Raw genomic sequence first — 71080 nt, forward strand, 5'->3', positions numbered from 1 at the left:
TCACGTTACTAAGGGTGTGTTTGTTATGATGGAAACACTATGGAAATGAAAGGAAAGAAAAGGAAAATAAGAGTGGTCCACATTTTCCATAGTTTTTAAGGCGTTTGTTGTTTGTGGAAAGGAAATGGGAACTTTTCCATATTAAAATAAATGGAAAAGGTTTTGTGTCATTAAAATTAGCTCGCGAAAATTTTGTGGAAAAGAAAGGAAAGGAAATAGATAGATAGGGACTTAGTGACTTACTACTAATACACCCATGACCCAACAATACAATTATTCATTTCCATAACTTTTGCAAACAAACATGATTATTCCTTTCCTCGTTTTTTCTTTCCTTTTCCAGCTTTTTTTTTTTTCAGCTTTTCACAGGTTCTCAAACTTCATACCATTTAAAATTATTTTCATTTCAATTCCATTCCAAAAGTGGGCATTTTATTTATTTTTCCTTTCCGTGAGGTTAAAATTTAACAAACACAAAATGAAAAGGAAAGGAAATAAAATGGGTCCAATATGAATATGGAATGGAATGAAAAATAATTTTAAATAGATATTTGTGAACCTATAAAAAAAAGTAAACCTGGAGAAAAAATAAAATGTTTGTTTTGCAAAAGTATGGAAAGGAAATAATTGTATTGTTAGGTCATAGGTGTATTATTAGTAGTAAAGTTCACATCTATCTATTTTCTTTCCTTTTCTTTCCACAAAATTTTTAGGGGTTAAAATTTGGGGACACAAAACCTTTTCGATTTCTATGATTTTGTTTCCATATGGAAAAGCCCATTTTCCTTTCTACAGAAAACAAAATGGAAAATGTGGACCACTCTTATTTTCATTTCCTTTCCATAATGTTTCTATCATAACAAACACACCCTAATGTGGAAAGAATTTTGAAAGTCAAACCGAAAAGTGCAACAACAGATCCAACTCATCCAAGTCGTTCTTAGTCAATAAAATTCTTTAATGTGGTTTACGGGAATTTGGTTGGACAACAAAACGCAATAATAGACATCGACATTTTTTGGTTTATTGATGGTGATACGTAATACGTGGACATATATGTGAAATATCACCATCTGTCGTCGCTATGTCAGTCCGCCACCTGAATTTCTGAGGTACCAGCTATAAAGTTTTTAAATATAACTAGCTTTCTGGCCCGCTCGATGAGCGTGAAATCTATTCGGGCATGCACGATACAACTGTTATTTTTCACACTTATTATATGCTATCTATCCGAAACCAAAAAATCGAGTTAATAAAAAACTCCGATTCCAAAATTTAAATTTAAACCTTAAATTTCCAATCCGATTTGTTGCTCTAGATGTAAGGAGGTCCCACTAATTATAGTTAGCAATTCAGCGAATTATTCGTTTAATTCGGAAAACGTTTAAAAAAGTTGTATTTATTTTCAATGATACAGAATAATTCATTAATTTGGCAAAAAATCATTAATTTGCGAATTATTCGCGAATTATTCGTATTGTCACTATAAGTTTGCTGAGTATGTTGTCAAATTTTATTGTAATTTTTTTATTTTTAGCTTCGTATTATACTCGAATTATTTACGAATCTGAACTTTTGCCAATTTCGTTGTTTTTATTCCGAATTGAAAAAAAATGAATTATTATCGAAGCTCGAATTTTATTCAAATATTTTCCGTATCGAATTTTTGCCGTATTATAAATTGCTAACTATGTCACTAACCCACTAATATAGACTAAATATGTTAAATTTGTCAGAATAAAAAAAAAATAATAATAATAATAATAATAATTTTTGAAAATTTATTTGAAATTTCTGATGAAATTATCAAAATTTCAGAAGGAATTGTCGAAAGATCGAATGGCATAGATTGTGGCATGAGTTGTAATAATAGTGTGAAAAATTGTCCAGAATTTCTGATATCGAAATTTCGGATGACATGAGCTGTGGCATAAGTTGTAATAATAGTGTTTGGCGAGGGCAAAATTGGAAAAAAAAAAAAAAACAACGCATGAATTCTACTGTAACTGGGGGCGCGTTTTTTAAAAGAGAGATCAATACCAAAATGAGAAAAGTTATTGAGAAGAGCAATAAATATATGCAGAGAGAATAGTAAGAAGAATTATACACCTGATATTGATGGAGTAATATTAGGAGGGGGTGATATTGAGTGAGGAAAAGTCGGTGATTGTTTTTCCAAATATCTCCTGCGTGAGCAAATCTGTTGGAAAAAGAAAAATAGGCGAGGCAAAAACCGAAACAATGAGAAATGAGAGCAAAATCAGAAAAAAAAAAAAAAAAAAAACGTATGAAAATAGTATAACTGGGGACGCATTTTTTAAAGGAGAGAGATAATTTAAGTCATTCTAATTGACCGTTAGTCCAAATTTTCTATTTTCTTCCACTAAAAAAATAATAATAATCTAAAACTCCTATAATAAACTAAAATACAAAATATACTCTCAATAATTTCTATTTCGCACGTAATTTACTATTTAAAATTAAGTCTTTCTATTTTACACTCAAACATGAACACACTCAACAGGTGTTTAAAATTTTAATGTACTTGATAGCTGTTGAGGGCATATTCTGCCTTCATTATGAGTTTTAGATTTTTTTTTTTTTTTTTTTTAGATTAAAAGAAAATAGAAAACTAGACTAACTATCAATGAGAGTCAAACCTAGTTGACCGGCATTAAGCGTTACAGTAGGGGGAATGTCTAAAGAAAATTAGAGTGGGGTATGTCTAAAAAACCCTAAAATATGCAGCTGGCACCCTAAAATCGATGATAATAAAGCTCCACACAGAATAGACATTGCTCAAGTCCCTGCTCCTATCTAAAATGACAAAAATTCAATTGAAAATATTTATTGTAAATTAGGATTCAATAAGCCAGACCAAATTTGCAATCAACAATTCTAGAGATGAAACCATCACGTCCAGCCAATCATCATATCTCATCCTCAATTCATAATAGCACATAAAGAGGTCCCCCATACAGAAACATATTATGCAGTAAAGACTTCAACTAGTCTTGAAGAAAAGATATTGGTAAGTATCTCATCAAAATAATTGGCTCAGAGGGGAGAGTACAAAAACCAGCTGAAGGTACCAGAGGTTCAGTTGCAGGGCCTGCACTATCATCCACAGAAACCAACCAAATATTCCTTTCTACCATCACCTCAGGACATGGTTGAATGTTGACAGTGTATGTAACAAAAAAGAAAAAAAGTTCTACATATAGCTTGGAAATCTCCTCAAAATTTGCTCGAACAAAACCCCAACCATGGCATCAGAAATACCATATTTCTAGAAAAAAAGCAAACTATACATCCCAGTAACTCCACAACAGGTCAATAAAATAACCATTGTTTTCTCTTCTTTCCCTCTTTCTTTCTTTCCAGTTTTTTTGGCTACGTTTCTCAAATTTTGACCTGAGTAGCCACTCTGCAATATTAAATGAGAGGCCCTAATCTAAGTGAAGACCCATGAAAGGCCTAATTCACCTGTTCATTAGCATCCCCTCCCCCTCATTTTGAATCAGGAAAAATGTGCATTAGTGCAAACGCATTTGCATAAGCTTCTTTTTAACAATGAAAGACAGGTAACAACTACTGCAGTTTCTCCTGACCTTCCCCATTGAACGCCTTTGACTGATCGTATAAATCCTCAGCAGAAGAGGCCTGTTGATGAGCATCTGCAGGATCCTTACCATTACCACTGGCAGTATTCCCCTCCTCTAGTCCAATACTCTGGAGACGGTTGGTCAGCACATCATGATTAGTACTCGAGGATGGTGTATCTGGAGCAGACGCAGGCTGACTAGGCAACAGAATCCAATTCATCCAATCATTTCGCTTCCTAACTTGGTCACCCTGCAATCAAGAATATATTTAATCTAAGACTAGAGAAATATGATGAGGGAAACAAGATTTATTTAACAGCTCATGTTTCCAAGCTTGAATCTATGATACTACACCAAAGACAGGTTATGTTACGACACCAAAGACAGGTTATACAACGTTTTGTTGTCTGCATCACATAAATTTCCTGTTAATAAGATTTCACTAAATTTTCGTACCTGTACTTCCACTACGGTTGATGTACGCACAGATTCCAATATAAACTGGATATTGGTCGCCAACTGTTTAACCTGCAAAGAAAAATTCAGAATCTCCGTACAAATATGAACCTTTGACAAAAATACTGTTTGACAACAACAGGGCACTAATTCATGTGTCATGTCCAGTTCAAGTCTAAAAAATAATCCATCTTAAAAAAGTGCATTGCGAAAATAACCAATCATCAAAAAGAGACGAACTGGTAATACTTGTGAAGAGAAAATATATATAACTGATGCTGATTATGTATGTGTATAAAATAGGAAAGAAATGACTAATTTACTAGAGGCCTTCACAAGTCCGACCACATATAGTGAAGTTATTTCATTTCTTTAATCGAAACATGTAAAGTTATGTATACACAACTAGAAAACATTCTTCCATTCATCTCACACTATCCACTAAGCGCAAACTCCAGTTCTGAAAACCTTCTTAATGGACTGGATAGCACAATCTTAAAGCGTATGAGTCAATCAAGACATTAACTTTGTGCATAAATCAATAATCAGAACGAAAGAAAGAAAAAGATAATTAAATGAGGGTTTAGGCCACGTGTTATCTGAAGATGGCAGTCTAAACAAATAAAACTAGGGAGCAAAATAAATGCAAAACTGAAAATTACAGAGACAGATGTATAGTTATAGAAGGGGAGCAGAAATATTGACTACAATGATAATATGAAAAACATCAAAAAGACAAAAACCAAAAAAGGAAAGGGCAATCATGCATAAATTTCTTGTTAGTGTCTGGCTAGCGCGCCGAACCAAGGCCCACACACCCCATGGATCTAACTTCATCCCCGTCTTAACCACCACTGAACCTGGTTCGGTGGGCCTCCATTGGGCGGGGTTCCATTTTCAGAAGGTCTCAATACTGATAGGGGTTGATGTCCAACTCAAATAGTTGGCTTTTGACTCTTCTAATGTGATGTGGGACTATTTCACGTCAGTCCAACACCAACAAATCCAATGAGCCCATAAAAAAGAGACGCAAACCCTCGTACAGGTCAAACTACATTCATAATTCCAAAAGTTTGAGTTATGCCAACTAGCGGAGGTAAAAATACGACCACTTAGTACGTTTTAAGAAGCCTATTTGAGCCTACACGGAAATGTATTTGGGGCTGATAATTTGTGAAGATAATCCGACATCATAGGGATCATCTCACAAAATCAAGACTGTCTATCTGTAATCTTGGAACGAAATAATATCTATCTGTAATCTTCAATTGGTGATAACTAAAGGAAGGAACTCTTTGTAAAAATTGAAGTTAAATTATACAACCACTACAAACCACATAGCAAATCCCACCACTCTCTTACTTAGTCCACTAATTCTGGCTTAGAGACATATGAGTCCTTAATATAATAATTTGTAAACAACATTCTCTTTGTGGAATTAATGATCAGCTAAAAGGTAAATATAGAAATATAATCACCTATGGTTCTGATAAGGGAAATGTACTTTCAAACTCAGTATCTCCAAATCTATGGCCATATATCAACAAAAAACAGCAATAACCTCATAGTAAATTTCATATGGAATCATTGCCCACTAGTATAGCATATCATGTTCTGATATTAGCATGCAGTGATAAGGATTACCCCACAAATATAAGGAAAATCAGTCTATCGTATCAACTATTAATATAAGTTAACAAGCAATATTGTACCATAATCAAAATAATAAAAACCCCTATCAAACAATTATAGTTAAATACTACGAATACCAATATAATTTTAAGTTGTTAAGGATCGAGCTAACTAGAGAAGAAAACAAGGAAGATAAGCAGGATAACTCCACCAAACAACAAAAAGGGAAACCAGAGGAGCACACTATTGGGATGGGAAAGAACTATTGAGATGGGAAAGAAAACCAATATAATCGCAAGACATTTAAACGTGCCATATCAAGCCACACATTTTCCTTGTGGGGCATTATTTTAATGCAGTATCTCATTTTGGTTATAATTTAACTGAACAGAAAATGTGGGGATCTGAAACTCAAACATAAGTTCTCACACTTATTCAAACACAAAACTACTAATGAGTCTTTGAAACATAACAACAGGCAACAGCCCAAAACTTAGTTTAAGATTTTTAAACTTTCTATTAATGTTATTATACTAAAAATTTATGCTTTCTAATGTACTTGGGAGCCAAAAATTTATTGTGAACTTCCAACCAATATTGCCATAGTGATTGAAATACTGAGGAACATTTTAGATGCGGAAACTTTAACAAGCACCATCCTAAAGTTTATTGTGAACTTCCAACCAATATTGCCACACTGATTGGAGTACTAAGGAACATTTTAGACACAGAGGCTTTAACAAGCGCCATTCTGTATTCTCTTCATCAAAAAAATGTGTAAGGCGACAGAGATAGGGGTGACAGGTGACTTCGTCAATAATTTTCCGTAACAATATATCCAAGAAAGTTGGTATGTAACTTTAACCGGATTGTGATTACAAGTAATTGAAGTTTTTTTAAGTTCCCTCTTTTCAGTAAGAGTTGAAGACTGGTCACCTTCCTCTTTTTAAGTCCCCACTTCTCAGCCCAGTAATAACCCAAAAAAAAAAAAAAAAAAAACATTGTGTTTTGTCAACCATGACCCAGATAATAACAACTTATAAATTATACTGGCAGATTAAAAATTCAAACAACAGAATTTGACTAACATCTCTGGATACCAGGATGCTTAAAAAAGTTAAAAAGAAACAGTGGAATAACTGGAAGGATTTCTGCAGGATATGATATAAGATGCCTCCAGTCAATGAACGTACTGCTGTTAAGATCTTATTATTTACATTATACCATATAGAGTAGCCCAAAACGTCCCTAATCATACTAGTTCTAAGTACCAAAAACAAACTAGTCTGTGAAGCGTGAAAAAAAAACTCGACACCTATAGGATACTAATAATAGGATTTAAAATTATGAAACGAAAATGTGTTCAAGATCCTTTGTTCAATGTCACAAATTTCTGTAACAATTCAATCGACAAATGATTAATGGAATTCCCCAAACTGGCTCAAGCCCCCATAATCAAGGACTGAGCTGGCAAGGGAAAAACTTAGTTGAAATGCAGAAGTATAATTATGATACTACCTACCCGACAGAGATATGGAAAAGGAACTGATTATCCTGGAATAGCTATCAAATGAAGAAACGATATCATGTTGACATACCTAATCATCAACAAAAATAGAGAAACATTTTTTTTTCTTTTTTATCTGAAAAGAAAAATGTCAACTCACTCGATTGAAATTTGCAATTATAGAAATGGATACCCATCCTTGTCCATCCATGTACGTCCGCAAGAAAATGTCCTTGCAAAGATTCTCAGGACTGAAACAACCGATCAAGTGGGTCACAATACAGTAAGTTAGACAAGTGATAATTAAAACAAAACTAAATTGAGTAACACATTCAAGACAATACAACATATTGATTACCTGAAGTAATACTCTATTTGTTTTGCTAACCTAGCAGGTAAAGTAGGGTCTGGAGGTGGTAGAATCATAAAGGGTGCTGCTGGATGAAAAAAGGGAACACCCCTGAGGGGATCAGTTTGGGGAACATAATATACTGGGGGAGGCATATCTGCAAGTGAAAGAAAAAAAAACATCAAGAACAGAGACAAATTAGATTACAAAAAAATCATATATTGAAAACATTACCTGCAGGGAAGCTCAAGGGATTGCCAAAAGGCCGAATGGGCTGAGGGCTAACAAATGAGGCAGTACTAGGCGGCATAGGTCTTACAAAATTTCTCTGAGGAACCCTCTGCTGCATGTGTCCATCTCTACTACCATTATAACCCCGGTGAGTAGTGTTAGAATCATGATTAGCAGCACGATCATGCTCACGCCTATTATTTCCATGCCCATAATGGTTGTTCCCATCACCACGATGATGCCCACCACCACTTCTTCTGAACGAATTCCTTGGCTGTGAATGCTCATTCCCTCCATGAGATTGCGACCCCCCTCCTGTCCTTGATCCACCTTCCCAGTTATGGGTCTTACTAGAATTGTCTCTAGGAGAAGTACCAGGAACCAAAGGCGCGGTTTTGGTGGAATTATTATGAGACATTTCCACCATAGGTGGTGGTGGTGGTGGATGTGGCTGGTGCCCACCATTAGCAGATCCACTCCCACCACCACCACGCTTCATAGATTTCTGTCTAGCAGGTAATGTGTGATTCGAAACCAAATTAACCAAATTAGGGTTTGCATTACCACCAAGTTTCTTCGGCGAAGAAGCAACAACCACATTGCCCTATAAACCATCAAACAACAAAACGCAAACCCAAACATACATATACATAAACATACAACACATAATTAAAAAAATATCAAATAAATTAAATTAAAATCTCCAATAATCGAACCTGAGTAGCAGCAGATCCATCAGGAAGAGTTTTGATAGAATCTTTAGGAGATGCTTTAGCAGCATCAGAAAGAGCAGGCCAGGAAACAGCACCCATAACAGGACCCACTTCAACAACAGCACCATTACTTGCCGATGGTTTATTCCAAGCCGGTTTCTTGGAAGAACTATTAGTCCCCCGAGCAGCTACATTATTATTACTATTACTACTATCAGATGTTGTTGTTATTATTATATCTGGTGGGGCCGCCTCCGCCGCAGAAATATCAGGCGAAGACGAAACTATCACCTTCCCAGAATCAGTATCATCATCAATGGAGACTGGTGAATCAGATTCGCCGCGAACGATATTGGCCCAAGGTGCTGGTAAATTTCTGGAATTTCGACGAAATTCATTAGTTGTGGAGATGGATGATGATCGAGGGGAATCGGAAACGGTGGTGGCCATAAAATTAGGGTTTTTTTTTTTGTTTGTGTTTTCCAATTAAATTAAAATAAATTTTGGGAGGACAAAATTGGGGTGGAATGAATAATAAAAAAAGGATTTTTTTTTTGGGGGTGTTAGTAATGCGGGTTTGGTGATTGAAGGGAGTAAGAAGGATCTAAAAAGGATTTGATCTAAAAAAGATTTTGGGCCGTAAGTTAAGAGAGAGATGGAGGATGAGGAGGAGGGGAGCGAATCTGCGTCTCTCTCTTCTGAGTTCTATCTCTCTCTCTATATTTTTTTTTTTTCTTTCGCCTCTTTGGCTTTACGCCTTAACTTCTGACCACTTGAGATTCCAGGTTTTTGTTATGGGAGTTACCTGTTTTGGACCAAAATAGCCTTTTTCCTATTCCGATTTTTATTTCTAAAACAAATACAAATAGGAATAAATATGAAAAAAGATAATTGAAAAAAATAAATAAGTGAAGGTGCAGAGTAGCAGGTCTATCTGTTTCTGTATAGAATTTAACTATATATATATATACAAGTATAAAATATAAATATTTATACCAAAACAAATTGTCTTTGTGAATTTAAACTAATTTGAGCTCATTTTCTTTTTAAAAAGGGAAATAAAATGTTCAACATTTATTTTCATCACATAAATAGAAAACACATTTAATTTTTATTTTCTTTTGGGCATTGACAATTGATGGAGATAACAAACTGACCACCAAGATCTCGACATCTCATTCTCGTCGAAATTATTCACCTTTCCACGTTCGTCAAGATTAACAACCTCTACCGTTTTGGATCATCATATAAGCATGAAAATTAATACTTAGTGTTCATCAAACATTACTTCCATAGTTCAATGTAGATTTCAACATGTAGTTAATAAAGTGGGTTGACATTGTGAGACTTTCGTTGGCATTTGCAAATCTAGAATGAATAGTCGCCCAAAAAACAAGTGAAATATATATACAAAAACGATTAAATATAATAAAGACTTTTAAAATTGGAATCATTTTCATATTATATACTATAAACCTCAGACACTGAGTTTGCATTTGTTCCACAATCGCACTTCTACGTTTCATTCATCTTCATTACTCTAAATTTCATTATTAAGAAGTGAATGGCATCTACCTTTCAATCTATTACTAGATGTTATTACCAAAAAAAATATATTACATGTTCTCAAAAAATAAAAATCCAAGTCATATTTGTCTCATAGTAGTATAGTACTAGAGGCAAGTTCGTGGTTGAGAGTTGTTTAGGATCGGAAAATTTATTTCCCCTCTACTCTCTCCTTAGTTAGCCATTTGATCATCCAATATCGCATACTTGAACTTTGTTCGTTTTTCGATGCAAACATACTTGAACTTTGTTAGTAGGGTGATGATGTGGATTATACAATTCGGACTTTGCATACTCCAAGGTTGCCAGAAGGAATGAGGTTATTTTCAAGGGTTTTAATACTTTTGAAGTTTCGATGCCCTTAGGAGAATGGAGAACCAAAAATCTTACAAGCTGCATTTGGTTGGTTATCTAATTTTTTTTATATGGTAACTTCACTGCTTGGATAATATATAAATAACGCAACTATATCTTAAAATGTGATGTCCATTTCATATATTAATATACATAAAATATTAGAAATAAATAAATATGATAGAATAAACATAAATAAATATAAATAAATGAATTATGTATTGTACGTAACCCTCTCTTCCGCTACTGGTGAATTGGTGCACATAAAGGCTGACAGAAGCGGAGTGAGATCACCATGAAAAGGTAATTGCGAGTAATATATACCAACCATTATGTTTTAAGTCTGTGGCGTTTGAGCATCATGGACCTGCGTCTTTGTCAATAAATTACAAAAAGATGAGAGGAAAGGACTTAATTATAAATGGCATAACAAACATTGTTATTTGTGATTCCTTTCACAAATAATTTCTTAAATAGTTGGAAATTTGGCTTTCTATATATCTTTAATTGTACATGTGCTTAACTAACTTTAATTTTGAAATGTTGTTGGGGCGGAGAGATTGAAATTATTTATCTTTAGTAGTTGAATAATTAATCATGTTGTAGTTGGGTTCTTAATTTCTTATTGACAAATGCAATGAGATGGTCTGGCTTACAAAATGTTGTGGCAAGTTTTACCTTAGAAATCATGGGTTAAGAATCTGGGTTCTTTGTCCATAGTTCGAATGTATATCAATCTTTTAGTCTGGAGTAAAATATGTCAACCTTAATATATGTTTATCCAGAAATTAAAAGATGCTAGTTTTTATTTGTAAATTACATACAATAAGAACAACAACAAAGCCAATAATGAAAACGTACCATTTTGGCAAATGAGACTATTTGTTAATTTTCAGTATGATAAAAATAACAAATTGTCATGTGAAGGCAATAAAAAGTTTTACATGCTGGCTGGAAGAAGTTTAGACCAAATATCCGCGAAACTCCATTACATGGTTTCTTTTTAGTAGTTTGTTTCTCTTAAAAACAAAGATATAAGGATTTAGTCATATATATTTTTTCGATAGGTACATCAAGACTATAGCATATATATATATATATATTTTTTGTTTGATAAACAAGATCAAATATAGCAACATTGTGTCTTCAGGAGCATCTCCAATGGGGTGTGTAAATTGTAGACCGTATAAAATTGTAAAAATTACACTCCTGACCTCACAAAATACCCTCCCAATAGGAATGCAAATCCTAGATGGTATCTAATAATTAACTAATAGATCGAGTGGAGAATTCTCTACCCATATACAAATTAAATGACTCGGGCATCATTTGGAGTGAGCACCAGCTTAAAATAAGTTAAGGCATGAGTAACACCATTGTTTTAAAGTTCTAAATTCTTATCAGTTTCCAATCGGAAGCTATATATAGTGTTCATACATATCTTTATACTATATATACATTGGAGTGTCGGAGATGGTAAATCCTAGTGGCACCTATGTGGAGGTGTAATTATACACCTTCCTTTCGAGGTGCCCTCATAGGACCAGTATGTATCTTTGATAGCGAGCTTTTGTTACATGTTACTTTAATTTGGTCATGCAGTACTGAGCCAAGTATTTTCAATGTGAACCCGGCTATTTTCAACACTTTGTTCTTATGCGGAAATGTGTCACTGACCTTAAAAAGTATTTGTTCTCGGCATTTAAACAAGACAAATTGTTACTTTCTAGCATAGCTAGTAATTCACCAAATTATAAGGTTTAGCGAATAAAACGAATAAGTCGGCGAATTTTTGAATAATACGGTTTAATTCGCGAATTGGTTGGGCTGGGCTTATAATTGTCGAATTACAATGTCCGGATATTTGAAATTAAAAAAAAACAGGCTGGGCCTTAGTTGGAACCAAAAATAAATGTGTTAGTAATAGTAAGTAGAACAAAAAATTTGACATTTTTATTATTTTTTTCATAAATAAAATTGTAAAAATAAAAATAAAAACGTTATATACTTATATATCAAAGTTTTAAATGTAAAATATATAGCCGATTTTTAAAGAAATACATTCGTATTATACCCATTTAAAATATGTATATCGTATTTTTACTGTTAGCGTTTTATTGGACCGAATATTTAAAAGTATTATTGTTGAAAATTTCGAATCTTAGGCGAATAATTGCCATATCGAACTTTTGCCGTCCACGAATTTACTAGTTATGCTTGCTAGTATTTTTGGTTGGCTGCACCAAGGCCAACACTGAGATTGTCGGGCCCGAGGTAACGTCTTAAAATGGGCCCAAAAAATCCCATATACAAAAGCCCAACCCAAAATAATTTGTCAACTTAGGAAATTATTAATTTCTAATACCGATTGTGATGGAAGAAATTAGGTAGAATGTTGGCGAAGTTTCTTCTACGCGTGGAAGGATTATGAAGGATTATGTTTTTTTTAGCGAAAAAATAAGAGACTTGTGCCTGAGCAATTGCCAAAGGGCCATGCCTTAAACCACAAAACAATAGTACAAAATCTGGATGGGACCCTTTAATTGAGGTAAAACTTGGGCCTGAGCAATTGCCTAGGCCGTTGCCTTGATGGCCTTACCCCAGGCCACGACTTCAACTCTTAAGTATCCAAAGTCTAAACTCAATATATAAGTACCCATCACTCTAACAAAGTCCAATGAGGACTAGGGAAAGAGAACAAATTACCTGCGACACTATTCAAAAAAAAATAATGAAAAATAAAAATAATAAAGAAAAAAAGAAAAACAACAACAACCCAAAATACATTAATAGTTTTTTTTTTTTGCGTAACTAAAGCACATTGTTAAGCAACTGCCTATAAACCTTGAAAACTAAATTGTAGGGAATAGCGGTTGGAATGCCAATTAATCAGAATCTAGGGCTGGCTCACCCCTATAGAAGAATAAGCAACTGTTTAGGCCCCAACAGTCCAAATGGCCACCAACTCAGCACATACTAGTTTGGATTTCATTTTTCAATTTTATTATTTTTAGAATAGTTACAAATTTATATAATAACATTTGAAAAAATATTAAGGTTCTGTTTTGCAGTAACAATTAGTGTTGTATAACGTGGTACTTGATCATATTTGGAGTATCCAATTCTTGTAGTTAATGTCCCATAGATGATAAATGTAGAAAGTGTTTGGTTCCATCTCTCTTCTCCCACCAAAATTGTCCCACCCTTCAAAACCAAAACCAAAATCCCAACATTCAATTAAACCAAAATCTTCAATTAAACCAAAATCAAAATCCCAACCTTCAATTAAACCAAAATCAGATTATTGCAAGCTTCACAACTAATTGCAAAAACAACTCCAAACATACTTCTATATTCTTCAAAAAAAAAATCAAAAAGATAAATCACATCAACTTCTTTTAGAGCAACAATAACCAAATAAAATTGGGTTTAATGTATGTGAGAATATGGATGAATTCCAACTTTAAATCTTTTGAGAAATTAAGAAATGTTGTGTAGAGAGAGACGAAGGAGGTGAAAATGGAGGTTTTTTTTTATTATTTTTTTTATTTTGTATGATGAAAAATGGAGGAGGTGAAGACTAGATGCTTAATGCTTTAAGTGCTTGCATGGTGGAGGAGATAGGAATGGAGGGAGATGAGCGCGCGCGTGAAGAAAAAAAGCTTTTTGTTGCAACTCTTGATCTAATTTACACAATGAATATTGTTATTGCACCTAAATTAAGAGATAACGTTATACTGATTATTGGATTTTTTTTGTATTCGTTATTCATAAGTTGTGGCCTCGTATTTAGTAAATAGACTGGACCAAACAACTAAAGAACTTATCAAGGGCCTTATTTATTATATAAGCTATCCAATCCATGCCACCAAACATGCCCTAAATGCAATTATATTCTCAAACAAATATTTCGTTTTTCTCTAATAAATAACTTTTAATTTATCATGCAAAAAGTGAGTGTAATCAATGGTAGTTAAAAAACTTTTGGAACGTCGCCTAGGGCCACAAATGGCTTGAGCCGCTCCTCCCATAATCCTAACAGACTTTCAAGTATCAGGTCCAGTAAATTGTGAAAAATAACTTCCAAAATTATCAGTATTGAGAATATCTCAAGAATTAGGTGTTGTGCAAATTGACTTGATTCGTCTTTGCCATGGCTGTTTCGGTAAGCCCGACGACAGACAATTTGGTATAGAACAAGATGGGAAATATCAGTATATCACGCTTTCACGCATCACTCATGCACTGCTCAAATAATACTTTTTGTATTTTACGCTGTATTGGGCAAACAGCAGCATATTTGGGCCTTGTTAAGGAGCTTTGGTCAGGCCCAATTAATATTCTGTGTGTTGTGACTCTGTGTAGCCCATCACTTCCAGGTTTTATGCTATTTGAGTATTTGGCCCAGTTTTAGTAGGTAAGCGATATTTCTTCAGTTGGGCCTGCCGAAAGCACAGCTGCTATGCTTCGGCAACACAAACCGATCAAGTTGCAGTTGTTTGTGATACCATGTAAGAGCATCAGAATTCCTGTACATACATACAAAGAAAATACTATCTCTAGTCCTTCTCCTAATTTTGAATTTTCACCAAAATTTTCGTCTCACTCATAATTTAATTGTAGACTGACCCGGATCTGGGTGTTTCCACTGAAGCCAGAGCCCAATAACGAAGTTAAAATGACTCGGATTTGGGCTAATCAGCTAGGCTCCATTTCGGTGCTGAAGGAATGTTTATTACTGTAACTGTACCTTCGGGACCTCAATTACGATGTATGATGTATCCTCTTAAAATGTAATACTCTGGAATGGCAAGGCTGTGCTTGTTTAGTGGCAAATGGGGGTGACAAATTTTATTTTCCCACTAGATGCACAATTAGCCAGTGTTTAGCTGCATTTAAGGATAGTGGCAAACACTATTTACATTTTACCGGCAAATGAAATTTTCCCACTAGAAGTGGAAAAATAGAATCCACTGCCCCCCCTCTAAACTCTTTTGCCAATGGAAAAATCACCCAAAATTTTCCACTAGGGCAAAAATATTTGCCACTATCTATCGCACTCATCTCTCTCTCTCTCTCTCTCGCATCTCTCACTTCGCTTGATTTCTCACTCAAATAACTCAAACAGTCAAGTGAGATTTCCATAACAATCTCTTTAATCAATTCAATATGTTTCGAATCAACCAGTAGTTTCAAGAAATTTGACACGTTTGGTTGTAAATTTAACAATCTCACATCTCTCTCTCTCTCTCTCATTTTCTCACTGTTTTTTTCCCTCTTTCTCAGATTTGGATTCGGGGTTCTCACTGTAATCTCTCTCTAGCTTGCCGCCATCAGGTATGATTTTTTTGGTTTTGATTTCTTTTTTTAGGGGGCGGGGGTTAAGTTTGATTTCATTTTTTTTGTTTTGATTTGTTCCCACTGTAATTAGTACTATTTGATTTTGTTTTGGTTTTGATTTTATTGAAAATAATGTTTGTTAAATAAGGCTCATGGATTTTGTTGAACTACTTCGTTGATGGATATGGGCTTGACTGTTGTTTGACTGGACATGGTTTGATATGATATGAACTATTTCGTTGATGGACAAATGGATATGAGACTATTTTGTTGACATTGATATTGAAGAGTATTGATACTGTTGTTTGAAGACTATTGAATATGAGACTATTTAGCATTTCGGTCTTAAAAGTATTGATATTGTTGTTTGAAGTAACAAACAATTTAATAGTGTTTAATTCTTAGAAGTAATGATTATTAGGTGTGTGTCTATGTAGTGGTAGGTGGTATTGTGTGTGTGGTGGAGGTAGTAGTGTGTATGTATGGTATGGTGTGGTGGAGGTGGTAGTATGAGTGTGTGGTGTGGTGTGGTGGAGGTGGTACACTACACCATAACAGGATATTTGTAATACGCATTTTTTTTGTTTTATAATGGTTTTTAGTCGTTGGTAATTTGCCAACGCTTTCTAAACGTTGGTAATGCTGTAAAGTGTTACTTAAATTTTAAGAATTAATTTCTAGCACTTGAAAACCGTGTGACAAGTGTTAGAAATCCAAAAAACCAAAACAACTTCGAAATTTTGAAAATAGGGAAACAAAAAAGAAATCACGAAATAGAAAACCTCTCTTTCTCTCTCACAACTGCTACTACTATCTTCCCCCATTAGGGTTTTCTGATCTTTTCTCTTACTGCTTTCGAGAGGTGATCTGAAATTAATTAATTAATAATAATAATAGAAGATCTAGTTTTAGACCCAAACAATTAGAGATTGGGTATTAATCCCACTCTCACTAGTCATGGTACTAATCGGAATCCTCCGTTACTTTGTCTTAAAACTCATGCGTTCTTCTCAATTACCAACTGATCCCAAAATCGTCAAAGAAGGGTATTTTTTATAATTATTTAATTCTTTCAATTTTGTTGTTGTTAGTCTAAAGTTTTGATTTTTATTGTTGTTTAATAGACAGATTGTTGTTAGGGCGAGGAATTTAAGAGCTTAAGGTTTTATTAATTTGAATGATTTGAGTTGTTGGGCTTTTGAGTAATGATGTTATTTGATGTTGGGTTGTTAGGCATTTGCTTATAGTTCGAAAAATAAAGCAAAGAGGTTGAAGTCTAGAGCGACAGAGAAAGAGCAAAAGAGATTACATGTTCCTACTATTGATAGGAATTTGGGAGAACCTGCTCCTTATGTTGTTGTTGTTCAAGGACCACCTAAGGTAATTTTTAACTTGTTTTTTTTTTAGCTTGGAATTTTGAAATTTTAGTGTAGGCCATTCATTGTTTGGATGATAGGTTTTGAGTTTGGGGTCTTTGAATGTAGCTCTTGTTGAGTTACATATTTGACTATCATTTGAAATTTTGTGGAAGTTGAGAAATGGGTTTAGTTATTGTGATTTTGATGATTGGTTGCAGGTTGGGAAATCACTTTTGATAAAGTCTCTTGTAAAGCATTACACGAAACAAAACCTTCATGAAGTTTGAGGTCTAATTACAATCATGTCAGGTTCGATACTTAACCATACTCTAAATACCGTAATTGAGTGTCGTTTAGTTGTATTATTTAGAATCCAGTATTTTCTTTTTAGGTCTTTGTTTGGTTGTACTTTGCTTACACATACTCTAAATAACTTGACCAACTACTGGAATTACTATTTCAGGGAAGCAGAGGCAGTTGTAGTTTGTGGAGTGTCCAAATGATATTAGTGGCATGATTGATGCAGCGAAGTTTGCTGATATCGCATTGCTACTTATCGATGGAAGTTACAGATTCGAAATGGTTAGTCACAGTTTGTGTATCATTTTGTGCCTTCAGATGTCATCATCTATCTAGGCAATATGCATCAATCCAATATTAAATCGTGCCTTACCCATCAATCCAATATGCATTATCATTAGTCTACAATGTCAAACAAATAAAACAAGAAAAGATTGAACTTCAGACATAATCATGATCAAACTAGGCAAGCGGTACATAAGGCTTATGATAAAACAAAGGACAACATGGATTATTCAGTGCAAGTTATCAGCTGTCATAACAAGTCCTTTATTTAGTAGAGAACACATACTTGTAACTATAACATAATATATGTATATATTTTTTCATTAACTTTTATCTTCAAATGATTAAGCTATTATTGAACACCATAACTATTTTCATGTTTCCATCATTCAAAAAAATTATGAATATGGATGTATCTTTGAAGAGGAGAGACTATACAAAACAAACCTGAATTGTGGTCACATTTCCTTGCTGCGTGAATTGTGATTTGAGGACCTGAAGCATGCTTTAGAACAAATTTTGTGAATAAGAAAAAGTCCAAATCAATGGAATAAAACTTAGAAAAATACCCAAAACCAAAACTAATTGGCTATCAAACTAATTATCCCAAAATCCAATAGTTAAAGACCTAAAATCACATATCGAACCAAAACCTATTAATACCCAAAACCAAAATCGAAGGTTTACCAGTGATGGAGGACTGATCCAAAACAAAAACCGAAATTAAAGCTTTAAACTTTAATAAAGAGAGAGGCGGGGAGTGATAGAGAGCTTATCATAGCTTTGTGGTGGTGGTGGGTGAGGGCTGCGAAACTTTAAGTGAAGAAGAAAAGAAAAGAAAATGGGGTGGCTGGAGAGAGACAAAAGTGTTTTTAGGTGTTTTCTTATTTTACCATTTTTTCGTGGAGAGAGAGAGTGAATTGTTTTTGGGTTTTCTAATTTTTTTCGGTTCGAGCTAAGAATGAAAAAAGCCCCGCCACAATGTTGAGTTTCTAATTAGAGTGGCATTCATTGAGGTAAACCATTTGCACTTTCTCTTTATAGCGAGCTGGTTTGACATTTGAAATACAACTTTTGAAGCTAGAACAATCCTCGTTTCTTGGTCATGGGTACCGTTTGAATTAACGTTGTGAAATCTCGTTTCTTGGTCATGAGTTCGCTTTTTGTTGGGAACGAACTAAGATTGGTATTTTGTTGCTAGATGCGTTGAAAGTTTTAGTATATTGCAAGTATGAGCTTCAAGTACTGGAAAGATTGGCTTGGAGAAAAGGACATGGAAGCAATGTTGATAATGTTAATATTGTCGATGATAATGATTATTCTTTTTGTAATAACTTTAGCTTTGACTTTATAAACTCTGATTTTGAAGAGCAGCAACCACTTCAGGCATGCGGCGGGAATGGATTCTTCGATTACTATTCTTCTGCTCAAGATGGATTGAGTTATTGAAGATGAGGGATTGATTTGTTTTGTGTAAGTATTTTGTTTGCAATGTCAAAGAATATTCTGATTTTTTACTTCTGTATCTATGATGTAGTTTAATTAATTCTATGGAAAAAAGGTTTCCACCTTCAATTTATCTTTTTTCGTATCTTGTTCCTTTAAATTCTAAGTATATAGCCCTAGCCACCATACTATCTTCTAACACCTCAAGCTGCTTTCTAACACTAGTCGTGATGTTATACGTTTTCGTGATGATGCCCTTTCTTTTTGCTCTTCTATTTCCAGCATTCTCCTCAAACTTCGTAAGGTATAATAAAAAACCATTCTTTACTTGTATATCTCAATGAATATAAGCTTGTGCCTAGCATACATAGATTTAACACTACCCAAGTGTAGGCGGAGGGCACGTCAGGTGAATCTATTGATGCCCTTGCAAAAGTCGACATAGTCAAACAAAGAATGGAAGCAACTTATGAAACACTTCAGGTAATTTATAATGTTGGTTCCTGAGTTCTCTCCGATTTGTGGATTTTGTCTTATTGTGGAATTATAAACAGGATGCTGCAGGGTTGACTCAATTAAGTGCTAGTGTGGAGGATGTGTTTGCCAGTGGAGATCTTCCACAAGTTGCAGAAACTTTGGCCAACATGAGACATTGCTTGTCTGCTATAGGTGAGGTAATTTTTTTGGATTTATTATGTTTTGTGTAGAAAGGTATTAGGCTTCCTAAGGTCTGCTGATATGGTTCTTGAGTTTCTATGTGTATTAGGTTGCAGAGTTTGCGAATGTTAGAAAGCAACTTGAGGTGTTAGAAGATAGACTAGAAGAAATGGTTCAACCTCGTCTATCCGAAGCTTTATCTCTCTCTGCCCACACACACTCTGACTGGGAGAAACCACGACGGAATTGTAGCACCTTCCACCATAATATACTGGAGGGACTTCGCTTCCAATTTGGATCTTGGCTTCCAAACGCATCCAAGCGATTGGTACGTACTGGTAGAAAGGTATGGATACTTTTTTTTTTAAAAGTAATTATTTCAAGAAATTTTGTGGTAAAGTTGCAACCTTTTGGTTCCGAACTGAAGTTTAAACTTTCAATTCCATTTTTGTCTTCATGGTTTTGAATGTGGAGGAGAATGGAAGCGATTGGATGGAATTCCATCGTCTGTGGAAGAAATGAGTTTTTTTATTGGGTGTTTGGGTGGTTATAGATTGTATGTGAAAGTGTGTTCAGTGGATTTTGTTGCAAATTATTTGTTGTAATTAGTATTCTAAGAGTCACATGCATTTTGTGCTTAATTTTTTTGTGCGTGTTATGTTGGGTGAGTGTTTTCTTGCTATTTGTTTTTTCTAGATTTCCTTGCTTAGAATTCATGAAATTTAATAAATGCAAGTAGATATCTTAAACTGGATGGAACGTTTGCAGAAATGGTACTGGATAACATATTATTGGCTATGTTCACAACCTGAATATCTGTCAAATTAGTGAGTATCTCTTGTGGGAAGTACCGAGAGAATGAGTTATATTATAAAAAGATTACGCGAAGACGACGACATTTTGACAAGGAGTATGGGATAGTACCGTTGAGTGACTTTGAACGGAGAGAATGTTTACGTAAGTTTGTGAGTTTGGAGAGGTGAGGAGTGAGGGGGCCTGAAAGTTGAAGATGAGGTAAACGGAGTTCATGGACTTAAGTATTGTAACGTACATGAAATGCCACGCCAGTCACATGGTGCAAAAGGTGTGGTTGAGTCCCAACCATCTAGTGAACCAATGGGTCGTGGAGGTTTTGTTCAGCTAATAATATAGGAGATTCTAAAAGGCCTCATCAACTTGATCCTTGGTCCATCATCTTTTCAGTTAGTCTGGTATATCATGCATGTGTACCCCATTTACAATATAATGAAGGAAAACATAAACTTCTCCAATTTAGATTTTCCCTTCAATTGTGAGTGAAATGAGGTTCTATAGTTAGTACTGTACTTCTTATAGCAAGTAGTATTAATAAATCTCAACTTTTGATTTCATATGCGTTGATATCTATGCTCCTTGGTGTGGTCACTGTCAAAAACTCTCTCCTGACACTACTACAGAATGACACTTATACCACTGTTTTTAAGTGTAGTATAAATATATTTATCACTGTTATACAACCGTGACAATAGGTGGTGTGGTATATAATAATAGCAAAACTGTGGTATATATGTTTAACGGATACCACGGTTTTTCAAAGAACCGTGGTTTGTAATGCCCATTATATACCATGGTTGTCAACATAACCGTGGCATATAAGCTATTGAAACCGTGGTTTATGTTAGTGTACATGTTATAATACCGTAGTATATAGTTATAATAAACACTACGGTTTATGCCAAACCGTGGTATATATATTAATAATAGTGCTAGTAATAGTCTTCCACTTAAAAACCGAACCTGCATAACAAAATTTACACAGCCTGCATACATACAACATTTCCATCTTCCCAACAAATTCCAAAATGTACAATAAACTATCAAACATTGCAAAAAAAGATAATAATAATAATATAAAAAAAACTTCCATTAATTTTTTGAGTGCACTAAGAAAACAAACTTCAAATTCCTTTTCATAAATTAAAAAGGTAAGATTCATAAATTAAATTGGAGGGTCGAACATAGCTAAAACTCATCCTCATTCGGCCCGATTTGAAACACCCCATTTTCCTGGATGAACTGAATAATATCGAGTCGAACACCGTCAAGTTCATCTTGTGTGTATGTCTCCTTCAGTTCTAAATTTGTTATCTGGATGAGTCAAAGCACAACATGTGGAGTTACTATATAAGAATAAGGCGAAGTCGTTGAGCCAAATAAAGTGTTTGTCAAAACTTTCGAATACCTTATTTTCAAATGATCCAGTTGAACAAGCTTCTACTATTTCCCTCATAAACTTCATTGTATAATACCCACACTGTGCCACTGGTTGATATGGGCCCTAACATATAGACTCACAACATATGTAAACATATACTTTTCAAAGAAAAAGACAATAATGTGTTGGATTTGTTTACCTTGATCTTGTCCCACTTCAGCGGAACTCGTTTCCCATCAACCCTTTGCAATATGAGGACCGCACTTTACAATAAGATAAATGCAAAACATTTAATTCACAAGGTTTAGAGACAACCAATAGAAACTAAGCTATGTTCTATTAAGCGAAACATGATTCACTCCCACATAGTTTATACTATCTTTCTCCTCAACAAAAGCTACAAAAACGATTATCAAGTAAGTAGACCTTATTGGTGGATGTTCTGTTATAATTTGAGCATCAGGGACCTGAGATGTTGCCCTAAGAAAGTGAGCCAAAGGCTGACCATATGTGTGTGGAAACGCCCGGCTGATGCTGTGCGCACCAGATGGGTCAGCAGCAGTAGTGGTTGCATCACCCAATTCAACCCTGATTGTAGTTCCCTGCATTAATGGAAAAAGTAAAATATTAGCAGACATCACTTGATTTACAATGGAAACAAGTAACAATTTAATAATCTAATCAAACGAATACAGATGATCTACCAGCCAATGCTCCACTAGTTTATGAACCCAAATTCAATTCCACTAGTCCCGTGTTCACCTCACCCCATGATTTTGAGTTGATATGCTAATATTAAAACATGATTTTGAGTTGAAAAAGCATTAGTTTACAAAATGCTTACAAATCTTGCAGACCTAAAATTGGCTTAAGACTGGACAGTTAAATTCTTCTTGGACGTTCGCAATTCTTGTAAGGACCAATAACTTAACCATAACAGCAAGCAATTAGACCATTCTGAAATCAAGAAGAGCTGACAAGAAGATCTAAACCACTTGATAAGGGCAAAAAATATCGATAAGAGAAAAGTCAGAGAGCTACGATGTCAATGGTTAGAGAACTGATAAAAGTAAACAAATATAAAAAAAATCAAGTAACCCCCACTCCCCCTTAAAACAGTCGTTGGATCCCAGAAAATAGTTTTATGGACAATGGGCCATGGTGTTTGAACGATGACAATCTCATTATTTTATTCAAGATTATTAGTGATCTAACTTCACAGGTCGTACGCACCCTTTCAACCCTCAAGGTATTTCAGTGAGTAAGGAGCAAGAGAGAGAGAGCTAACCTTATACTTTGGTAGTTGGCGACTTGGTGGTGAGCTGGTGAAGGAGCTCTTCTCGGGGTTTATTTTTTGGGTAAAGTTCTCGACTTCTCGCCTTCTTGGGGGTTTTTTTTTTTATTTTTTTCCGAACAAAAGTGACAAAACCAAAGAGAAGAAAGTTTAAAACGCGATTTTTTCAAAATATCGCGATATATACAGTTTTTACGTTTAAATCGCGTTTCAAACGTTTTAAACGCGATATTTTGAAAAACACGGGTTCAAAATGCATACAAGACGCCTTGGCAATTTAACGGGTTTTAAACGCGTTTTATTCAAAAAAACGCCGTACTTGGTGACAATTGACTGCAGTCATACCGCCTTGTAGAAACCTTCCGTCCATCAATCACATTTTTGCCGAAGATTGATGGGTGCCCATCCTTACGGAAGTTTGTTAATCTTGTCACATTCAACAGTATCACTGGTACCTTCATTTTATGAATAACAACCTCGTCATCCCTACTCAAGCTCCTCTTCCTCTGATATGCAGGGCTTCGGCTCCTAAAAGGACTGCCACTCTTGAACATGGAGAACTTTCGAAAAAGGTTTTGGGTTTTTGAGTGCTAGGAATTTTTTTTAGGGTCGGCGGAAGAGAAAAGAAGAAAGGTTTTGGTTTTTTAAATCGCGGGGCTGTTTTTCGATTTAGGGCCAGTTTTTTTCTCCCCCTTTTTGTAATCCCGGGGTATAATGAGGTAAAATATTAATAAATTTCGATTCTTTATTGATTTTCTTAAATGAAAAATTTTATAAAATTTTAAGTTGGATCTAAGTTGGTTTGACTAGTAAAATTATGTTTTTCAATATATTTCGTGGTATTTGTTTTGATTAAAGAATGTTTTTTCAATATATTTCGTTTGTTTTTTATAGAAAAGTATACTTAAAAGATGATCTTTACACAATTTTGGATGTTGGGTATGTGTAACTATGCATTAGTTTATTGAAGGTAGAAGTTTATGTTATTTTGAAACTAGCTATGAGGTACTAAGGGGAATGATGGGGTTTTATTGGATTTGTGCGAGTGGGGTGTCGGGGCATGAGGTATTGATTGGTTCTTCATGCTGTCGATTCGTGTGAAGTATGTAATATATCTTTGAAAACATAATGTAGGCATGTAGATCTCAGATTGTAGAATGTACCTGATTATAAGAATCCCAATGCAAGAGATGTGTGTTTTTTGTGAAAAATGAATTGCCTGCTAGCATTCCTCTGGGGGAATATAGTACAATGAGATTTTAAGCTTCAACTAATTTCGATTTTTTGTGTTGGAACTTGGAACCAATGAAGCTTTGATTTGTGTCTTGAGACTCCACCTCTTTCAAATAGTTCTTTAGTAAAGTATTCCCATTATGGGATATTTGTTAAATACCTAACAAATTGTTTAAAAACTAGTTTTCCGGCTATTATGTAATCTGAGTTTTCTTCCACAGAATTTGAAGACTCAAAGCTCTGTACAATTCGCTTGTCTTCATATAGCCCAACTGGTATGGAATATTTTGTAACTTAATAAATCATTTATTTTCCTTGGTGTTAGTAATCATCTTCAATGCATTTAAGCTTGCTTTACTAGGGACAAGCTTTTACATTGAATTTCCTATTTTAACTTAGAAGTTAGTTCAAATCATAGAAGACATGTTAAAGATTTGTTGCAAACTTTTTAAATTTTGAACTTCTATTTGGCAGGTCAATATGTGACTGGAGCGGTAGAATAATTTGAACAATTGCAACAACAGTTGAGGATGTCATGTTTGTGTATAAGTTCTTTTTGTGTATGATTCTCTTTTACATTGAACCGTGTTAGTCATTACCACCATCTTTTTTGTGATTCAACATGGATGTCAAGGGGTTAGTCAAATGTGATCTCAGAACCATTATATTTCTGGTGTTGGCTTGGTTTTTGCAGCAACACATTTTCATTGTGATTTAGGTGATGGGTTGATTGTTGCAATATTAAGTTTTCTATCTTGCGATAACAGGTATACTATTTGTCATTAAGACTTTTACGACATTTCCTTTATTATATATCTTCTCTATGGTTTAACACTTGAATAGGGGTTTTAAGCTTTTAGAACTTCATGTGTGTTGTTTATTTCTATGTCTTGTATTCTTTTGCTTGTACCTGGTGTTGGGATTGCATGTGTAGGTGTTGTGTGAACATCTAGCAGTAAGTGTACTTGTAGGGATTTTGAGGAAAAATTGTGGATGCCATTCATTTTTTGTAGGATTAGCTGGTCTCACTACAAAATATGAGATTTTTTTTTTATCAACAACCCATCAGCAACGGTTTATAACCGTTACAAATGACTTTTAATTTTTTTTTAAATTAACTAACAACTTTGCAATGGTTAAGAACCGTTGGTAATCTTTTTAACAAATTACTAATGTTTAATAATCGTTGGAAATTTCTGTTTGCAACGCTTATTAACCGTTGCAAATATTTCCAACGCTTTACCCACGCTATATTTGCAACGCTTAAAAAGCGTTGCGAAAATTATTAACAACGGTTTTTTGTCGTTGCAAATAGCCTGTCATGGTGTAGTGGTTGTGTGTGTGTGTTGACAGGTCATGTGGTAGAGTGATGTGATGGAGTTGTGGTGTTGTGTTGTGTGTGTGGTGATGCACTACTACTGCTATGTGTTGGGTTGTTGTTCTTCTTTGGGTGTTGCTTTACTTTCTTTCTTTGTTTGTGTGTTAGGTCTTTGGTGCTGTTTTAAATGCGCTACTATTGTTCTTGTTGTTCTTTGCTTCCAAGTGATCATTTCTTTGCTTTTGGTGCTTGATGGTGGGAGTGTGGTGAGTGTGCTAGTTGGTGTGTGTGATGGTGTAGTGGTGTAGGTGGCAGGTGGTTTAGTAGTGTAGTGGATTGGTGCTGCTATTGTGGCTACTACAACTTTTCCATATTTATTACAAGTACATGGGAGGGGTATAAAAAGCATCAACTTCTTCCTCTGGCTCCAGCATGAACTGAGTGCAAGAAAGTTGCCTTTAGTTTCCATTTGTAATTCATTTCTATTGTACCACCCGAGCTTTTGCAAGCATCTATTGACTCTAAAAATATATGCCAGTTTTCTTTTGATATTTCACTTCTTAAAGGTGTGTTATCCTCCCTTAATATAATAATATATGATGCTTTCCTGCATATCCAAGACATGACCTACTTCACAACACTTCTTTACAAGGTGTTGGGCTTGCATACAAAAGACTGGTGCATAGAGTCTTCTGGGTCTATGCCAGCATTCCATACTCGATCCCATATTCTCATGTCCCAACACCTGACTATCATGCGGCAACATTCATAACACTTCTAAGATTGGTTTGTAATGAATTTGCATTTGCAAACTAGTCTTTGAATATTATCACAACATGAAATTTATCTAATAGGTTTTTAACCTAACATCACTACAATTGCATTATTCAATGATTGTGCATCCTTAATTTGAAGTGTTTGATTGTGTATTATCTTTAATTTTCTTTATTTTGTATTTTATTTTTAATTTTTTTTAGATTTCATTGAGTTAGGAAACAAAAAATATATTATTATATTTGTCAAGGAAAAAAAACCATATAAACAAACACTGACAAAACTAGCAAATCTCATATTTTCTCACTATAAATTTTTGCAAACAAACACTGGCAAACTTATATTTTTCCATACTACAAATTAGTCTGCCAAAACTCTAGTGGGAAAATACTGACAAATCTAATATTTTCCCACTACAGATTTGCCACTAAACAAACACATAAATAGAAAATTCAATGGTAGTTTGTGTGCATTCATATACATACTTGAGCAAATCATACATGCCCAACATTAGGATATGTGATTTTTTTTTTTTTTACATAAATAAGAACCACATCAAAAAAGGAAAAGTTAATTGATGAAAAAATTCTATACATTACATCGATTTCTAGGTTATATAAAATTATAAACTGATCTATGTCCATTGATAAGATGCTAGCTTGAAGCATTGAAGGCAACAAAAACAATTGCTAACACAGTACTTTTTTTTTTGGTAACTGCTAACATAGTACTTGAAAGTTTGTCCATTATATATATATTTTTAAATCTCATAACTTCATAAGAGGAGTTACAGACTAAAAATTCAATTTGGAGGAGGTCCGATTCGGACATATCTTGTTGCCCACTTGGCCAATTTATGGGTCTCTCCATTGGTATTACGTTTTATCCAAAAAAAACAGTATTTGACTCATTATTTATATTATAAACTTGGAAGCTTGTCCATTGATAAGTTTGGAGTAATTGCTAACACAGTACTCAGACAAACATTTAGAAAACATTAAAAAAAAATAATTAAAAGACAATCAGGATTCAGGAGTAATAAATTTAGGAAGGGATGTGGCACAGCAGTACAGCACATGGTACATATATTGCGAGTTTGCGACTACTTCCATAATGCATGTCCAGTTCTGAGGGATGGTGGTCTACTGGTCCTTCTATGAATAGTCCTACCAAGAGAACATAATAGACCAAAATAAGTGGTGTCCCTTGTCTGGCATTCTCATCAATTTTAGCTTGGCATCAAATGTGCCCATCCATATCAGTTTGCTTAGAGACCTGTTAATAGAGTAATTTAGATTTTAGAGACTATATCCTCCTACATTTCCAGGTGTTATTAACTTATTTAAGTATTATATATTTTATTTTCGCTGAAAAATACCCGAAAATTATTCTATCAAGATCAGGCGCACTTTACTATATTAAAGTTTCAACCAGTGTTTATAATTCCGAATGAAATATCATAATTCTGTCGGATATTTTGATTTTTAAAAAAGAAACGGAAAAAACAATATAAAATCAAAATATTGATAATTTCTAAATTAGTTAAAATCAAAATATGACATGAGTTGAAATATTGTGAATTTAAGAATTTCAAAATCCCAAACCCAAAAGAAATGAAATTATTTGAAAACAGTTCGAACACATATAGAGTACAGGGGATTTCAAAATTTCAAAAATCTGAAAAACTGAAATTCATAATATTTTGAGTTTTCGACCCATGTTATATTTTGATTTCGATTAATTTTGAAATTATCAATATTTCACTCTATAGTGTTTTTTTCATTTTTTTAAAACCGAAATATTCCACAAAATTATGACATTCCGTTTGGAATGGTGAACACTGAGTAAGCTAAACCAATTCGTTTGATCATTTCGACCGTAACGAGGGTTGAATTGTTGAAAGAAAACGTTGTTTTGGTAGAGGGACTAAAAACAAAGCATTTCTATTTATGAAACTTTATCACAAACTTCATAGTGACATATTTCGGAATCTTTATGGGAAAATTGGTGGGTCTCTATTTCCCAAACACAGGCATTTAACGTGCACCTAGGGATAGCTCCAGAGCTTCATTCACGTCCACAGCATTCAAACCACCTCCAAAAGCTTGCAGTTTAGTACAGAGAAAATATTTGACCGTTGCAAAAGTGTTACCAGAGTGTAGTCTCTTTCTGTGTGTCCAACGGTTGAAAAATGTAAGAAGTCTCTCGAAACATCACGCCGTTATTGGTTAGTGACATGTGGCAGTCATACGCCGGTGATCAAAGACAAAAAGAGAGAAGAAAATCATTTAAACTGAATTTTATTTATTGGTAGGAATAGTGACAGCGTGGGCACAGAATCCGGATAGAAGCAGATAACGGTGAGTGAACGTGGGACCTGGTCAATATGGTTTGATTAGGAAAACTCAGATCTTTCCAGCTAATGCCACGTGTTAATGCTTAGCTGCTGTTCACAGTATCCTCAGTGGCTTTGGCGGTTTGGCCCATGTTTCATGATTGATTAAGCAGACTAAACTAAACACTAAAGAAGGTTCAGTTTTCAGAGAATGTTATAATCTGCACTGTGTTCATTAACTTAAGATGCATTTTATTAATAAAACTTGGACTGAAGTGGTGGCACGTGGCAGATTGATTTACATGACAGCCTTTTTTGCAACAATAATTATAGGGCGACATTCTTTCTGGCATGGTTAGTGACATTGATGACATTGCAAGCCTATATTTTATTCTTTAACATTTTTTCCACATGACAAAAAATAAAAAAATCGAAAATAGTCTCCAATCTTCTCCTTTATACAATATTGACTCTACGCTTCCTTTTCTATTTCCACTGGTGAATACCCAACTGGACCAATTTTAGATTTAAGAAAAAAGATAAAAAAAAAAATCGAAAAAAAAGGATGGTGTATTGGTGTCTTTATACTGGTTCGTTTGTTCTAATTAGAGACAAAATCTCGCTATAGTGAAAAACTTGTGAAAACCATTTTTTATTAATGAATTATTGAAATTCTCTTTTCTAACCAACCAAATTCTCAAATCATTAGAGATGAGTTTCCTTTTAATTTACAGGGCCTAAGGGTATGAAATAAAATTTGTGCCTCATTTTGTAAGTAGTAGATAAGAAATCATTATATATATATGAGAAAATCAGTAGTGATCACAATCTGAAATTGATAATTTGAGAGGATGTTGGATATTGATAAATGACTAAATGGGTGGAAAAAATAAAGAGAGTAGTAGAGTAATTGTGTTTTATTTGGTTTGAGTTGAGAGAAATCAGAGAAGTAGAAAACTGCAAGACACGTCAACCAATCACTAAATCGGGCCAAAATGTCTGTCTCCGTAGAATTACTCTTTTTGCAAAGCTTAAAGTCTAGTGAGCATGGCCGAAAATTTCCATGTCCATGTACTCACCAAGGCCCAAACATCCAATCTATTTAAAAATTCATCTCAATTTTTGAGTTGGCCTTAAGCCAAACCAATGGAGAAATAGGTGTCAGCCGCATTGTTCTCCATGTTCATATTTTCTAAGAGTCCAATGGAGGGGTGCTATATAGAGCTGCTATACTACTGCTACTATATAAAATTTTTAGTAGCTTAGCTAAATTTGGCATGCTAAAACAGAAAAAGACTTCAGTCCTCAACGCTTAGGATCGAAGTGTGTCCAAAGCGGCTGAGGACCACACATTTGGTATTTTTTGTTTTTTTAAAAATATTTTTGAATACTTTTTGTGTGAAAGTGCTTATGTGGATACCAAATGTGTGGTCCTCAGCCGGTTTGGATGCACTTCGGTCCTAAGCGCTGAGGACCGAAGCTTTTCTCACTAAAACATGAAAAACCAATCCAATAGATTTTTTTTAGCATTTTGTGAAATTGTTGGATGGTTTTCTGCTGTCTTCAACTATTTACTTAAAATGAACAGTGATCGTAAACATTAAAATTGAACAATATCATAAATAGTGATAGACAACATAAAATATGTCGTATGTTGAACAATAACAGTGAACAGTGTTGTGAATAGTGATAGACGCCTTTTAACACATGGACGATCTGTCGTCTGTCTCCCGAAACATATCTTTAGTAACTACTAGATAAGACTACAAATTTGACTAACCAAATTTAAGAGCCTTCTAATAGCCCATTAAAATGGGTTTTTAGTGTTTAGGATGTTATATGACTTTTATTAGCTATATAACACCTCATTGGACTTGCTCTAATGGAGTACTGGCGTGCAATGCCCAAAACTACCCTCATCAACTATATAAGAGCATTCTCAATGCAAGTCAATATTTTCTCCATCTTATCACTTCCACGTTAGCAGTATTTTCCCATTTTATCACCATTTTGGTGAAAAGCAAGGTGCAATTGCCTAATGTAAAGGTGATTATTAATTTCGGATGAGATGTTAGATTTCGTCTGGATGTAAAAATTAAAAAAACACTCTGGACGGAATGAAACATTTCGTCTGAAATTAAAAAAAAAAATCGAAAAAAAATTGAAAAATCATGCGAGGCGGAATGAAACATTCGGTTCGAAAAAAAAAACCCATTTAAAAAAAAAAAAACACGTGAGATGGAATCCAACATCTCAAAGTTCACAAGTCAGCCACTATTTGAGTTGAAAGTTTTACTTAGGGAATGACTTGGGAAAATAGTCACCATTTTTTTCACCTCTGCACTGGGCACTGATTTTAAACAAAAAAGATGTGAAATTTTTTACATCCCTTTCTTTTTCACCTGCATTGGGAATGCTCTAAGATGAACTAATGATGGTAAATATTGAGTTTGGTGACGTATTATCATCTTAATGCAATTATACGTGCTATTGAAATACACTCTCCGAGATAACACACAATTTATAATGGGTCCTGTTAAATACACACCCCAGTTCCTAAGGCTAACTCCAATGGTGCGGCAAAACACCAAATATCACGGAAATTTTGATCCAATGGTGCGTCAAAACGCTTAACCCGCTTATTATTATCGGTATAAATTTACTTATATATAACGCGTCGGTTTTAACGGGATAGCGTCAAGTCTACACGCCACTCAAAGTGGCGGGTAAAAAAATCTAAAACCACACGCCTTTGGGAATGGCGGCTAGAGAGTCAAAAAAAAAAAAAAAAATCTTTTTTAATTTTTTTTTTTTCCCCCACTGGCTTTGTGGGAATGGCGGTTGGAGAGTCTCAAAAAAAAAAAAAAAAAAAAAATCCCCGCCATTAAAGGCACTGATGGTTAAAAATTTTTTTTTTTTTTTTTCCACGCCTGTGGGAATGGCGGTTGAAGAGTCCCAAAAAAAGAAACGCTAAGCCGCTAACTGTATACACTATGCTATTGTGGTTTGGCGGGATGACGCACCAAACCATTGGACTTAGCCTAAGAGGGAACTTTCATTCATTTCAAAAGTTTCAAAAATTAGAATGAACTCTTATACTTAGAATGATTGCAGGTTGCAGATATGTGTCACAATCTATTAAATTTCAAGACAAAGCGTGCAACACCATCAATCCTATTCAACTTGAGAATGTTTGTTTTGAACTTCACCAAAGTTGCGGCCGAATAAAATTTAAGTTTTCATTTTAATACATAATTAAAAGTAAAGACTAAAACCCTACAAGATTTCAACATTATAATTAGGTAAGTAATCCATATCAATAAACTCTGATAATATACGTTTATCAAACAATGCCTAAAATTATCGAAAAAAATAATGAAACAATGACCATCCCCTTTCACTCTTTGCAATTACTCAATTAGAGTACTATTGATTGGTGGGGGAAAATAGACTCTAATGCATATATTTTTTTTGGTAACCACTCTAATGCATATTGCCATCAAGATGATTTCTTATTACTCACCTAGTGTAATTTGCCATTTGATGCGAACTCTAACGTAACTTGTTATCAAAGTTGTCTCGATTTTACGAGGAAACTATTCAAAACCTCCTTAAATGTACGCCATTATTCCCATACCGAAACAAATGGGATAATTTTTTTTTTCGCTAATGGAATAAATCACATTCTAGGTCCTCACGATCGATATATATCCTGGTATTTTGGACTGTGGAAAGGAGCACTTTGGTATATTCACCATCATGGGAAGATTGCGTAAGTAATATAACCGTTGGAGGCGATTTGGATGTCAGGCTGTGACGATTCGGCCGAGTTTAGCGAGCTTGTGGGTCTGCCAAAGAGAGATGATGAACCCTGTCACATGGTCTTCGCTGTTGGTATGGTCCCACTTTCCACTCTTGCTCTCTTTCTCTGTCTTCGTTGTTTTTTTCAGATTATTTTATTCCCAACAAACCCTGAGCTCTATCCATAAATTCTCATTTCCTCTTACTCATTTTTACACTCTACAACTCTCTAAAACTAAAGCAGACCTTCAAAGTGTGTTTGAGAGAGGTTTTAAGTTTTTAGTGTGAAGACAAAATGGCAAAAGAAGTTGCTGAAGAAGGAGAAGCACACCAAGGAAAAGACTACACAGATCCACCACCTGCACCACTTCTTGACATGGGTGAACTTAAGCTTTGGTCATTTTATAGAGCTTTAATAGCTGAGTTCATAGCAACTCTTCTTTTCCTCTACATTACTGTAGCAACTGTTATTGGTCACAAGAAACAAACTGATCCATGCGGTGGTGTTGGTCTCTTGGGTATTGCTTGGGCTTTTGGTGGAATGATTTTCGTCCTTGTTTACTGCACTGCTGGAATTTCGGGTACTCTAAATCCTTCAACCCTTTATGCTTTTGTGCTCATCTTTTGTAGCTTTTAGGTGATGGGTGTTTATAATGTTTTGTTTTTGAACAGGTGGTCACATTAACCCAGCTGTTACCTTTGGGTTGTTCTTAGCAAGGAAGGTTTCTTTGATCAGAGCTGTGTTTTACATGATTGCTCAGTGTTTGGGAGCTATTGTTGGTGTTGGGTTAGTGAAAGCTATCATGAAAGATTCTTACAATAGTCTTGGTGGTGGTGCAAACTCAGTTGCTCTAGGTTACAACAAGGGAACTGCTTTGGGAGCTGAGATTATTGGCACTTTTGTGCTGGTTTACACTGTTTTCTCTGCTACTGACCCCAAGAGAAGTGCAAGAGACTCTCATGTCCCTGTAAGTTTATCACAGTTAATTTTATTTACCTTCGCTCTTACTTGAAGTTATGCTGGTGTGAAGTTTTACTCAAAGGGATTTTGGGTTATGATGTTGCTTTGTGATGTGTTGTTAGGTGTTGGCTCCTTTGCCTATTGGGTTTGCTGTGTTCATGGTTCATTTGGCAACTATCCCCATTACTGGAACTGGTATTAACCCTGCTAGAAGCTTTGGTGCTGCTGTTATCTACAACCGAGAGAAGATCTGGGATGAACATGTAAGTTCCCGAGTTCTTGGTGATGATTTGTTTTCAGTTTTAAGTTGAATATATTTGTTTTGATACTGTTTTAATTGTTCGAATAGTGGATCTTCTGGGTTGGACCATTTGTTGGTGCACTAGTTGCTGCTGCCTACCATCAGTACATCTTGAGAGCTGCTGCTATTAAAGCTTTGGGGTCTTTCCGAAGCAACCCTACCAACTAAGACTATGCACTGTCTTTCATCAGAGACTTCTCAGCTCTTCAATCTGTTCTTTTATGTGTAAAAGAGGTCTTATTTTGTGAATTTTAGTTTATGGATTTGTTGAATTAATAGATGACTTGGGTTGGGATTTGTTGAATTAATAGTGATTCCATTTGTGTGTACAAGGGAGTAATATTGTTTAATTAAATTATGGTGGGGTTTGTTAAGTTGGTTCTCTAAAATCATATTGATGCAGCCTGCTCCATCTCCATATGTTTATTCTCCAATGGAAGTGCATTCATTTTTATAGGAATCTTACCCTCTTTGATCATATCCATTATATGCTAGCTTTTGTGTCTTTTTACTGGCCTTTACTTTCCCGCAGGCTGTAATGTTGTCTTTGCAGTTTGCACTTTGCAGTACTACTGTACTGCCAATTTGCTATATGTGAAAATATAGAGCAGTAGATTTGTTTTACCGTGATAAAAAGAATAAATTAGCTAAAAGACCCAGATAATTTGTCCTTCACACGTAAAAGGACACATAAACATTATTGTCAACAAGGTGGAGAGTGAAAAAAAAAAACATGAAAATTGGCCACCGTCATTATTAGTCTGCACAGGCCGCGACGTCGCCACTGTGTATCTCTATTTCTCCTTGTCCCCTCTCAGAAATGCAATAACTCGTAATCCAACAAATGCAATGAAGTCTAATCTTCTTCTCAGAAAAGAGCTATGTTTAAAAAAAAAACACCCGTAGAGATAGACAGTCGCCACAAGTTGGATTACGAGTTATTAAAGTTTTTTTCGAATTGTTTTGAAGCTATTTTAGATTGCAAAAATTCTATTATCGTATGTCATAATTCGTTTTAGATAATTGATTGCACAAATCAGGTAATGAAATTTACATATTTTGTTTTGGTGGGTGTAAGGGACATCCACCAGTCACGTGGATGTACTCATGTACACAAGATGACAAGACTCACATGCAACGATTCCTTCAGTATAACGCGACCCCAGACATACAAATACCCCTCACACTCCGCTATATCAGAAGACTTTCATGGTCAACAACCCCAGTAACTCGTGACGTCATCACCTGCTACTATCATCATTATTAACTTTATCTTTAAGTCTTTTTTGTGCCGTAATATATGCACCATTACAACTATCTACCATAATTACGGAAGACACCATAATTACACCCTATGCCAACTCAGATAAACCTAAACGCCCACGTGTCTTTTACAGAAATATGTCATTTATCTCGACTGCACATCTGTATTCATTAGTACATGCGTCGCATCCGATGCACACTCTCAATATCTATAAAAATCACCCTCAGGAGCTATGTGTGGTTTGATTCCAGTCTCACTTATACATTGCTGGATATGTAGACATCTTCATCCACATGAAGAGCAACCATTAATAACAAACAAAACCATTCTTTTCTTATTATCATAACTTAAGAGCTAAGTCTTAACTTAGTGTAAATTTAGATATTTACAATGGGTAATGATTAGGACAGAAAATTGGGTTGGGTTGGATTCGTATTTATTCGGTTTGGGGTCAGGTCGAATAGTTTGGGTTCAGGCCAATTTTCAGTTCGGGTTCAGATTCGGATTCGGATATATTTTTTGCTTTTTTGCATTTTTATTGTTATTTGATCGGGTTGGTAGGGTTCGGATCGGATTCGGATATAAGATTTCGGTTTTATTCGGATTCGGGTTCGGGTTCGAATATTGTCAAACTATTTGGATTCGGATATAGCCATATCCGACCTGAACCCGACCCGTTCCCTGTCCTAGTAATGATTGTAGTAGTCTGCGTAGATCATAGTTCGTGATTTCGACGGAATTTTTATAATTCGGCTCAATATTTCGGCTTTTGAGAAATTCAAAATTCTAAATCAAGAGTCGAAAAAATATGAATTTCGAAATTTATTCAAAATATAGCGGAATAATAGCTGGAATTCCAAAAATTCCGTAATCTTGAATTATAACTATGGGCCTATGACATAGATGGAGGAGAAATGATGAGTAAAAAGGGAGAGAAAAGAAAAAGAACGAGTGAAAGAATGATAGAGATAGAAGAGAGAAGGACTGGCAACATTTGTTGTTGGCGGTAGTGGTGGTGGCGGTGGTGCATCACGGAAGATAAAGTCTGCTTTACTAATTACTAGTGAACCACTCAAATCAGTTCCATGGGTGTCGTGTTTTTATTGGCTTGTGTTACAAACTACATGTGACACAGTGACTGAAGCGTTAAGAATGTGATTCATTTGTTGGGAACATTCAACATCTTTGGGTTAACTAGTATTACCCCCACTAGATCCTCCCTAGTTAGGTCTCCCAAGACTCTAATTTTCCATCTAGTTGGGGGAAAACCTAATTGGCTCATCTAAAGGGTGTAATACTAGTTAATTTTTTTTTTTGTGTGCTATATGATTGAAGGTGGGGAAAATTTAGGAGTTTTTGACAGCTTGGCTTATGACTTTATGTTTTTTTTTTATGAAAACCTTAATTTGATTAACTTAAATTTCTGGAGAGAAACACCCCCATCATACAAACAGAACTCACTGGTGCCATTGTCCTTAGCCAAGGGAGCAAATCCATTTGCTTGGCTATTACAGACTTCAGAAGTAGCTCTAGTAATAACAGATGAGAAAGAACTGGATATATAGTGGATTGTATCCAGAACTGGCCTCCATTGCCAGTTAGTAGAAGAGTTGTGGTCCTTCGTGATGCTTGTGATATTCTTTGAATCACCTTCTATGATGATATTACCCACGCTATGTTGTTGTGCAAATCTGACCACCATCTCCGCGTACAACAAGCAAATTTGCATGGTCTCTATGAGTATGACTGTGTTCCATACTCCCGTGAGCTTCAAAGCATTTGATTTTGCAAAATATGCACCACCAATTAAGTGCCAAATTTGGGATACTTACACAGAGAATGGTAATGTGCAACACTTTGTAAAAACAAAAGGTTTTTGAAAAGGGTGGAATTCGAGCTAAATAAGCTGAGCTTTACCATGCTCAAGTTCGGCTCGCTAATTACACGAGCTTTAAATTGAGCTCGAACTCGGCTCATATAGTTAAACGAGCGAACCCGAGCAGAGCTTAAACGAGCCAAGCTCAAGCCGAGCCCAAGACGCTCGGTTATTTTACACTATAAATATGTTATTTGAGCTAAACGAGCCGAGCTTCATCAAGCTCATTTGTTACACGAGCTTTAATTTGAGCTCGAGCTCGGCTCATATAGTTAAATGAACGAGCTCGAGCTGATCTCCCAGCCGAGCTTCGAGCCTCGGCTCAAATTCCACCCTTAGTTTTTGGGATATCTAAATGCTGAAAGTACACTTTCCATTAGTGGGTTTTCTTTGGCTCTTTCGCTAGGCTGAGATTATGCAGCTGAATCATGTGTGCTTGGAGAGCTGAATCATGTGTGCTTGGAGAGTCTCACGAGACATTTTCTTGCAAATTGTACTAGTGGCATGCTTAATTTTATGAAGCAAATTTTTATTTTTGTTTTTGTTTTCAAGTGAAAATTTTATTGATAACGAAGTTTTACAAATAATTAAGACAAGCATGCAACAAATTGTGTTGTAAGTCATTTTTGAATGACAAATTCTATTATCCTAAATACAAACTCGTTAGAACCAGTTGTCATTACGTTACAGTCTATGATTTTCTGCAATATCTTAAGGAGCTCAACAGACTAATATGCTAAGAAACCAAAAGTGTTAAAACTGAATGGAATGAAACAGTGTTGGTTAGTCCTACAAGTCTCTTCGTGTTTCTCTATCTTCCTTGCCACTGCTCTATTAGTTGTTTCTCCGACCTCAAAGACTATATTACCAACGGAGAGGCTCCAGTTATATCAACACACCCATGATTCCTCTGAGACTAATTGTAGATCAATACATCCGAAGGCCAAAGTGTCGATCTTCTCTTATTCAGGATAAATGAGAAAATTGACAGGAGCCTCCTCCTTCACTAGTATCCCAGTTCTCATTTTGTTTTTGTTTTTGTTTTTTTTTAAGTATAATTTGCCAATTTCACCAATTAGTTAGCTAAACACATACTTAACTCTATCCAAAATATTGGTAGATTTCTTTAATAAAATGCAGAAAATTATAAATAAAAATTTATTATTATTATTTTTTTAAACAAAAAAATTGCCGCATTCCTTGGATTCCCATTCATTCCAATTTTCAAAAAGGTTTATAGTTCTTTCGGAGTTGGAGTTCAGACCAGTGCTAACTGCAAACATTCTTTCTAACCAGGTTTGGTAGGGGAAGAGACCGATTTCTCTATAACCGGGTACAGAGATTGATCTCTGTACCACATATACACATCTCGGATTCGGATCAACGGCGAGATAACACGGTTATAGAGATGATATCTGTACCCGGTTGTAGAGATCTCGAGTCCGTAGAGGAATTTCAACGAAAAGCAGATAAATCTAAATCCTAGAAGACCAAAGAGTCAAAGACTATGAAACAACAGTCAACTGATACCAGAAAGAACTTCAATCACTTGAAAAAAAAACTAATAAAGCAACACGGCCACTACAACCTTTCGGTATTTGAGATTCAGCAACATTTGGGGCCAGTGTTGTTGTGCTCTCATGTGAGGTGGGTTGGGTTTATTTTCACTCTTGTACATCAACATACAGCTGGAAATGCTTAAAAGTGGAGCTGTGCAGGTGTGAGGCTGTGGGGTTTGCGTGGTCCCAAAAGGTTCGTTGGTGAAAAGGAGTGTCCTTTGGAATGCTTTTACTAGAAACATAACAAAACACTTTCGAGTAAAAGCTAACCAATGGGTTAATTCAAAACTTTAGATGCTTCTCGGTCTTCAAGAACTTGAAGCCTTGAAGGAAAGCCATTCTTGTGTGTTCTTATTCTGTGGTTGGTAATGACAACAAAAGCTCCATTAGGTCGTGGACCTATCACCAAATTATTAGTTTGAATCCCTTAAAATTTATCAATGAACTGAAGCAGGGTGTTGCAAACTGGAATCGATTCTATATTTCTGTATGGGTGTATCATAGTTGATGATTTCAAATGGAATCTCAGAATTCTGCTAAATATTTCGGTTTTTGAAAAATTCGAAATTATATATTAAGGGTCAAAATATTACAAATTGCGAAATATACTCGGAATACATCTGAATAGTGGCCGGCATTCCGATATTTTGAGTTGTCGAAATTTCAAAAATTCCAAAATCTTGAACTATGTTTTTTTTTGATAAACATAATTTGTGTGTATCCAGTGTTCGGGATTTCGGAATTCTCGGAATTCCGGTAAATCCAAAAACCGAAATCCAGTAAATTTCGACCCTATAGAATTTGGAATTTCAAATTCTTTCAGAATTTCAATTATTTCGACACTATATTTAAAATTTCGATTTTTTGAAAAACCGAAATTCTGAGCGGAATTCCGGAGTTTCGTTCGGAATCACGAACTATGTGTGTATCATAATTTGCTAAATGAAAATGTTGCACCATAAAATATTCTTAATATATATGTGGTTGTGTACAATTTTTTCTTCACGAGAAACGTTTCAAACAAAATGAGAAAGAGGGGCATGCATGCACTGTTTCACAAACCTTTCACAATAAATAATAAAATAAAATATATTTGTGACAACAAATTTTCTGTAGTCTGTTCATTTAGAATTGGGCTCTTTGGATTGTTGGGTCCGTTATTTACTTTTGTGTTTGTTTTATCTTAATCAAAACTATTTAGTGATCTAAAATGTTTCGCCTCTCCGCCTTCCCATCAAAGACCATGAATACTGAGTAGTTGAGAATGCTCCCAGTGACCCACGTCAGCCTTTTTTTTTTTTTTGAGACTGATACATCAGATTTTACAATAATTTGGCATAAAAAAAACAAATCTACGTCCTTTTTTACCGATTTTAATTGTTCGTAATTCAAAATAGAGAAAAAACAAAAGCCCTCTTTTCATACTCTCTTTTTAATTATACAAAACATCTCCAACTCAAAAAAAAAAAAAAAAAAAAAAAAAAATCATCTCTTCAAACACTCTCTCTTATTCTTCTTCCAAAATTAAACTAAAGTTATCCCTTCAAGCCCTCCATAACCTTACTAACATTATTGAAGTTTCAAGTCTCTCTCACACACAAAAAAAAAGAATCATAAGCGAGAGACTCTATTCAAATCAGAGATCAATTAAAACGAAATCAGTTATTGGATTGATGATTACAGCTTCACACAGTCAAGTTTTAGACAATTGGATCAAAATTGCTGATCCTACTGGTGGTATGTTAAGTCAAGACTGAGAACCTTTTGCCAACGCCATTGCAAATGTCATCGACCCCAATGATCTTATTCAGGTGAATATTGAGTTTGCACTCTCTCTTTTTCTTTTTTTATTTGTTTTTGAAGGAAATATGGTGATGGTGGCGATGGGCGTGATTTGGGTCTTAAACGGCAACGCATAATTGATCAGCCTCCATCCTTTTATGGGGCCACCGGTTCCGTTTCATGTGCGGTGCTTCTCCACCACCACCTCCTCATCCTCCTTCGGATGCTTACAATGCTCAACCACCACCACCTTTTTCTCATTTGTCCGATTCGCGAGACTCCCCTTTGATTGTGGCCGAACCAGATATTGTTGAGTTCTTGATGGTCTTGACATAGTTGACATACTTGTTGGTCAACAAGGACGGGAGGTTCAAGCATGCAGGTTTTTGTGTTCTGGGGTATCCTCTTCAGGTTGATTTTGCTCTTAGAGAAATAGACAAAGCATGGGTAGGCGATATATTGAGGTTTTTAGGACTAAGAGACAAGAATATTACCCAGTGAAATTTGATTTTATTTCCAAAAGTAATTTTTTCTGATTCATATGCAAATTTGCATAAGGACGTAGATTGTGATTGAATTACAAGAGAGAAAATTTGAATGTGGCACTTGAGCAGGTGAGTGCGTAAATTGGTGCGGATTTGGGATTGCATTGCATTCAATTGCTATGGAAAATTACTGAGAGCCCAAAATAAAATCCACATAAGTGATCGATCGTTTACAAAGGAGTCTACATAGACTCTAGAAATTTATGGGTTACAATCAGTGTTTTGGAAATCAAAATTGAACCACGCTAAACAATGAGGGAAAGATGGACGATTCATCCATGGACCATGGTATCATTCTATCAGCACTTAATCAAACTTTTGTCAAGTCCTAATGGTTTTGCACTTTTGCTACTTTGCTACATGCCTACGTTGCTTACTGCTCGATTCGAGTGTTGATTCAATTATTAGTGAAACTATCAGAACATGTATTGTACTTGGCAATCATCATGTTTCATTGAAAGTGAAACAAGAATTCAAGGTTGATAAATTGCTTCCTTACAAATTATTATTGTAGAAATAGTTGTTGTTGCAGCACTATAAAATGTATTGTCAAACCTTGAATCACTTTGCAGGTTTTTGATAAACAATGGTACCAGCTCAAAGTATCTACTTTGGCAACAATCAGAAATCGAGAGGCTCTGGAGAAATTTTCATAGGAGGAAAGACCATCAGTTGGTAACCTTCATAGGCTTTGTGTTGGCTCACCTTTTTCAGTTTAAGTATATGATATGCATGACTTAACATATGTATATAAATGAGTGCTTTGTGTTGGTGATGATGGGATTTTTCGAATGTTTATTTTTTTTTATGGTTTTGCAATCTGCGATTAAATTGCAATCAACTCTTTGTGTCAAATCGATGATTCAATACCTCCATAATGAATGATTGAAGTTTGTCTTTGGTTATGAAGTCAGTTCTTTTTCACTAACTGGAATAGTTTCTTTGCCTACATCATTTGGAAAAGAAAAAAAAAGAAACATAAAAACTTTGATTTGTACAATAAAAAAAACGTAAGAACGTACCATAGTTTATGTTCTTAATGGTTAAAATGTACTTATCAAGATGAAGATATTGGTAAGGATTTCTTCGTAATATGACATTTAATTTGCAGACTAAAGAAAACAATGTCATGTTTAATCAGTCTTGACTATCGTATGTCTGAAGAACCTATATACGTCTTTCGTGGTTCTTCTGATTTCAGTCTAACCAAAGTGGGTAAGTATATTACAATAGGGGTTGAGTTAAAGAAATTCAGTCGTGGAACTAATGTTTCGAGTTTAAAATCCTTCTTGGGTGTGTGCGTGTATAAAAAAAAAATGTATAACTTGATAGTACATAAATCTTTCTTAGGTGTCTTTTGGTTCAAGGGTATATTCAAGTCACTAAATTACTTTTGCTTCGATAGCAAATATGACATGATAATAGTATTAGCAACTTTTTATGCATTGCATAGGTAGGTTCGGATTCAGGACATAGAAATGCTCAAGTCTTGAAAAGTGTATGCCAAAGTTTCATGTAGATTTGCTCTTGAAATTTGAAGTAATCAACAGCTTAACAGTGCATCAAATAGAATCTTAGAGCCATTAATTATATATGTACTATGTAGTCTTAACTTTTTTTACTTTTGACCATAAGGAAGAATCAAGCAAAGTTGCACCAGTATGTCATTGCTTGCAAATTATTTACATATCTATTTTGAAAAACAATTATCGTTTAAAAAAATACCAAGGGCAACAAAACACATAATTATTGTGTGAAAATATCAGGTGCTACATTGTAGATAGGAATCCGAGTCAGAAAGCATCGTGCAACTAACCTTTTAGTGTTGTTGTACGTAGTAGTTGTCCTCTTTTTAAAGTCTTCCCATTAGTAGTTGTTAATGAGTTTGTGGATTTGTCATGTTAATTTCTTTCACTGCAGTAGGTGCTTTAAAATTGATATCGAAATTTTTATGATTGGAAGTGGATGTTGTTTCGAGTAGTGTATTTTTTTTACTGTCATTTTCTCATTTTTTAGTAACACCGCTTTTGATAAATCCAATTTCTTGCCAAATACTTCCGCTTTCTTCCCCAATTTAAAGAAGGATAAAAGGGTTTCGAAACACTAGAACTCATCTATATTTTTTCTTGGTGCTACTTTCATCATTTTTATCTTTTTGCTTTTGTAGCAAAAAATTGCATTACACTGATCATTGGATGAAAGATGAAGGCTCGATATGTGTCTACATACTCCTTCTCGCAATATGATTGCTTTCACTTTCTAACTCTAAGATCAAATGGACCATTGTAAGTTCTTCTAGCTAATACCATAAACAATCCAGTTCACGATTAATCTTATAAATAGTCAGACTGAATCCTACATTTGATTTGCATTTGCACATACTTTTTAATTATTATGCCAAAGCCTAGATTGGCTATCTAGCTCTGTAGATGTGACTTTGGTATGTACTTTGGAATATTTATAATTTGAGCAGAACATTATGGTGCTTATTAAGGTTTTTGTTAATGTGGTTAATGTGTTTTCTGCCTCTAACCTATGTCTTTTATTTTTCTATTAAATCTTATTTATCAATGTATTGAGATGCTATCACTTACGAAGAAGCCGTATTCTACTGAAGAGTACTTAACCACCACAAAAGTGCAAGTAGGAGCTCAGGTCAACATGAGACATTCAAGATCAATTTGAAAGTTAATTACATGTTAAAAGTGCGTAAATTCTATGACTTAACATGAAACCCATCTGTCCAAGCTTCTTGAAATGCACTCATTCGTTTTCTAACTTGATGTGAAGACACATGACACGTGGTTATGGTGGCGGCATATCAGCTATGGTGGTGGTGGAGGTGGTGTCTATGGTAGTGCAACCAATTTTGATGGAGGTGCTACTGCTGGTGGTTATGGTGGAAGCGGTGGGGAGTATGGTGCCGCTGCTGGAGGTAGCAGTGATAACTTTTTTAGTGGTGGTGAAAGTGGCAGCAGCTATGGTATGGTCAAAATGATCTTTTAGATAATGAGCCTGAAGATGTTGGAGGTGGCAGTGATAATTTTTTTTAGTGGTGGTGCAATAAGTGGCAGCGGCTATGGTACGGTCAGAATGATCCTTTAGATAATGAGCATGAAGACTTTGCTGACAAGAGGGGATCAGAAATCTCTCTGTATAATGTGCAAAAAATGACTCGAATGCTCATAAGATTTGAATTTTTGTACCAAGTAGAGTGAAAATAAAGATATTAGTTGGTCGCGATCCCCCTTCTTTCTTAGTTAATGGCCACTCATTATGTTTTGATCTTTATGTCGGTTTTAATGTGAGAATGTTTTGGCTAATTGGTCATATGTTGTCATGCGTACCAGATTTGATATCTAAATATGTCAAAGCGTAGTTACTGTACAGAGTAAAAACAGTTTATTGTGAACTATCAATGTAGCAGGTTTTCTAATGGTAGTAATTGTGAACTATCAATGGTAGTAATTGTGTTGGAAGCAGGTTTTCTAAATATTGGATGTTGCAACCCGAGTGTGGTGACACATATAGTTCAACATTGCGGGTATATACAAGAGTTTGGCTGTCCTTGAAACCCGAACACCAAGTATTCACAAGCTTACCTACTCTGTAACAAGGAGAGCCAACTGGGAGGGTCTCAATAGAAGCAGTCTCACAAAACACATTACAAGATTACATACTAGCTCAATATATAGATGCATAAACATTCTACAAAAAAAAGATTTACCCGAAAGTGTCACAAAACACAAACCGGTTATCTCTAAGCAAGCAAGCTGTTGCCCAGTAAAACACTAACCTGTAAGGTGGGATGCAGATCTAGAGTCCTGTAAGAACAAAGAAGTGTTGAGCACCCTGTAAACCTGCCAACATCAAGCTACAAGGGATGAGTGGAATACATGCACCAGCTAAGCACACAAATGAAATACAAACAAAGCATGTAGTCAACAATGTAAAGGTTCCCAGCTATATATGCTTTGAGGAATGAGGACCCAACAGAGTTACTGAGCACCAAAGTCACAATACCACATAAAACACATGCTTTCATAGCCTAAGGAGCCACCTTTGAAGTTTTGTTCACCTCAACATATTCATTCAAAATTATAGCGCAAACGTGTTGATCATTCTGGCTGCATACTAATGCCAGACAACAATCAAGACCAAAAATCCCACAGAAGGCCAGTTTTACACACAAGGTTTATTGCATGGACAATTATCACGATACGAAAAAGATTAGGTATGAACATACAAAGGGTAACCTAATGCCTTATGAAAGCTTATATTAAACCTCCAAATTTGAGTTGCATTGAAAGTTTGTATATGGTGAGTTAGACGCGAGTAATGAATTGAAAAAGAATTCAACTAGAGTATTGTATGTTATAATCACTCACTTGAATTAGAGTCATTCTAGGACGGTTGGATTTTACAAAATAAAACTCCACTGATACAAAATATTTACTTTTGGACGGTGTTTTTTCTATGCTTTATGATACCTTCTCTTTGCAATTGATAAGGTGAAAAAATGGATTGAGGTTATGTGATCTCTTTTGTTAAAATTTAATACATTGAAAGTTCACCCTTTTGGGTTATGGATGTCATGGAAGAAGCAACATTCACCGGGTCGCATTTAGCTTTATTTGTAGTGGAATTATTATACAAAATAAATAGCAAATGGTAAATTGGTAACTAATGTACATGAATTTTTCTGTTTGTTTCATGGATTGATGCAGTGAAGGCTTCCCCTGAGAAGGACCCAAACAAGTTTTGCGAGCTCATTGTTTTATCTTTCAATGAATATCACTTGCATTGGTATACTTCTTCTTACATTTTTATTTCATTATTTTTTAGTATTTATCTAAATTTGCTCTCCAAAAGGAGTTGATCCTGCGGACTTGAAGGCAGTAAGGCACACAGGAAGTTCAAGAGCAAAACATAATAGTAAGACCACCCTCATTTGGTATTCATTCTCTACAAATGCTTTGGATTTGGTACAACTAAATCCAGCTCAATGTTTCCCATTCCAATTGGGTTTGAGCAAACTCCATTTTTTGAAAATTATCCATTAAGTAATCTAGGAGATGTCAAACCTGAAATGAGATTTAGAATAACATTTTGCTCGAGGTTTCACAACCCAATTGTTTCCCAGTTGAGTTTTTTTGGACCAGTAGCCAACATTACTAATAATGAAGAATAGGGGGATAACATGAATTTATTCAATTTAAAAGAAAGTTTCAAGAACTGAGTTTTATATTTCAAAAATATGTCGATGAGCCTAGATACAGAAAAATGTTCAGCTTAGTTCACATGTTAGTTGTGTTGCATAATTGCATTGTCGAGGATGCAACAACAGCCAAAGGAGGTTTCTACTTTTTTCGTTATTCACTCAGATTCACTCAGAAATTTCTTCCTTGGTTCCCCCTTACAGAATGACCTTTTGCAAGAGCTTCTGAAATTTATTACAATGTCGTGTTAAAAATAAAATGGCTTGGATCTTGGGAAGAAAAAGAACCAACATATTCAACTTCTACAAGTGTTTGAAGGTGTGCCTCTATGTCCTTAATTTTATTTCTTCTTTGTTAGTGTAGTTTGTTTGGGTTTTCTTTTTATGAAAGTACACATCTGATTCATGTCTGCTTTTATTACATTCGGGTGTATTAAGGGTTTTCTAGCATTCCATTAATAGAATGATAAAAGTAAAAACTGTTCATCGTGAACTATTAATGTAGCAGTCCGGCCGCAGGCAGACTAATTGGCTAGTTGCCCAAGCACTAGAGATTCTTGGCCCCGTAGTATGTAATTATGTATCACATGTGGGCTTATGGGTAATGAATTTGTAAAATGGGTTGGTCTTGAGTAGGACTCATATAGATCCAGGCTCAGCCCAAATCATTTTTGAAATTAGGAGGTCCAAGCCAAGTCTAGGTCCTGTTTGGATAAGATCAGATTCCAGTCAACATAGATCCGTTAGTATTAAATTTTAATTTATTTCTCTAATTTAAAGAACGCCTCCAGTAGACTTCATATGTCGTTTTTTTTGTTTTTTCCGATTTTGCCCTCACCAAACACTATTATTACAACCCATGCTAAGCCCATGCCATCTGAAATTTCAGACAATTTTCATTCATGCCAAATTTCCTAAATTTCTCGACAATTTCACAAATTTTCAGACAAACTATTATTACAACCCATGCCACAACCTATACCATCCGAACTTTCGACAATTTCATCAAAAATTCAAGACAAATTTTCGATTTTTTTTTTAATCCCGACAAATTTAACATATTTAGTCTAAATTAGTGGGTTAGTGGCATAATTAGCAATTCGTAATACGGCAAAAATTCGATACGGAAAATATTCGAATAAAATTCGAGCTTCGATAAGAATTCGTTTTTTCAATTCGGATTAAAAAAAAGAAAACGGCAAAAGTTCGGATTCATAAATAATTCGATTATAATACGAAGCTAAAAAAAAAAAAAAAAATACGATAAAATTTGACAACATACTCAACAAACTTATAGTGACAATACAAATAATTCGCAAATAATTCACGGATTAATGATTTCTTGCCGAATTAATGAATTATTTCGTATCATTGAAAAACTAGCCAATATGCTTTACTATATTAATAGTTGATTTACTATTCCAGTGTATTATTTGGGCACGACTTTCTTAGCATTAAGTACCTCAATTTTAAGTTGTTCTTTCACAGTTTCTGCTTCAGTCAGCTTTATTTCAGTAGTTTTAAAGTTCTCAAATATAACAATAATGAGTAATTCATGGTAGTTTTAAATTAAGTAAATATAACAATAATGAGTAATTCACTGTCATCACGCTATGCAAAGATGCTATGCAAATGGTGGAAAATGGAGAAAGTTAGGAAATCGGTAATATAGCAATAATACTCGAGGAATTCGACAATAATTATAAAAAAAAAAACCCCGCAAAAATATGTAAAAGAGCGATAGATCTTACCTGAAAAACACCTCGCCAGAAATGGCCATTTTCGAATCCGATGGAGGTGGATAATTTGAGAAGATTGATGAATTGAGGGAGACAATGATTTTAGATTGGTGGTTAGTAGTCTGTTTGTTTTTTTTTTTGGAAAGTTTTACCATACAGAAAGAAAAAGAGAGATGGGCCCTACGAATTAAGGATTCTTAATCTTATTTTCTAATTTCTTGGGTAGTGTTATAATTACCGTCAGATGATCCCAAAACTGCTTTCTCCTGGACCACTTGATATAGAATTTAACTCATGGCTATGCCACTCGAGTTATTATAGTGGCGATTAAAAACTAAAGTAAAAAATTTACATCTAATATGTATGTGGATTAACCAAAGCATTGGTTGTAATTTGCTTGAAGGAAGTAGGCTCCTAAAAGGATTATAATTGAGATTATATCGAGATGAATATATATACGTACAACTAACATATACGATAAAACTAATGGAATCCGTCTTAAGACTGTAAACACAACATCTTATATCTAACAAAAACATTTTCTAACTATCTTACACTAATTAACAAAAATTACCTTTATCATTGGATACATCGACGCTTCCTGTCAATTTCATATATGGATAAAAAAAACTTTTCCACATGTTGGCAATGCTGTTTATGCACTCAATAACCCTTCCATCCAACGACGGGAGACTTCATTCCAATGCCCTTAATCCACTATTCTACATGCCTTTGGCACTAATGCAACTACAACAATAGTCTAACTGGAAAGAAACCAACATTTTAGTATCTTAAGTAAAATTTAAACCCTTTGAGAGCAAGATCTTAGAAATAGATATATAAACATGAAAGACCCTCACAAAAGGGAGTAAGGCAAGCTCAATATTCTCAATATTGCCCACTACAAAGTTCAAATACTTTGCTTTTGTTTATATCTCGAGGGAACTTTATACTACCATTTAGCAATACTATATATATATATATATATATATAGCTAGGAGTGTAAAAAAAAATCGTTGACCCATCATCCGGTAGGGTACCCGGTCTTCACCCGCCACCCAAACCCGCCCCGCCCTGCCACCGTTTTTATGCGGTCGGGCTATGGGTGTAGGTTCTATGTTCAAACCCGACCCATCAAGCCGCCCAACCTGCACCTTGTCAAAAGCCGTTGACCCAACCTCGTTGACCCGCACAATTTCAAGACTCTAACTCTAATATTTTTGTATTTTGTTTATAATTTCTTTTAACTTTTGTAGAAATTTGAGAGATATGAATACAAACTTATGAGTTCAATATCAATTTCACATATTCAAGTTTGAACATTGGGAAAATATCAAAAATTCAAATTCAACTTTCAAATTTTGGAGAAGATAAATCATTCATCCTTGTATTCATTTTGAATTCTTTTAGTTTATATTTTATTGTTTTGTACCATAGATCCTCGCTCCCATCTTCATTTTATCATGCTATGGAAAATAATCAATTTACAAATGGTAAATCACGATAAATAAGTTTCAAATTTACAAATATGGTTTTGGATTCAAATTCAAGTTTTTTTTATTTTTGTTTATTTTTTATTGATTGATTCCATTTTTTCTCTATGCTGTGAATATGAAATATATTACTTGCAGAATTAGAAAGTTTTTTTTTTAGTGAAATTGGGTTAAAATGATAATTTTCACCCGACCCAAATGACCAGCCCAAAACCCGCCCCGTAAACTGACCCAACGGGCCGAGTGATGGTACTAAGACATGACACTTCAACCCGCCCCGCCCCGCCCCGTTGGGGACCACTTGATTTGTATCCCCTAACCCCGCTCCATCACTATTTGACCTGCGGTTGACCCGCCCCGCATTACACCCCTATATATAGCTAACAGATACGATGAAACTAATAGAGTTCGTCTTAAAACTGTAAGCACAACATATTCTATCTGACAAAAATATTTTCTAACTATCCTATACTAATTAACGAAAATTACCTTTATCATTGGGTGCAACGACACTTCCTGTCAATTTAAAAAAAAAAAAAAAAAAAAAAAAAAAAACTTTTCCACGTGTTGACAATGCCGCTTATGCGCTCAATAACCCTTCCACCCAACAATGGTGGAGTTCATTCCAATGCCCTTAACCCATTATTTTACATGCCTTTGGCACTAACTATAACAATAGTCTAACTGGAAAGAAACCAACATTTTAGTATCATAAGTAAAATTTAAACCCTTTATATATATATACACACACTCACAAAGGGAAGTAAGGCAAGCTCATTATTCTCAATATATTGCCCACTACAAAGTTTAAATACTTTGCTTTTGTTTATATCTCAAGAGAATTTTAGACTACCATTTAGCAATATCATTATCAAAAGGTAAGATAATTGATTTGGGAAGACAATTGCGACACATAAACAATGAGAAACTTGGGAACATGTGAGTACACATAAAGAAAAACAAATTGAAAGCAAAGAGTGTGCAACTTCAACAAATAACACTAATAGAAAAAAAGTGACTCAAGTTTTTTTGACTTGATGCTTCAATTACTAAAATAGATATAGAGATACCCAGTGAGAGATATAACTGTAGAGCCATTTTGTTAAATCATTTTTGACGCCACTTAAACAACCCCACTTAAGTTGAAGTCTCACGCCACTTAAAAGAACAGTTATACGTGAAGCTAAAAAAATGAAACAATTAAGAAGAAACAATTTCTTTGATAGGAATTTCTAACCCTGGTAGCTCAATGTCATATAAACCGATTATTTATATTACACGTTACCTATGCTAGACAATAAACTTGAATGTGTACCATTTGCATATCAAAATAACAAAAGTGTACACAAACTGACATACCATTTACAGCTTCAATATCCTCCCCAACCATCACATGCCCATTGCCCACTACTCATAATCTCACCTTCCTGGAATAAAATTTAACAATAAACAACACTCTGTAAACATACCAAAACAACATATACAAATAAATTATTAAGTTATGAGTGCATACCTCAGCTTCGTGTGTTAGGGGGACATTGCAGTTTCATCATGCCCATAATCAACAATAGCTAAAGATCTCTTCTCAACTTCCAATGTAGTCTGTGGTTGTAATGGGGGTGATGATATTGGAATTTGGGGTAATGGGCTTGGTGTTAAAACCCTTTCTTCTTCTATCAATATTGAATCGTCTTCTTCAATTATTAGAATTGTAGAAGTTCCTGGAATTTTGTTATCGAAATTGTTAGAATCGTCTTTTTCAATTGTTGTTGATTTTCTGGTTCCATTTCTTCATCTTTCTTCTTTTGAATAATGTTGATAGTAATGTACAACGATTAGAGCAATGTAGAAGTCTACCTACATTCTTCCAATTAAAATTATTATGTTAACCACTGACATACTTAGTACAACTTTGCTTGAATCTTCCTTTTGGTAAGCAGAAAACGCAATCTGCCCCTTACCTCACCATATCCGGCACTTTCGGCGCATACAAATCCCCATCAAGCAAACTAATATAACATCACCTTCCATATATCATTGAGAAAAAAGAATAAGGATATAAAGAAATTCACATTAGATTACCTTGGTATAACTAAAAGAGATGGGAATGAAATACCAACAATAAATCCAAAGACAACTCCAATAATAGTTGTGAGTGCAAGCCTAGCACCATCGATTGATTTCTTATTTACTCCAAAATTAATGAGAAAAATAGCTTTAAATGAATACAAACATGTAGTTACCCTGGTGCTGCTTCATGAATTTTTCCCACCTCAGCACATCCTTTTCCATTTATGTTATTCTAGGCAATCTACACCTCATCTCAGATGTAAATAGATTTGCTATACTCTCTGAATAGCTAATAATCGCTAATTGTGGAATTCGAGGATGTATGCATTCTCTGCATTAATTAAGATATATAGTTAGTAATTATTTTGCACTAATCTATGTTACATAGGGCTGAATGCCACATTTTGATGACTTCAACTTAGAGACATAACACCTGTGGAGAGGGATTCTTGTCCTTGATGATCCTATTATATATTTCTGAAATGTGGATGATGCAAAAAAGTTTCGTAGCTTCTTGGTCTCCCCTGTATCCAGTGGTGAGGATCACTATATCTATTTCTAAGGGAGCGGTAAGTCTGAAAAAACATATTTTACGTCTCAAAAACCATCCACAATAGAGTTACATAGCAATAAAAATTGAATTACCCAATTATCTTCGAAACTCGAAGGCAGTATAGTGCAAGAATAACCAAAGGATTAAAAACTCTTACACTTGATCTATTTGAAGACCACCGATCCCTCTAGAGAAGCAATATTCACTTGATTAGTAACTTCTCCAATATATGTCATAGGCCATAATACCTAATACCTGCTAGATAGGGTATTATATTCTTTTTTTGCCGAGGGGAGGGCAGTGGAGTGGAGTGGCGGATACATATTTGGAGGGAGAGACCTTTTTTTCTTCTATTATATTGAAGTGCAAAAAAGTGAAAGTTGCCCAAAATTGCTCAAAAAAGGTTTGTACCCCAAATTCAAATTTTGTGTAAGATTTGTTACCTAATTATACATTTTTTTTTTCAAAGAAAAACAAAAGTTTTAATTTGTTAGAGTACGGTACCTGTGTGGCTAATATAGAAGGGAAGCCAATAGAATAATGTGTAAGCCACAAGTTTGGCGAAGAAAATACAGAGAGCATAAGGGGCAACCCCAGGAATTCTCCAAGCTTGTATGAACCCAACAGGCTGTTCCTTGGTGACCTCCTTTTTCTACAGTAGAGGCTTTGTAAAATCCTTATTGCTTTGCTTGAGATGGTTAGGTTCATCCTCTTATATTCTTGTATGGCTCCCACAGATTCGGGACTAACAGGCAATAGAAGAAACACAATCATTCCTAGAATTATTGTTAGAAGACCAGGAATAGCAAAGGACCAACCCCAACCATATTCCAAAAAATATGAAGCAATAAGGGAGCCGGATATGTTCCCAATGGAAGTGTGGGCATTCCAGATTCCCATAATCAGACCACGCTTCTTCTTCCTAAACCAATTCCCAATGACTGCAACAGCTGAAGGCCATCCAGTTGACTGGAATAAGCCAGCAAGCGTTTGAATTATCAAGAAGTAGTAGAAACTATGGATGTTCAACCAGTATCCAAATCCGAAGAGCATGGTGAACAGACCTGTTCCTACCATCCCTATGGTAAGAAATATTCTTAAATCCAATCGGTCGCCTAAGTGACCAGAAAAATACATGCCCAAAGAATACACTGAAAGAAAAGCCAGGTCAATTTCTCCGAGTATAGAAGTTCCATCTGATCCATCAAATGGAGCCCAACCCTTTTCCACACCATGTCTCTCTTCAGTCACTTTGAGGAAGGGATTTCTAGGCCAATTGGAAAAGCTCAAGCTTAAACCTCCTTACAAAGCTTTTCTCTTTGAAAGGATTTTCTCTCAATTTTGATTTGTCTCAAAATTGGATTTCTATTCAAGACTTGGTTTTCCAAAACCTAACTTCTGTTTTTATACTAAACTTGCAATTTCGCAGTTACAGAAACTGACAAGTTTAAGCATGAGCACCTGAAGGCGACTCACTACCTCTGGAAACCACACCTTTCATTTTTCATCCCACCTTCTGTTGTTACCTCAAAATTTCCAGCAATGAACTTGTCACAAGAGCAAAAGGAGTACGCAGCTGGTGGATTTGGTCTCAATCTCTCGCAATTAAGTCAACAACGCGAGGAAAGAACATCTGTATGTTGTTATGGCTCGCTGATACATTCGGCACCTTTAACGGTGTTACGTAAAAACTTTGTGAAAAACCAAAACAGTGTATTATGTGAAACAAAACATTACAACTGTATTAAAAATTCTTATTTTCAATTAAATTAAGAATTGAGATCCATACAATAATCTTGAAATAAAAGCTCGAGAAAGTTGTTCCAATTCTTTGGTAGTTCAGACTCCAGACCGGTCGAAACTCGATTTGGGACCTTATAGCATCTAAGCCATAATTGTATTAATAGCAAAGGAAAAAATTACATTTATATCAGTTGAGAGCATTGTGTAGGTCTCTCCAAAGTTTACATTTAGACTGAACCTAACAAGATTTACTACGTGAATCAGTAGTACGTCTGATGTTGATTCTCTATCTGGTGCATGAAAGGTGGTTTATCATCCCACCATTGCTTGGTGCCCTTCGTTAGATTGGTTCCGTATCTGGCGCAAGCATCTGAAACTAAGTTAGTTTCCCTCCATGAGCATGTGAGATTTAACCATTCAGCTTTGTCTTCACTTGATTCCAAAGCCCGATTGATGCTCCAGTGCTTTGATGGCAGCAGCTGAGTCAATGTGCATCATATATCATACGTATAGGGCCTTGTCAATGAGCGGGCAGAATTTAACACCAGATTCCCCACTTTTGGTAGTCACGTCATAGACTCCGGTAAAAAGATACTTTTTATTAGGACTACGAAAGATTCTCCTTTTTAAGTGTGAATATCCACAATAATCTACGTCGTAAACATACTTGTCTTTCCTAAATGAAGAAACGGCTGTCTTGACTCCCATTTTATGCGTAACGAGTAGCAAGTTTTCGTATGGAAACCTCTTTGCTAGCGAGCGAATAACGGTTGCATATCTAAGCTTTGCAGATTCAGGTCGCTCATGCCAATCTGGCAACTGGTTGCATATAGGTTCCATTGTTTCCACTGTCCCATCTGGGAACATAGCTTCAAGCTCCGAGACATTAAATCCAACGTTTTTCCCGTGTTCAGGAGCCCTAGCCAAGTTTCTTCTATTGAAGACCTCACACAATCCATACTCGATCGTTACCTTGACCTCATTACCGACATCCATGTAGTTTGCGTTTTTGTCGACAGTACATAGTGCCGATACAATCTGTGAAGCCGTTTGTACGCAACGCAAGAAAGGCGATACGATAACTCTGTGGATTGGTGCTGAAAGATTGTCCTTGAATTGTTTTCCTATGGCGAATGCTCTAGCTTTACCTGTGTCCGACAGAGGTGGATCCCATGGTCGTTCTGCTGTTGATTTCCAAAGTGGATCTTCACAGTCTAACCGATTGTAGGGGAGCAATATCCCCACTAAGGAACATTGCAGACGAAACACAAGCGACCTCAACGCATCGATCTCCAAGACCGATCTGTGAGCAACTCCTTACAAATAGGTGTGTTTAGCGGGGCCGAAGCACAAAGCGACCTCAACGCATCGACCTCCAAGACCCGATCTTCGGCGACTCCTTACAAGTAGGTGGTGCGAACGAAGATGCTTCAAGATCTTAACACTTGGCGAGGCGTAACGCCCCCACCGGATGTAATCATTGCAAAATCTTATTTGCATTTCCCACCACCGGGAAATAGGGACTACCGCTCCAACTCCCAATCAGAGTATGACTCACACCAAAACCACTCCAGCACTCATTCACGATCTCTGCCCTACATTTGTACATAAAGGGTACACGTGTCTGAAGGATCTCCACCCCCAGAATCCTATAAATACCATCTACTGGAACTACGTCGGACCTGATTCTTCTCTCCCCAACAAAAGGAAGAACAAGAGAAGATACGTAGGCAGTTCGCTCACAGCGACCTCGGTCCCATTCAAAGTCCAAACCCATCTCGACCTCTTTTACTATAATTAGGAGAAAACTAAAACGCCCTTTACATTGGCCGTCCCGCGTGGTTTCGACATCGAGAGCCACTTTAGATCGGTTCATCCATCTCTAACTCTCCGACCCCCACGAAGCATGGTTAGCATAGAAGATCAAGTTGAACCTCGCCCACCGGTTAGGAATAACGAATGAAAGCATTTCCTTGCTTTCGGGAGAGGAAAATGCTACTTTTTTACTTTCGGTGGATAGTTATCGGCAACAACAAGTCGGAAACGGGCCGAACACAAGATCAATGGCGTTAATCGCCAGTTTTAACGAAGTTATCCCAAAGGATTGGCGGACCTCTGCGAAGAAGGGACTCGACCGCAGATTGTGCACAAGATGCTTAAGACGTGATCGCGATCTCCGTTCACCGCAGAGGTCCTCGAGAAATCCCTCTCCACACGACTTTATCCAGCCACGCTTTCCATGTATCGACGGCAAAGACATGCCCCGGTCGACATGTGGCTCGCTATATATCGAGTTTGGCACTCTATAGCTCACCCGAAGTTCGATTATCTCCATTGCAGATTATTTCGGCCCGACCCAAGGATGGGCTTTAGATTGGTTCTTTTCAATCGAGTCCGATTCTATAAACACTTTCAACAAATTTTATCGATTTGTTCGCCCACCAAGACGTCCCACAACAGCGGAAGAAGGCAGATCTTGATTCTCTCGTTTCAATTATCATTCAAGGAGGGCTTAAACTATTCGTGAATTCCTAGGACGGTTCGGTTCAAGGCTGGCATTGCATGGAAAGTGGCTTGAAAGAATCTTTCACCACAATGGCCTTTTCCAATGCTTGCCGAGCGTAATAGCGACCTAGCTAGGTCGTTGATGAAGGAACGCCGAGAGACACCTTTGTCCCGGAGCTCTACGCTTCGGCGCGTGGATAAGTACATCAAGTTGCAAGAAACTTTAAAACTCCATGGATTAGCAGAGAGCCATGAGGTCGCGAAGTCTCGATCGTTCCCCTCGGGGGCAAGAAGCGCCCAGTCGCGATGCCCCCAGCTCGTGCACGATCAGATAACAACAGAGAGTTCATCAGATCGACATCGCGTTCCCCGATCCACATCTTGGATAAGATTAAAAGCGGCGCCTCATTTTTCCGCCCGACAATCAGCAGCCAGCGAGATCGACTGGCAAGCCTTTTTGTGCATTTCATAAAGCAAAGTGTCATGAAACTGATGCATCTTTGGGGGCTCAAGCATTATCTCCAAGACGGTGGAAGTTCGGTCATATCAAACACTACATTAGCATTCGATGGCGACTGCGCCACAATTCGGCTCGTTAGGTAATGCGTGAGTCGATCTCCACCTCACCGCCACCGCCAAAGGGATACTGAGGCTCGTCCTCACGGTCGAGGGGCGTTCGCGTTCGTTTTCGCCACGAGAAACGCATCACTTCGTCCGATCGCGGACAATGCTCGCGACTATTCATGTGATCACCTTCCGGACGATTCGTGACTTCTTCCCCGAGAAAAGACGCGTCGGGTCGGCTCTCGTGAAGTCTATCATTTTACTTCACAGGCAGCTCACATACGCGTGGTTTAGTCGCAGCGCAGCGATATCACTTTCCACAGGCCGACTTAAGCAAAGTCCGCCTTCCTCATAATGACGATTGGTCGTTCATGTCAAAATCAGCGACCGATCAAAAGCGGCGTCCGATCGACCTCGGCAGTTCTCGTGACATCTTATTTTACCACACCATGCAAGAGATGAACCTCCCAAGTCCGTTCTTGTCGACCTAAATCGCTCCCTTTATGGGTTCAATGGCTCCAGAGTCGAGGCCCCATTGGTGACATTATCTTACCGATATCGGTGGGCTCGAGAGGATAAGATTACGCCGCAATACTCGGTTCTGCGTTTCGACGGCAAAGTCGCCATACAATGCCATCCTCGGACGACGCTGGATTCAATCCGGATCAGTCGCACGGCCCACTTTACATCAAGTTCTCCGTTTCCCGGACCTCGAGGCATGATGGAGCTTAGAAGCAATCAACTTGAAGGCGTACCATTGTAACCAGGTCCAATCAACAGATGCGATCGCCGCGGAATTGCTTCCCACCATACAGAGCCCCTCCGGCCTACAACAATGGCACGGACTTAGTCGCAGAAGTCCAACCCCGAATCGCCAAGGTAACGGCGGGGGCTCTTCAAGCGAAGTTCTCTCCAATGCCGATACCGCACTCGCGCCCGAGTCCTCAATGCACCGGCGAAGACCTCTAGCTTTGACCCAGCGACAGTGGCTTCGTCAGTTAAAGTTTCAGAGATCGTCTCAGCCCATGCCGCGTCGCCACAGATGCCAATAGCAGTCGCACCATCAATGTGTTTGCAGCCAGATCCCACTCCCCAGTTCGTGGCTACCCCTGGCCGCGTTGCCGAACAGGTCGCTCCACCATCAGCGACCAGTCAGATCGTCCCACCAGCAGTTCCGCCCTTCTCTGGAAGTGAGTCGCCAAATAGTGCAGCCACCCGGTTTGTAAAACCCCGGTGGCGAGAAAAAGAAAAGTGAATCTTAGTACGAAAGCGACCGAAGTTTGTATATGTAGGGGCTAACCTCGACCCACACTCGGATCCCAACTTGTAAATTTCTTATCAATGAATAAAGATGTTTTTGCTTGGTCAGATATCGATGTGCCCGAATCGATCCTAACCTCGCTTGCCACAAATTAAACGTGAACCCAATGCTAGACCGGTCAAACCGGCGACCTGCCGCCGACTATCCCCTCGCGCTTTCAAAAGCCATCAATGACGAGGTCGAAAAACTCAAGCAAGTCGGTTTCATCGAAAGGTAGACTACCCCGAGTGGATTGCCAATATTGTTGCCGTCCCCAAAAAAGAATGGTTAAACATCGTCGATTTCACAAATGTCAATCAGGCCACGCCTAAAGATAGCTTTCCCTTGCCTCGCATTGACCAACTGGTCGACCAAACCTGTGGTCATGAACTCCTCTCCTTTATGGATCGCGTCACGCATGGGTACAACCAAATCCCACTCGCCCGAGGCAGATCAAGAGAAGACTTCGTTCATTACGGAACAAGGGATTTATTGTTACAACGTCCTCCCGTTCGGTCTAAAGAACGCTGGAGCGACATACCAACGCCTGGTCACGGATATGTTCCAAGACATGTTAGGCGACACCATGGAGGTCTACATTGGCGACATGGTGGTCAAAAGCAAAAAAGCCGGTGATCACCTCACCCACTTAGAACAAAGCGTTCTCCGGACTACGCCCGTCACGGGCATGAAGTTGAACCGAAAAATGCCTCTTTGGGCGCCCTCCGCAAGTTTTAGGGGTATCGGTGCGCGGATCGAGAGGCAAATCGACCAGATCCGGCGTTCCTAGATATGCCCGATCCACGCGACAAAGAAACGAATCTACGGTTGTCGGAATGGTGGCGCGCTCAACCGATTCATATCAAGGGCCTCGATAAATGTCGACCGTTCCTGCAGCTCCTCAAAAAAAGGCGTTCTCTCATGGAAGCGATCAATGTCATCATGCATTCGCTACTCAAAGAGTATCTCACCACGCCTCCGTCTTAGCCAAACCAAGTATATGGAGAGACGGGGCTTTATCCGCCATTTCGACTTAGCCATCAGCTCGGTTCTTTAAAGAGGAGAACAATTCGGAAGCCGATCTACTTCACGAGTAAGACACTCACGCCGGCCGAAAAGAATTATTCCTTCTGGAACGAGCCGTACTTGCTTTGTTGTATTCGCGACGGAAGTTCAGGCGTACTTTCAAGCACATCAAATTAAAGTTCTTACCGACCTTCCATTGAAGAAAGTCCTTCACAAAGAAAACAAGACTATCGAATGGCGGTTTGGGCGAAGAACTTCGGAGAACACCACATAGAGTTCGGCCCCCGCGACTTTCGAAAGGTCGGTCGTCGTCGCCGATTTCCTAGCAGATTTCGGTCGAGGACCTTAACTGGGAACAAGAAACCGAGCTCCCGGACACAAAACGGAGTCAAATCGCGTTGGTCTCTCTTTGTGGATGGTTCGAGTAATCTCGGTGGAAGCGCATCGGAGTCGTCTTAGTTTCCCTCGACGAAATATGATTGAAAAGTCAGTCCGCATTGATTTTGCAACATCCAACAATGAAGCCCGGAGTCTGGCGCTAATTAGGGGACTACGGATTACCGCATTTCCGGTCGAAGAGCTCCAAGTCTTTAGTGACTTCTCGCAGAATCGGTCGATTCGCAAAGTTGCAAAAGAGTACACTACCCACGAAGGTAACCTTTCCAAGTATCTTCGTGTCGTTCATCGGAGTTATTGCCTTCTTTTAAGCGGTACACATACATCATTTCTTATGTGAGGAGAACCGCCACGCGCATAGGTTTAGCTTATTTGGCTACCCGGACCCCGAGCTGCGTCCCCGACAAGTTCTATAGAAGTAGCCGTCGACCGACCGCATACCAAGTCGACCATACATTGATGATAAGCGACCTATTTCCTCTCTCCGCCAGTCAGTTGAGCCAAACATGGATGCAGCCCATCATCGATTATATCCAAAGACGCGACGCCTCGACGAGGCACCAAGGCCAGGCAGGTCTCTTATCAAGCTCGGCGTTATTGTTTAGTCCAAAACAAGCTATTCAGGAAATCAGCTGGTGGCCCACACTTACGATGCATTACCCCAGAACAGGGTCGATTGATTTTTGCCGAAATCCACGAAGGCGAATGTGGAAATCACGCCGGCGGCCGCTCATTAGCCCACAAGGCCATCTCTCAAGGATATTTCTGGCCCCGGATGCAGATCGATGCTAAAGCATACGTCCTCAAATGTCTCAAATGCCAAACGTTCGCCACAATATCAAACCCGCCGCGAACCGACAAGATAGCGAGGCCGGGCTATTTCACATGTGGGGCATGGACATCATGGGACCATTCATTCCACGAAGTGCTCGGCTTCCGCTTTGTCCTAGCTGCCACCGACTACTTCATTAAAGTGGGTCGAGGCCATTCCCGCCCACGTCAAAAGAGTCCCACGTCCGAAACTTCATCTGGACTCACATTATCACCAGATTTGGTTTACCACATACACTAGTAATGGACAACGGGCCTCAATTCAAAGGCCGAACAGTTAAAGAGTTCCTAGCCAAGTGGAAGATCATTCATGCGTTCTCTACTCCGCAAAGACGATTTCGAGTAACTTGCGTGGCGAGGAAAGAACAAAGCAATCTTGGAAAATTTGAAGAAAAAGATTGAAAAGAATAAGAGCCAATGGCCAAACTAGTTGAAAACATTCTATGGGCTCACCGCACTTTCGCTTCCAAGATCGGGCGAAGTCGCCATTCTCCTTATGTTATGGCACGTAAGCCGTAATTCCCACCGAGCCGTCCGCCACCACAACTCGATCGAGAACTTGTTGAGTCAGGGTATAACGACTCCGTGGTTATCCCGAGGCGCCGACTTGTTGGAAGAAAAAGCGAGACTTAGCTCTTGCCGAGTCGAGTCGCGATCTTACCAAGCAAACTCGAAGAACTCCTACAATAAGCGAAGTTCATCCTAGGTTTTTCAACCACGGGAGACCTAGTGCTCAAAAGACGCAGGGCGATTCCAAGTTAGCCCCCATATGGGAAGGCCCCTACATCGTGGGAACGCCGTCGTTGTAAATGGAGCATACTCGATAAGAACCCAAGAGGGGAAGATGTTGCCTCGACCTTGGAATACTTATCTACTGAAAAATTTTTATCAGTAGCGCCATTCATGTTGTAAATCTTTTGTTTTCATTAATGTAAGACAAGTTTTTGTGCTGACTAATACTATCTACTCCAGTTAGTTGTATTGGTACAGCTCACAGGCTACATAGCCTCTCCAATTCTTGTAACGTCGAGGACCTATATTTCTAGGATCGACTAAAGCGAGAACGCTCTCAGCGAGCAGACAGCTCTCAGGAGCTCATGGGCTACATAGCCTCTCCAATTCTTGTAACGTCGAGGACCTATATTTCTAGGATCGACTAAAGCGGAGAACGCCTCACCGAAAGCGCATTCTCGGGAGCTCACGCTACATAGCCTCTCAATTCTTGTAACGCCGAGGACCTATATTTCTAGGATCGACTAAAGCGAGAACGCCTCGGCCGAAAGCGCACAGCTCTCGTGAGCTCACGGGCTACATAGCCTCCAATTCTTGTAACGCCGAGGACCTATATTTCTAGGATCGACTAAAAGAACGCCAGAACGCTCTCCGAAAGCGATAGCCTCTCTCGAGCTCACGGCTACATAGCCTCTCCAATTCTTGTAACGCCGAGGACCTATATTTCTAGGATCGACTAAAGCGAGAACGCCTACCGAAAGCGCATCTAGGAGCTCACAGGGCTACATAGCTCTCCAATTCTTGTAACGCCGAGGACCTATATTTCTAGGATCGACTAAATCGCAGCTCTGTGAGCAGAACGCCAATTCTTGTAACGCCGAAAGCGCATATTTCTCGGGGAGCTCACAGCTATGCCTCTCCAATTCTTGTAACGCCGAGGACCTATATTTCTAGGATCGACTAAAGCGAGGAACGCTCTCCACGCGAGCAAATACTCCTTAGCCTCTCCAATTTATCGCAGCTATTTACATGCATCATACAGAACACATAACATGCATGCAGTTAAATACAACCAATAACAATATTCGACCAAGCATTGCAATAGATATGCCCACCGATCTGCTGGGACTACCCGTAAAATCCAAATCGGCGCCTCATACAAAATAAACAAAATATAGAACCGCCGGAAGCGGAAACCGGTCCTCGAACAAAAGGCGAATCGCTTCGTGCAAGCCCGAAAACAAAACTCTATTGTTTGCTCTCGATAAGAGAGAGGAATGTAGACTATACTCACAACTTACGACCGACAGAGTCGATGACGATCACCTTATCAATTTCGCGAATGACATGCTTGTCTTCCTGGCTGCGCTTAGTCGAAGCGGTATGTCGAAATGACCTCACCAATATCATTTTCGGGTCAGAGCGCATAGGCTTATACAGCTTCAAGATATTATCTTCTTCGCTTTCTGGCGCCACCTTCGACATTTCTTCGCGATAAGCAAATACAACCGCCAATTCAAATTACCACATCCGATCCACATCCCGCGATCACCAAGTTTCCGGCTAGATACGCGTTCCGGGTAATTTGGTGGACATCACTTCTAGTTTCTTCTTGTCACCCCCACGCAGCTCGTGATCAACCCCAGCTCCACGGCGCGGGTTCCCATTAGTCTCGAACGCCAGACAAAGATCTTTCGCCTTTTATCATACCCCGCAAGAAACCGTGATGAACACGGTTAGACCACGGACTCTATTGAAAGTCGACAATGGCGCCTTAAGCTATCGTGAACTCACCAAACAAGCGGCCATATCCATCGTCCCCAAGAGTGTCCCCATGTCCTCGCCCCTCAACCCTGCTTTATCACCATCTAGCACAATCCCTTGAACGCTTAGTCGCTATGGGAGCCGAGTGGAAGCTACAGATCCGAAGCGTTTTACCATCCGCTTCTTCCCCGCCTTCCCAGGTAGTAGAATTCACCCCACATCCTTACATGGCGGGCCGAACTCTCACCCTGAATCGGGGCTTAATTTGCCCCAACTCGTTGGTTTCGGCCTAAACGACCAGTAGTTTTCACCCACTGCCGTGGCGAATGGAATACAATGCCGCCCGCCAGAGCGACTATCTCTCCTCGGGTCGTTTATGACCCTTTCGCTTCTCCTCGCGAACCTTTCTCTTCCCCGATCGCCATGAACATGAGGCTCAAACTCCATCTCCTCCATTGATAGTGGCGACGTTTCTCTCACAAACGCACGACATCTAGCCATCCCAACCTAGCAGCAAAGTTATTTGGCGCTTCCGGTTAACACTTACTCTAGGTATTTCTCAAAACAGAATAACATTTACAAAGAAGGAATCACGTACCTGGTGAAGAAGCAAGAAAAGCAGAGCACGGGCGAGATAGGGTAGAGCTTAAGAAGACAGAGAGAGCGCCAGACTCAACGATGGCCAAATACCTTGATGGTATGTAAAGAACTGGTTTATATTCCTTAGGAAACGCCTTTTCCTAAGAGCCTCATAATTGCCTTGGAGACGCCAAACGCCATCCGCCGCCATCATTATGTCCCCGAACCTCACCTCCCTACATCGTGTCACACGACGCGGAAGCAACACTTCCGGGTTGCCGCGACCGAATAAATCGCACGGAACAACGCCTCGGGCGGTATAACCCAACAGCCGGGACGCTTTCATCCACGCTTACCGGTCATCGCCAGACTAAGTGGTCACCGCGAATGCACCTACCACGTTATTATGCGCAGATCTAATCACAATCAGCTATGATCAAGCAAACGAAGTCAAGCACACAAAGCAAAACAAATAGCCAAAGACCGCGATGAAAACAAGGAACTGGGTTTACCCGGTTTTCATTCGATCGTTGTTTAGCCGAAGTTCTTCGAGACTACTCAGAAATCCAACCCGCTACACAAATACCAACATCGATGGTTACCCGAATTAGCACGGGTACCAAATTTTGCTCAAGAGTATAGTAATAACAACACAAGAAAACGAAGCGCCCGGGTTACCCCAGAAACCCGTTCTATTGTATCACAAAGATATAAGCCGACAAGAAACAAAAATAAAATTAAAATTTCGCCCTCCACGGGCACCACGGATCGATTAAGCCATGCTCAAACGCTTCATCAACCTCAAAGAGCTTTCCTTCCACTTCGATCGATATCCCGCGTCCGGTTTAAACTCATCAACAAGATCAAAGTGCAGCGGCCAATTTCCGACACCACGGTTTCGGTATGATCAAGGAAGACCTTAATCGCCCTAATCGACGTCTCCTCACTTGTTCCAGCGTGGTGCGGGACGTAAAGCGTGCATGTTCCTCCTTCAAAGCTTTGTACTCCATTTCCAGATCTCCGTGAGTCAAGATTCAGATCGATCGCCGCGCTTTAGTAGCGCCCCGAGCAATTTTCTTCGGTCAGCAGGGTATAATCGTTCACCTCCCAATTTTCCAGGGCACGAACGCTAACGTTACCTTCCGGCCCTTCTAACTTTCGCTTCAGATCTTCGGCCGGTGTCTTTTCAAAGATCTTCGACAGAGTCAAAGCTTCATGAGCCTTCGCGGACCCTCGAGCTCATCACGCTCCATCTTGGCCGCGTCGTGACGTTTTCAGCTCTTCACCAACTTCAAAGACGGACTTTATCCGTTTTCAAATAATCGCGCAATCTCTTTCAACTTTTGGAACCGGGACAAAGCTGCCACAAGGCACACACAAAACGGATCAAAGCAACGAATAGAGGTTAACATGCTATACTAACGGACGATAATTCTACGTGCCGGACATTCGCGATTTCCATCCGACGTATGGTATCCGCTTAGCCCCTTCTCATCCAATTCTTTGCGGTTCCCATCCAGGCGATGACTGTTCCAAAGAACAAAGCCGCTACCTTTCGACTAAGCCGCTGCAATTGCGGCGCTTTTATAGCCGGCCGCCCCGTGTTTTCGTCCGGTACACAATAATTGGGCCTCGGCCATCGCCACTCACAACCTTTTCCACTCGGGCTTTACGGGCCTTTCGCTTTCACTAACGGATCGGGTTCCCGCCCTTGTCGAGGCGGACTAGATCCCGCGACCGAAGGTGGCTAAGTCCATGACTCGGCCAGACGCCCCGACTCGGCCACCGCTAGCAACACCTCCTCCACTCGAGCCCTCCCTAAGGCATGTCGATCACTTTAGCCATTCGAGCTCCCTCCGCTCTCGCTTTCAATTTCTCCTCTTCTCCGACCTACCCCCGGGAGGAGCAAATAAAAACCATAGCCTAACTCCATTGGAGCATCAATGGTCGGGCCCTCCGGGATAAAAGCTCGAACTATTTTCCCGCAGCCTCCACAACAGACGCCGCCGAGGCGCTACCGGTCTCGATCCTCGATGTTATCGATCACTTGACGCTTCTTCCATCACCCCTTCGCCCGTCCGACTTTAGAGCTCGCTTCCTTTTGCACCTTCCTCTTCTCCCGGATCGCAACACCTCCTTTTCCTCAAAGAAATGAGCAAACTCGAAGCTTAGCTCGCTTTTGTTCCCGACTCAACCCGGCGAACCTTTCTATCTCCCTAATGATCGATTCGAGTCCCATTGTGAATATCTCGCAAACAAAACAAAGAGATGAACCCGGTTAGACGAAAGCGGTGGCTCACCCACTAACGCAACAAGAGGGAAGACAATCCTACCCACCGCTAGACTACACATCCTAGTTCGCGAACCTACATCCATCGCGTAAGAGTTGCCCACTAACAACAGCCGCCTCCTCGCCCAGGCCTCATTGCTTACACCATCAAGCACGTTAACAGCCGGCATGGTTTGCAAGCTAAAGTTCAGATTACTGCATCGCCTCATTACGTAATGCTCTATTATGTCGATTACACCTATGTGGAATTCCCCACTCGTGATTTAACAGATTGAACACCCTGAATAGTCGCGTGTGTTGCCAACGAATCGACATGGAGACTTCCCACAATAACTCAAGAAGTCACAAACTAATTTCGAGAACGGTAGTCGCGCATGAACGCCTCACCGACCTTCACATATGATTACTCCACCATTCGAGGCTTCAGACCTTCACTACTTAACATTTTCACTCAACCTAGGTTCGTATATTTCCGTGTCGCACATTAATCACATACGCCGCAAGCTCAGAAACGCTACCGGCTACCGATTCTGACTCTTGGGGTGGGTCACTGGCCGGCCATCCCTCCTCACTGCATCGCGATTTAGCCAGCTCATCCTCATCCTCGACCCGGATCGGCTATTAACCTCCTCTACCCTAACTTCTTTTCTTCCACTACAACCGATCATCACCAACAGCCAACGAATCCTCATCCTCTTCTTCATACTCTCCAGCACTTCGCTGAAACCTCCCGCACCTCTTCCTAACGAAAGTGTCATCGTAATCCGACATTGTAATATCACCTTATTCTCGAATCACCAAACCCTAAACCCTATAACCTAACACCGACCTACCAACTTAATAAACCCTACTCGAACGAGAAGAAAGCAAAGCTTAAAATGAAAAGCAAACAAAGAATAAGCACTCCACCGAAGCCCGGCGCCGTTTTTTTTTCGCGGAAGAAGAAACCCCGAAATGCCTTTTGGTTGCCTCTAATTTTGATTTTGCACAACCGCCGCTCGGGTTCCCTAAGAAGTTATGATTACGCATATGATATAGCCTACACACGGTCCAAGGAACCGTTTTTCCTCGACTTCCGAATACCAAGGGCGACACGATTCCTTTTTCCAACCGCTTATGATTTCATCCGTGCGTACAAAGAACACGCTAAAAATTTCTTTCCCGCCGGTTTCCAACTCACCGCATCCCAAATGTAATCTTCCATAGCTCGCCATGCTTCACCCAAGTGTTAAGGTCTTCTCGCCAGATCGCCTCGGTGATGAACCCGGCCATTCTAATCGGAGAGGGGTCGTGTGGGGAGCAATATCCCCACTAAGGAACATTGCAGACGGCACTGGCGACCTTTCAACGATCGACCTCCAAGACCGACCAGGAGCAACTCCTTACAAGTAAGTGTGTTTTGCGCGACGAAGCACTGTTTACCTCAACGATCGACCTCCAAGACCGATCTTCGCGACTAATTTTACAAGTAGGTGGTAATACGAACGAAGATACTTCAAGATTTAACACTTGGCCGTGAGATTTAACGCCCCATCAGATGTAATCATTGCCAAAATCTTATTTGCATGACCCACCACCGGGAAATAGGGACTACCGCGCCAACTCCCAATCAGAGTATGACTCACACCAAAACCACTCCAGCACTCATTCACGATCTTTACCCTACATTTGTACACTAAGGATACACGTGTCTGAAGGATCTCCACCCCCAGAATCCTATAAATACCACTCCATGGAACTACGCGGACTGACCCTGATTCTTCTCTCCCCAACAAAAGGAAAAACAAGAGAAGATACGTAGGCAGTTCGCTCACAGCGACCTCGGTCCCATCCAAAGTCCAAACCCATCTCGACCTCTTCTACTATAATCAGGAGAAAACTAAAACGCTCCTTTACAGGAGTGCTGTGCCGGTTCTTAATGTAATGTTCATTGTATATCTACTTAACCTAATGGTGATATGTTTCCATGCCTGCTCTTATATTTGAGGTTTTCTGGTTCAATTAATACTAGAACTTTTGGAAGGAGATACTACCATTTCTTCCAAAGAAAGAGCCGACAACACATACTGACACCTCAGATGACTGTTCAGATATTCTTGTCGTAACTGATTTGCCAATGTCGCTTTGGTTGGGCACACGTAATGCTCTAATTCATTCTCACTTTGATCTTTGTAAAGAAACTGAAGTGACACTTCTACTTCATATGTAACATGTAGTATTCAACCTGTTCCATCAAAGTTGAACAATCAGTCGGACTTTGTCTTTTTAGTTCTCTAGAGTTGTGTCAGTTATACAACACATTACTCTGTTTTACCAATTAACAGAGTTTCATGTCCTAAGAGATTATTCAATAACTATGGGACTGCAGCTATCTGATCAAAGCAAGACTGCCTAGTGGACTGTCCTTCACAACTTACACATATGCAGGGGAACTCCCAAGCTGTGCATTTGGATTCAACAGTAATGGCTTGGTAAATATGGCTAGTATATCTGCTTGTCAACAACTATGGCACTACAAGTCTTACCTGAAGCATAACAACTATGTCCCCGTTCTGCAGGCTTTTACACTTAATTCTGTACCTCCAACTGAAGAAGAGATCATGGTCGGCGGAATCGGAAGGAACTTTGTTTCTAGAGACCTGCTTGAAGCAACTACCCTTGATGATTCATTAAGCGTACGGACTTGATGCCTTTCCATTCTCATTTTGACATTTTACTGTGATGTTTGCCTGTAAACGTCTGTCTCAATTTATGGATGTCCAGCGGATTCATTCAGCAGAAGCTTCAGTGGGCCACAGCTATAATCTTATTGACATGAAGACACGAAAACTCTTGAATGTGGAAACTGCATCAAGGAAGCGCATGTCTGTTCTATCAGTTGGTAGCACACCTTTTTTCCATGCAAACATGTATCTCCACCTTCAAGTGCAGCAGGTAAGCAGTATTTTTCATGTATAAGTAGAAAATTAATCATGGACAAATGTAGAATTGAATTTTTATTTTAACCATGGGTATTGTTTCCTGAAAGACACAAGACGAGAACTCTATGAACAGGCAAAGAAGAGTAGCCCAGCTACCTAAAAAATCTAACGCCAATTTTCTTTCACTGCTTGGAGATACAAACGACAAGCAATATCCCATATACATGGAAGGTAACATTTTACTCTCACAATGGCTGGTAAAATGTTTCCCACTAGCTACGGGTGCATTTCTGAAACAAATTACCTTTCTAATCTAACTCAAATCATAGATTATTATTTTCTCAAGACCCTTTCTCCCCATAAGCACTTAAGAGTAAGCTTCTTACAAACTCTTCTAAATGCCAAAAAATTTCAGGTCCTACACTCTACTTGATTTGGACAAACAAACGATATCCATTTTTCAGGGGAACCCACAGAATGGAGCAGTTTCTCATGTGTTTCCTGTTTGAAAGAAACAATAGAAGATCTCACCTCGTCAGTTCAAAATTAAAGTTGCCTACTTATTGGCGCAAAGTCTTTTAATCTTATCATGAAGGCTCATAGAGGCCCAACATGTGCCCATCCATGCACTTTACTGCTGCAACCTGCAAGCCAACCAAGAAAGGTTGGACTATCAAATTCTCCAACCAACGAGAATTTATTAATGACTATTGAATTAATAAATGTGAATGTTACCTTTCTATGGATCTCATATTTGATGGGACCATCCATTTCAGCTCCTAATGACATTAACTTTGTAATTGTGCCTGTTAATGTCTTTCACTGTGAAGGATAGAAGTGAAGAGTAGTCCTTCTGGACAACATGGTCACTATGAAACAAGTGTTGGTCAGTGATTAAACAAGTGTTATTTTTTTTTCTTATCAATTTAAATACTAAACTAAGTTTTATGTTATACACTAGCCATTTGGCCCGGCCTATGGCCGGACTTGCTACATAGATAGCTAATTATTCAAAAACCTAAAGTCCACTTAAATAAATAATATATGTATATTGATATCTAATGATTCATTGCATACTTTGTTTGAAGGGTTTATGTTTTTCTAATATTTTTTGAAGGGGATTGCAAGCTCTCAAACGTTGATCTAATAAGTGTAAAGCGTACATATATCTTTTCTGGCTGATACATCAGCAATAGCGAAAGACAAATCGATGTCAATTTCAAATCAAGATGAGAGTCCTACCTTAGCTTTCTCAGCTACTTAACGAAGCATTTGGACAGCTAACTTGGCAATTATATTGTAGCATCAATCCCATGAATGCATTTGGCGTTGGTTATAAATTAAAGTAGATATATGATAACTGCCTTTTCATTAGAATCATTTCGACACTTGCCATTGGGTAACGAAATATTTGACAGGCCAAAATCAGTTCGATCAAAGATAACCACGGGTTGTTGTTTAGCAATTTTGCATGTGTAGTGGCCGCTATCCCAATCGTTGTTCACGTAAAAGCGTCCATTGGTTCCTGCAAAAACATTAGAATTCATAATGCAAATGGTTTTATAATTTAAACTAAAATCAACACATCAGATATAGTTTGTTAAAATCATCAAAAAGTGGTAAGCAAAACACAACTTGAGTTTCAGGATGTCCGGTGATCCACACAAAGAGACATGCTACATTGCACATGGATGCACATAACAAACAATAGATTGCAAAGGGCATAGAGCTTGCCCAAGATGCAACCTTATCAAGAAACTACAAAAAGTTTCACCGGATCGAGATCGGAAAAGCAAACCCAAAAAATATAAAAAGTTAGTCCCTTTAGTCACGGTTCAATTGGGTTTATGTATGGCTCACCCTAACATTTTCAGCCTAAAACTGTTGCAAGGCAAAACTGGTCGTATACAACCAAGTAAAGTGAAAGATATTTTTAAATCCATGATGCAAATAAACCATTAAGTCACTGGACCTTCAAATGGCATAGCCATAGGATGTATCAATTCAACAATACAAACTCGTGAATATTTTGTTCACTATTAATTTTTTTGTGGGAGATGGGAATATATATGTTATATTTATATGACCATCTCGTTTTATAAAAACTGCAAAAGTTTCACCAGATCAGAGATCAGAAAAGCAAACCCAAAAATATAAAAAGTTAGTCCCTTTAGTCACGGTTCAATTGGGTTTATGTATGGCTCACCCTAACATTTTCAGCCTAAAACTGTTGCAAGGCAAAACTGATCGTATACAACCAAGTAAAGTGAAAGATATTTTTAAATCCATGATGCAAATAAATTATTAAGTCACTGGACCT

At 37.8% G+C, this 71080-nt stretch overlaps 6 protein-coding genes, 2 long non-coding RNA genes and 1 pseudogene across 16 annotated transcripts; 5 read left to right on the forward strand and 4 right to left on the reverse strand.

Annotated features, from left to right (window-relative positions):
- Nucleotides 1–2832: 2832 nt before the first annotated feature.
- LOC147519890 (la-related protein 1C-like) lies at nt 2833–9256 on the reverse strand. 2 transcript variants are annotated; one of them, XM_086591416.1, is made up of 6 exons: nt 8497–9256; nt 7784–8384; nt 7559–7706; nt 7361–7451; nt 4062–4133; nt 2833–3855 (listed from the first exon to the last, which is right to left on the reverse strand). In XM_086591416.1, exons 1-6 carry the CDS (start codon nt 8941–8943, stop codon nt 3592–3594), a joined length of 1623 nt encoding a protein of 540 aa, XP_086447542.1. In that variant the 5' UTR covers nt 8944–9256; the 3' UTR covers nt 2833–3591. The 2 variants fall into 2 exon arrangements, with proteins under 2 accessions (XP_086447542.1, XP_086447543.1); XM_086591417.1 differs by having other exon boundaries at nt 7589–7706; nt 8497–9234.
- Nucleotides 9257–16418: 7162 nt separating this feature from the next.
- On the forward strand, nt 16419–20377 carry LOC147519891 (uncharacterized). 8 transcript variants are annotated; one of them, XM_086591421.1, is made up of 9 exons: nt 16419–16799; nt 16987–17133; nt 17330–17420; nt 17575–17693; nt 19071–19169; nt 19425–19446; nt 19536–19625; nt 19697–19816; nt 19909–20377. In XM_086591421.1, exons 7-9 carry the CDS (start codon nt 19599–19601, stop codon nt 20263–20265), a joined length of 504 nt encoding a protein of 167 aa, XP_086447547.1. In that variant the 5' UTR covers nt 16419–16799; nt 16987–17133; nt 17330–17420; nt 17575–17693; nt 19071–19169; nt 19425–19446; nt 19536–19598; the 3' UTR covers nt 20266–20377. The 8 variants fall into 8 exon arrangements, 7 of the variants coding, with proteins under 7 accessions (XP_086447547.1, XP_086447548.1, XP_086447546.1 ...); XM_086591422.1 differs by having other exon boundaries at nt 19083–19169; XM_086591420.1 differs by having other exon boundaries at nt 19071–19446.
- Nucleotides 20378–21603: 1226 nt separating this feature from the next.
- LOC147519892 (uncharacterized) lies at nt 21604–23841 on the reverse strand. Its single transcript, XM_086594205.1, has 5 exons — nt 23647–23841; nt 22420–22595; nt 22193–22256; nt 22021–22116; nt 21604–21926 (listed from the first exon to the last, which is right to left on the reverse strand). Exons 1-5 carry the CDS (start codon nt 23839–23841, stop codon nt 21801–21803), a joined length of 657 nt encoding a protein of 218 aa, XP_086450331.1. The 3' UTR covers nt 21604–21800.
- Nucleotides 23842–24734: 893 nt separating this feature from the next.
- On the forward strand, nt 24735–25191 carry LOC147519893 (uncharacterized). The gene is made up of 2 exons (XR_015212369.1): nt 24735–24795; nt 24995–25191. It is a non-coding gene; the product is annotated as an uncharacterized LOC147519893 (long non-coding RNA).
- A 7705-nt stretch (nt 25192–32896) lies between these two features.
- On the forward strand, nt 32897–34384 carry LOC147519894 (aquaporin PIP2-7). The gene is made up of 4 exons (XM_086591426.1): nt 32897–33329; nt 33421–33716; nt 33832–33972; nt 34059–34384. Exons 1-4 carry the CDS (start codon nt 33044–33046, stop codon nt 34176–34178), a joined length of 843 nt encoding a protein of 280 aa, XP_086447552.1. The 5' UTR covers nt 32897–33043; the 3' UTR covers nt 34179–34384.
- A 6107-nt stretch (nt 34385–40491) lies between these two features.
- LOC147519895 (uncharacterized) lies at nt 40492–41395 on the forward strand (annotated as a pseudogene).
- Nucleotides 41396–51018: 9623 nt separating this feature from the next.
- On the reverse strand, nt 51019–53487 carry LOC147519896 (uncharacterized). Its single transcript, XR_015214313.1, has 3 exons — nt 52614–53487; nt 51990–52131; nt 51019–51887 (listed from the first exon to the last, which is right to left on the reverse strand). It is a non-coding gene; the product is annotated as an uncharacterized LOC147519896 (long non-coding RNA).
- An 866-nt stretch (nt 53488–54353) lies between these two features.
- Nucleotides 54354–54848, reverse strand: LOC147519897 (uncharacterized). Its single transcript, XM_086594206.1, has one exon. It carries the CDS (start codon nt 54846–54848, stop codon nt 54354–54356), a length of 495 nt encoding a protein of 164 aa, XP_086450332.1.
- A 13249-nt stretch (nt 54849–68097) lies between these two features.
- LOC147519898 (uncharacterized) lies at nt 68098–69379 on the forward strand. Its single transcript, XM_086594208.1, has 5 exons — nt 68098–68514; nt 68603–68773; nt 68868–69017; nt 69107–69123; nt 69176–69379. The coding sequence occupies exons 1-5, from the start codon at nt 68317–68319 to the stop codon at nt 69267–69269; spliced, it is 630 nt and encodes a 209-aa protein (XP_086450334.1). The 5' UTR covers nt 68098–68316; the 3' UTR covers nt 69270–69379.
- The last annotated feature ends 1701 nt before the right edge of the window (nt 69380–71080 follow it).

Source organism: Coptis chinensis, chromosome 2 (genome assembly GCF_015680905.1).
Source record: "Coptis chinensis isolate HL-2020 chromosome 2, ASM1568090v1, whole genome shotgun sequence".
Lineage (NCBI taxonomy): Eukaryota > Viridiplantae > Streptophyta > Magnoliopsida > Ranunculales > Ranunculaceae > Coptis > Coptis chinensis.

Coding starts and splice junctions, on each gene's coding strand:
- LOC147519894 (XM_086591426.1), top strand. CDS start 33,044: ATGGCAAAAGAAGTTGCTGAAGAAGGAGAAGCACACCAAGGAAAAGAC. Junction 33,717..33,831: donor CAAGAGACTCTCATGTCCCT/GTAAGTTTATCA, acceptor ATGTGTTGTTAG/GTGTTGGCTCCTTTGCCTAT. Junction 33,973..34,058: donor AGAAGATCTGGGATGAACAT/GTAAGTTCCCGA, acceptor TTGTTCGAATAG/TGGATCTTCTGGGTTGGACC.
- LOC147519898 (XM_086594208.1), top strand. CDS start 68,317: ATGGCTAGTATATCTGCTTGTCAACAACTATGGCACTACAAGTCTTAC. Junction 68,515..68,602: donor CCCTTGATGATTCATTAAGC/GTACGGACTTGA, acceptor ATGGATGTCCAG/CGGATTCATTCAGCAGAAGC. Junction 68,774..68,867: donor TCCACCTTCAAGTGCAGCAG/GTAAGCAGTATT, acceptor GTTTCCTGAAAG/ACACAAGACGAGAACTCTAT.
- LOC147519891 (XM_086591420.1), top strand. CDS start 19,599: ATGGAAGCAACTTATGAAACACTTCAG. Junction 19,626..19,696: donor CAACTTATGAAACACTTCAG/GTAATTTATAAT, acceptor AATTATAAACAG/GATGCTGCAGGGTTGACTCA. Junction 19,817..19,908: donor GCTTGTCTGCTATAGGTGAG/GTAATTTTTTTG, acceptor TATGTGTATTAG/GTTGCAGAGTTTGCGAATGT.
- LOC147519892 (XM_086594205.1), bottom strand. CDS start 23,841: ATGTTCAAGAGTGGCAGTCCTTTTAGGAGCCGAAGCCCTGCATATCAG. Junction 22,257..22,419: donor ACAGAACATCCACCAATAAG/GTCTACTTACTT, acceptor CTTATTGTAAAG/TGCGGTCCTCATATTGCAAA. Junction 22,117..22,192: donor TGAAGTGGGACAAGATCAAG/GTAAACAAATCC, acceptor TCTATATGTTAG/GGCCCATATCAACCAGTGGC.
- LOC147519897 (XM_086594206.1), bottom strand. CDS start 54,848: ATGGATGTCGGTAATGAGGTCAAGGTAACGATCGAGTATGGATTGTGT.
- LOC147519890 (XM_086591416.1), bottom strand. CDS start 8,943: ATGGCCACCACCGTTTCCGATTCCCCTCGATCATCATCCATCTCCACA. Junction 8,385..8,496: donor ATGGATCTGCTGCTACTCAG/GTTCGATTATTG, acceptor GATGGTTTATAG/GGCAATGTGGTTGTTGCTTC. Junction 4,134..7,360: donor TAATTGCAAATTTCAATCGA/GTGAGTTGACAT, acceptor TTTTCTTTGCAG/GTTAAACAGTTGGCGACCAA.